Here is a 71,819-nt window from a genome sequence, read left to right as displayed (position 1 = left end):
TGCAAGATCGTCAAAAGTTTTATGATGTTCGATGTCCCAAAGTTTCAGAATTTTTTTGATTTTTTTGAATTTGTTTTGAATTTACTGTTCATAGAGGGTGTAGGGGCACCCAGGTGCTGAAAATCATGTCTCTATTGGATACTGTTTCTCGTAAACAAATGGGACATTTCTTCTGGCTTAGGCTAACATCAAGTTAACGATGATGGTTTATTAGGTATTTATATGACATCTCTGGTCCACCATACTATGTTACACGGACCAAGTGGTCATGGTTTCATAAGTGTAGAAGATCCTTTATATTGATGGTTAGTATTTTCTGATTAACATTGGGTTCTACATTATATTTTTTGGCTTTTGATTAACCTATCAATTAATTTTAACACTAGATGACCATTGCATCCTTGACGCAAAGAGCAGTTGGAGCCAAGAAGCCAAGCAACGTATGAATAACACGTTTTTACAAAAATCCGTAAAGGGGCAAAAAATAGATGCAACTGAGAAGTAAGGTGAACTATTTAAAGGATTTGTTTCTTGAATTATCTGGAAATGATAATGTTCGTATTGCGTCTGTATTTGTCTAGTATTTAGAATGAAAGATAATTATTAGCATGCTTGAGCAGTTGAATAGATTCTAAGATTTTTTTATGCCCCGGCTTTCTTCATTTTGGAACTGTGAAAATAACTGTGAGTTTTTTTTTGCGGGGAAAATAACTGTGAGTTTAATCCGGATTGTTACTGCATACTACACCTTTATATATATGATGGTGATCCTTTACACCCTTGATGTAATAAAAAAACCGATATTATTACAATTCCTGGTGAAGATCGCTTGGTATGGCACCATTGAACAAACAAATAGCGGGCAAAAGAATCAGGCAGTGCATCAGCCAGGTTGATAGAAAATCCGACGATACACCAAGGAGCAAATGGCCTCAACCATTAGAACCGGTCCTGCAACACACATGCACACATCTGTCTGGGTGCCACAACCAACCAGTTAGGCCCGACAGCGTACAACATTCAGGTGGACTGCCTTGGCCTTACCGTGGTCCCTTTCAGGTCTTCACCAGAACATCCGACTCCCAGCAACCCTCTCACCACTCTACCCCCACGCGGCAATGCAATGGTGCAGGGCATGCAAGTATGCCACATAGAAAAAGTCGCATACATCGGGCGCTCATTCATACAGGCCGTACCCGGACTACACGTAGTTAGAAGGCGGTGTGCATAGCAAGCATCCAGTGTTTATTCGTTGGCTTTACACAAGGCAACAAAAAAGTGTTAAGCTCGAAGTTAGGCTGAACGGCTCAGCTCGAAACACACTCCGAATAAACACACTCCAATCACCCGCCAAAACAAAGTACGAGAACCGGCCTGCCCAATGACCTCCTAACTGGCAACTGAGAACACAACAAAGGTACGTAGCAAACCGCGTGCCAGGAACTGGGCGAAAGATCTGCCGACTCTTTGTGAGATGGAACTTGGCAAAACTAGACATGCCACGCATCGGCCTCACACACGTAGTACGTCTGCCCAGATGGAACTTGGCAAACGTGCATGCCATGTGGCATTGCCGTCAATGGCGCGTCTCGTCTACCACCCTATGTTTGACGAGTTCTCCGTTTTACGTAGTCAGCAGTAGTTCCTTTTTGTTTCGCCGAGTTCCTGACAACAAAAACTCAACAAACTTGACGCGTTTGTTTCAGTGCTTTGGCCGCGGTTTCCGATCCCCACGCTTTCTGAAATGGAAGATTACGTTTGGTTCACGTACTACGTATTGGCTGCAGGCAGGTTTTCTGAAACGGGCCTGCACAGAGTCGAAAACAACCGAGCGGATGGTGATTAGAATACCGGACAGAAGCGCACAAAGCAAACAAAGCCAGTATTCCATGAAAGAAGCGCTTCTTCATACCGGAACCCATTACGTTACCTGAGACGGAACCAAACGCGTCATTAACGATTGCGACCCGGTCCTGCCGTGTCTATTTGCTGATGGCAGAACACGGCAAACCCACTGCCAGAGTTGTTTTTTGTTTCTTGCTTTTAAAATTCAAAACCTTGCCACGACTGCTAAATTAAGCTGATTTTGTTCGTGCACCGCGCTCCTTAAGACGGCTATTATGGTAAAGTTGCTCTAAGTTGCAGGCGCTCCCATAAGAAAACAAGCTCTCAGTCGTCGTCGGTGTATTTAACTCCGGTAGAAAAAAATTGAATGCGTTAGCAAATCATGTTCTATAAAGTGGCAGCACTCTGAGTGAGTTCTATCACCAGAGTTGAGAAATACATTCTTACGTTACGTGCACCTTCCAAACCCTTGCTAGCAAGCCCTTGCTACTTAGCTAGTACTCCTTGGTGCTGATCAATGGCGGCGGTGAAATTGGAGGAAGTGAGAAGGGCACAGCGGGCTGAGGGTCTGGCGACCGTGCTGGCAATTGGCACGGCCGTCCCGGCCAACTGCGTGTACCAGGCCACCTACCCGGACTACTATTTCAGAGTCACCAAGAGCGAGCACCTCCCGGACCTCAAGGAGAAGTTCGAGAGGATGTGCGAGAAGTCCACGATCAGGAAGAGGCACATGCACCTCACCGAGGAGATCCTGAAAAAGAACCCTAGCATCTGCTCCCACATGGAGCCGTCGCTGGACACGCGCCACGACATTGTCGTCGTGGAGGTCCCCAAACTTGGGAAAGAGGCGGCAGAGAGGGCCATCAAGGAGTGGGGCCAGCCGCTGTCGAAGATCACCCACGTCATCTTCTGCACTACCTCCGGCGTGGACATGCCAGGCGCCGACTACCAGTTGGCGAGGTTGCTCGGCCTCTCGCCGACGGTCAAACGCCTCATGATGTACCAGCAAGGCTGCTTTGGCGGTGCCACGGTGCTCCGCATGGCGAAAGACATCGCCGAGAACAACCGCGGCGCACGCGTGCTGGTGGTCTGCTCAGAGATCACCGCCATGGCCTTCCGTGGCCCCAGCAAGTCCCATCTGGACTCGCTGGTTGGTCATGCACTCTTTGGCGATGGTGCATCCGCTGCCATCATTGGCGCTGACCCCGACGAGCCCTTTGAGAAGCCACTCTTCCAGCTTGTATCAGCCAGCCAGACCATCCTGCCCGGCTCCGAGGGTGCCATCAATGGCCACCTAACGGAGGCGGGGCTCACCATCCACCTTCTCAAAGATGTGCCCGGGCTCATCTCCGAGAACATCGAGCAGGCACTCGAGGATGCCTTCAAGCCTCTAGGCATCCATGACTGGAACTCCATCTTCTGGATTGCACACCCTGGCGGGCCGGCGATCCTAGACATGGTCGAGGAGAAAGTTGGCCTTGACAAGGAGCGCATGCGCGCCAGCCGAGAGGTCTTGTCCGAATATGGCAACATGTCCAGTGCATGTGTCCTCTTCGTCCTCGACGTGATGCGTAAGACCTCTTCCCAGGATGGCCACGCCACCACTGGAGAAGGTAAGGAGTGGGGTGTCCTCTTCGGCTTCGGCCCTGGCCTCACCGTCGAGACACTCGTCCTCTACAGCGTCCCAATCGCAGCCACTGCATGATCGATCAGTAAATCACACTTTATTTATTCACCAACAGCATAAAATCACCGACACTATAAGTGATTACGAGAGCAACGGTGTGATGGCTGTCCTGAGTTTTCTTTATCCCTGGTTTTTCACTTTTTGTTGTGTTTCTGCTGTAAGAATTGATATGCGTTTTTCTCCAAAAATCTTGTTGTATGTGCTCGTGATGTACCTGATGTATTTTCGTAACGTTCAACATTATGCTTCTTATTTGTAATTTTATAATGTATGCGCTGCATTGTCTCTACATCCTCAATCAGGTCCGGCTCAGCTGCCTGTCTCTTTTCCCTCTCTTCGTGATCATTGACCTTCTTAACCATCTGTTCACTTTCGCAGTGATTACTGCATAATCCATATGTTTGGGATGCTTTTCTCGACAAAATTGAGCATCAAGAGAATATAAACACAATGGGCTCACCTAACCTCTAGATAGTTAGGATGCACACAACCAACACTAACATACACATGCAAACATGCCAACAAATAGCAAAGTCGTATAAGACCAAAGTTATGCGTAGGCAAGAAAAAAACAAAAACGATCAAATGGCACTGTCGACAAACTACATTAATGACCATATCTGCACCAACCATCTCATGACACCATTTAAATGACGAGATTAGTCAACAACAACACCTTCAAAAAAGAAGCGACACTCAATCGCCGCCTTCAGCGGATCCAACCACGCAGGTGAGAATCAAGATTTTCACCTTGAAGGACCAATCCGAGTGTATCCGAGCAATGCCTTCAACAAGGTAATGAGTAAAAACATCATCATTGCTAGGGATAACCAACTCAAGTCACCTAGACTTTCACTCATGTGTTGTGGCCACCACTTTTTCGTGCTCCCAGTAGCTACATGTGGTGTGTGACAGCCGCCGTTGCACCACCATCCCTTTGTGTCAAGCCGTCGTCCATAGTTTGCATCTCACCGTCGAAGTTAACCACCGGGTCTGGAGGAAGAAACCCTCACAAAGACCTTTCGGTGACCACCGCAATCGACAACCAGGCCGCCGCCAGGAAGAGATGATCAGTTGTCGGTGGGGCCAGCAGACAGCAGCGCGCTGGATCTAGGTGTAGCAGCCACACCGGCGACAACCGCCGGATCTCAGCATGAGATGGAGCCCGTGCCACCCAATCTGCAGCCGGACAAGCACGGAGTCTGACTGGATATCCAGAGGCGTACGAGCGGCGTCGCCAAAGGATGAAGGCCGTGGGCGGCTACTACCGGATCTGGCCTGGGATGACCCCATCGCAGCACCGCCCAAAGCCGTGGCTGCCGTCGACGAGAACATGCACGTGCAAATTAAGGTGGCCTCAACCAAGCACATAGGTAGCTTGATTGAGTAGCTGCCCAGCAATATGCATGTCTAGCCGAGCAGCTACGTACGAGCAAACCTGCTAGCAACGATAGAATCAATTGGATCTCTTTGTATTCTGTGACCAGGGAGCCATAAGCGGGAACCCGCCACCACCGTCAGACGCCAAAAGGCATCCTCCAGCGAGGGCAGGAGGGAAAGATGGGAGGAGAGGGAAAGTTGGGCGGGAAACGGCGCCGCCGCCTGTGTCGCCCCCGAAGAGCGAAGCTGGGGCGGAGCTTTACTTTTGGATCTGATAAAAGCGTGCTCCACATGTTTGGGATGCTAAAGCCATGTACCATAGAATGTGCTCAAGAACAAGTATAATGTGCTCCCAGTAGCGAAGCCTATTTACATGGCATTTTTGCCTACGTGAAGGAGAGAGACGTGAAAAAAGTGAAGGAATGGGCTTTTATGCACAAGCCTGTCTCTACACATGCTTCTAGGAAAAAACATTTAATTAAAGTAAAGAGATTAAGGGAAGTGAGAAAAATTTATATTCTTCTAGCCAAACTTATAGTCAACATTACTGTATGAGCAATTAATAATGCTAACGCTTGATGACATGTCATGCTCGTATATCCAGCAGCTGGCTATATTATTAACCATGCTCTAATTAGACATATTATTCATTAAACCCGTGAAGCTGCATGAGCTTGTATTTTCTGTATTTAAATATAGGGACATCCGGGACACTATTTTGATCAGCATAATAGTATTTAATTTCTAATTTTGTATAGATAAAAAGGAACGAGTCAAACAGCTCCATCCATTTGTGATACTAGTACTGTTTGCATCTATACTCTTTTCCAACCATCAATTGAGGCACAACTATGCTTGTGATATTCTTGTTGTGTAACACCTCAGAACTTTGTATTTATAATAAATGTAACAATGTTCCGTATTTATATAGGTTGCATGTGTATTGGTGGCTATAGTTTTGCAAATGCAAAACTGGGTGGATGTATCATTTGTTATCCATTTTCCCACAAATTATGATGGAGTTTGGTGTTAATGTTTGCCATCGATAACATCTTTTCCCTTGGTATTAAGTACTGAAACCATGCACTTTATATTGATTCTAAGTGGAAAGAGGCGATATTGAACCCATTTATATTACATAAACATGTATTTTCATTTTTTTAGAGTTCTTATAGGTGACCTGATTTTCACTTTTTATTAATGACTAAATTATTTTTCCAATGAAAACACACATGTGCATATGGGTTCATGACATGGATAATTGTGTGTGTGTGTGTGCATGAGATCTTTCTGACAGATGATACATGGAGAGCATAATTCTATAATCTTGTAGCCGTATATTAGGATGGAAATTTGATCACATGATGATTTTAGTACTATCTGATTATTCATTAATAAAAAGTAAAAATCAGGTCGACTATCTGATGGAATAAGCCACAACGTGTGGTGTGTCGGGTTCATCGGGCGCGTCGGGTGCGCGCGGGATGTGCGGGACACACTGGTGCGGTCGGCCTCATCGGGCGCGTCGGATACACGTGGGACGTGCAGGACGCAGCATCGTAGGTGTGTGTGCATGTGTGTGCTCGTGGTATGTGTGGCGTGGTGGTCAGCGCGTGAGCTAGCTGGACGGGCGCGCATGCATGTATTAGTTGCGGTGTTTAGCAGGTTGTTAGCAGCGGCCGATGGAGATGGCCGCGTCATGCGAGTAGCGTGCATGGCCGGGCTGATCACTTGCATGCAGCGGATAGTTAGATAGGAAAAACGTGGGCGTTGCATTTGCTGCTGTAGGACTACAAAGCTGCCGTCATGGGTGTATCTTTGTGCTGGAGTTTGAGCTGAAAGGAAAAAAAGGCGTTTGAGCGCTGGGGCGTTGGTCGCCAGGAAAAAGGTGCTTCGTCTACCTCCAGTCCGGCGTAAAAGAGAGCGGCAACAACATTTGGTATTCAGAGCTACGGTTCGAGGTGATCATCGATGGCCATGGCGATCGTCCCACACGGCGGTGGTGGTGGGGCGATGGCGTTTGCTTCAAATTTCATGTACTTTTAATTGGAGGAACTTTTTTTTCGAAATCGATGAACCTTTTTAAAATTTCGTGAACTTTTTTCAAAGTTTGTGAACATTGCTTCAAATTTTATGGACATTTTTATGTTTATGATATCTTTTATTTATTTGGATTTTTTTCAACTGTTGACCGGTCAACTGACCAACTGTCGACCGGTCAAACAAGATCGAATGAATGATGCGATCCAGTGAACTAGGCGATAGAGACATGCCAACAGGCCACCTCGGTCGGCTCAGTTTGCGGGCGCATGGGCGCCTGAACTGCTAACGGGCTCTAAAGGCGCCCGTTAGGACCTCCCCAAAAGTGTATCGTGTCATTGGGCATGATAGAGAAGAGTTGGTTCCCATATCTCACCCTGTTTCTCTCCATACTGCACGGCCGCTGGCCAAAGCCTTCAAGAGTTCATTGACGCCGAAGACCCACACACTGCGGTCATAATACTTAATTGTTTGTGCCACTGATTTGTTCACATATGCAGTCCAATGCCATAGTGGCTGCGCCGCCGCCTTGAACGCGACGACTCGCGTCCTTCTGGCGGATCAGGTCTCCAGTAAGCACTACTCCCTCGGCAAATCACTGACCTTGGCCGAGATGTTCTAGCATGCGACTAGTGTGTTCACATGCATGAAAGGCGTCCTCGGGGTGGTGCTTATGAACCAGTACGTGGTCATGCACTACAGCCTCCATGGCATGGACGCCGGCGCTGGGTATTGTTGGAAAACGAAGCATGCAATTTCAAAAAAATTCCTACGATAACGGAAAATCTATCTAAAATATGCATAGCAACGAGAGGGGGAGAGTGTGTCCACGTACCTTCGTAAGTCAAAAACGGAAGCGTTAGTTTAACACGGTTGATGTAGTCGAACGTCTTCTCGATTCAACCGACCATGTACCGAACGTACGACACCTCCTAGTTCAGCACAAGTTCAGCTCGATGACGTCCCTCGATCTCTTGATCCAGCAAAATGTTGAGGGAGAGTTTCGTCAGCATGACAACGTGGTGACGGTGATGGTGAAGTGATCGATGAAGGGCTTCGCCTAAGCACTATGACAATATGACCGGAGGAGAAAACGGTGGAGGGGGGCACCGCACACGGCTAAGAATAATTGATGTGCCTTAGAGGTGCCCCTCCCCCCGCCCCTGTATGTAAAGGAGGGAGAGAGGAGGAGGCCGGCCTAGGGCGCGCCAAGTGGGAGGAGTCCCACATGGACCCCTAGTCCAATTCGGACCCCCTTTCCTTTTACCAGAAGGGGAAGGATTGATGGAGAGGGAGGAGAAGAAGGAAAGGGGGGCGCCGCCCCCTTCCCTTGTCCAATTCGGACTCCTTCCATTGGGGGGGGCACCTCTTGTGGGCTGCTTGCCTTTCCCCTATGGCCCATGTGGCCCATTACTTCCCCCTGGGGGTTCCGGTAACCCTCCCCTTCCGGTACTCCGATACGTACCCGAAACACTCCGGAACCATTCCGGTGTCCAAATTGTCAGGACCCCGATTCTAAGTCACACCGACCTAGCCTGTAACACTCCATATCACATTGCGGCCTCACGCACGGTATCCCCACGGGTGTCGCCTTACTATGGCCCGGGACCGTTTTCGCCTTTTGGCTCACGTATATAATAGTGTCGCTAGCATCCATATGACAGAGAACCTAGGCCGACATGACTAGTCGTGAACCCAAAATGGCACTAACTTACGGGGACAGGCATACATGAATCAACATCGAGCATGTCGGTCAGCAGCGTGTGAATCCGGGCTGTAGCAACTGGGCTAACAGGACTCCGGGAACCCGGGTTGTAGCAGGCTAGCAGGACTCCGAATGTCACCGCGTGACATTTCCCCGAAGGGACAGACACATGAACGAAGTGAATCGCGTGTCGGCCAGTCTAAGTGTTCCAGAGCAGTAGTGCTGGGCTAGCAGGACTCCGATGAACCGGGCTGTAGCGGACTACTATGTCTCATGGAAGCACAAGGCTACATTTCCCCATAAGAGAGGCTACCAAGGATGAACAACTAGGTTGTCGGATCCCACACGTACCAAGCATTTCAATCATACACACAATATGCTTGATATGTGTAAATACAACATGGCATCACAACATAACTCTACGACTCAAGTATTTATCCATTAGGCTCCGAGGAGCGAGATATTACAAACATGGGTCTCATGACCCAACATTCAGAGCATACAAATTAAAGCACATGCGGAAGCTTAACATGTCTGAGTACAGACTTCTACAAATGAAAAAGGCTGAGAAGCCTGACTATCTACCAGATCCTACCGAGGGCACAAGATCGTAGCTGAGATATCAAGCTAAACATCGAAATCCACGTGGAACTACTAGCGAGACTGAAGTCTCTTTGCAAAACATAAATTAAGCAAGCGTGAGTACAGATGTACCCAGCAAGACTTACATCAGAACTAACATATATGCATTGGTAGCAACAAAGAGGGTGGTGGAGTTTAACTGCAGTAAGCCAGCTTTGACTCAGTGGCTAACCTGAACTACTACTGCAAATAACTCTTTGAGGTGGCGCACACAAGTCCACATATTCACCATATCAATACACCACTATGGATCCGCTCCCGTCTCCCTACGAGAACGCCATCCATAGCACTCATGATTATCTTGCGCATTTTAGAGTATCCACTTTCACTTGTCTATGAACGATGCAAGGGGTCCAAGTTTCCATATTCGAGGAATCCGGCTATTGGAATAGATAATGATAACCCTGCAGGGGTGTATTTCTTCACACACGCTCTCGCCACTTACCACCATGTACACGTCGTGTACCTCGGCAACCTTCAAGCGGAAGCCTGGCGAGGGAGTCGGCCACGACCTAACTAACCACACAAGTCTCTCGTCCAGGTTTATCGCCAATTCGGGTTCCATCCGCAAGGAGATCCGGCCGGGGTGTCGCTCACGGCCCCAAACGATGTGTGCAGGGTTCCCAAGCCCACCATCCGGGTGCCACTTGGTACACCGTGCCACTGTGCCTAGTCTGTCCCAAGCCCACCTGTACCGGGTGCCACTTGGTAGACTACTAACACTACCTACAAACACCAGAAACTAGTTGCAACTCCTAGACACAGATCGAGTTGATTAATAAGCCGAGAGGGGCCGAGTTACCGAAACCCAATGTGTGGTAGTAACTGTTCATGGATCACAAACACAGAACTCAGTTCCTGAGAACGGCTGCAATGAGACAACCCTGTTGGGGAACGTAGTAATTTCAAAAAAATTCCTACGCACACGCAAGATCATGGTGATGCATAGCAACGAGAGGGGAGAGTATGATCTACGTACCTTGTAGATCGACAACGGAAGCGTTTGGTTGATGTAGTCGTACGTCTTCACGGCCCGACCGATCAAGCACTGAAACTATGGCACCTCCGAGTTTTAGCACATGTTCAGCTCGATGACGATCCCCGGACTCCGATCCAGCAAAGTGTCGGGGAAGAGTTCCGTCAGCACAACGGCGTGGTGACGATCTTGATGCACTACTGCAGCAGGGCTTCGCCTAAACTCCGCTACAATATTATCGAGGACTATGATGGAAGGGGGCACCGCACACGGCTAAGAATATGATCACGTGGATCAACTTGTGTGTTTCTGGGGTGCCCCTGCCTCCGTATATAAAGGACTAAGGGAGGGGGTGCGGCCGGCCATGTAGAGGCGCGCCAGGAGAGTCCTACTCCCTCTGGGAGTAGGATTCCCCCCCCCCCACAATCCTAGTTGGAATAGGATTCGCGGAGGGGGGAAAGGAGAGAGAGGGGCCGGCCCCCTCTCCTTGTCCTATTCGGACCAAGGGAGGGGAGGGGCGCACGGCCCATGTTGGGCTGCCTCTTCTCTTTTCCACTAAGGCTCACTATGGCCCATATATCTCCCGGGGGGTTCCGGTAACCTCCCGGTACTCCGGTAAAATCCCGATTTCACTCGGAACACTTCCGATATCCAAACATAGGCTTCCAATATATCAATCTTTATGTCTCGACCATTTCGAGACTCCTCGTCATGTCCGTGATCACATCCGGGACTTCGAACAACCTTCGGTACATCAAAATGCATAAACTCATAATATAATTGTCATCGTAACCTTAAGCGTGCGGACCCTACGGGTTCGAGAATAATGTAGACATGACCGAGACATGTCTCCGGTCAATAACCAATAGCGGCACCTGGATGCCCATATTGGCTCCTACATATTCTATGAAGATCTTTATCGGTCAGACCGCATAACAACATACGTTGTTCCCTTCGTCATCGGTATGTTACTTGCCCGAGATTCGATCGTCGGTATTCCAAATACCTAGTTCAATCTCGTTACCGGCAAGTCTCTCTACTCGTTCTGTAATACATCATCCCGCAACTAACTCATTAGTTGCAATGCTTGCAAGGCTTAAGTGATGTGCATTACCGAGAGGGCCCAGAGATACCTCTCCGACAATCGGAGTGACAAATCCTAATCTCGAAATACACCAACCCAACATGTACCTTTGGAGACACCTGTAGAGCACCTTTATAATCACCCAGTTACGTTGTGACATTTGGTAGCACACAAAGTGTTCCTCTGGCAAACGGGAGTTGCATAATCTCATAGTCATAGGAACATGTATAAGTCATGAAGAAAGCAATAGCAACATACTAAACGATCGGGTGCTAAGCTAATGGAATGGGTCATGTCAATCAGATCATTCACTTAATGATGTGATCCCGTTAATCAAATAACAACTCTTTGTCCATGGTTAGGAAACATAACCATCTTTGATTAACGAGCTAGTCAAGTAGAGGCATACTAGTGACACTCTGTTTGTCCATGTATTCACACATGTATTATATTTCCAGTTAATACAATTCTAGCATGAATAATAAACATTTATCATGAAATAAGGAAATAAATAATAACTTTATTATTGCCTCTAGGGCATATTTCTTCAGTCTCCCACTTGCACTAGAGTCAATAATCTAGATCACATCACCATGTGATTAACATCGATAGTTCACATCATCATGTGATTAACACCCATAGTTCACATCGCCATGTGACCAACACCCAAAGGGTTTACTAGATTCAGTAATCTAGTTCACATCGCTATGTGATTAACACCCAAGGAGTACTAAGGTGTGATCATGTTTTGCTTGTGAGAGAATCTTAGTCAACGGGTCTGTCACATTCAGATCCGCATGTATTTTGCAAATTTCTATGTCAACAATGCTCTGCATGGAGCTACTGTTGGAAATATGCCCTAGAGGCAATAATAAAAGCATTATTATTATATTTCCTTGTTCATGATAATTGTCTTTATTCATGCTATAATTGTGTTATCCGGAAATCATAATACATGTGTGAATAATAGACACCAACATGTCCCTAGTAAGCCTCTAGTTGACTAGCTCGTTGATCAACAGATAGTCATGGTTTCCTGACTATGGACATTGGATGTCATTGATAACGAGATCACATCATTAGGAGAATGATGTGATGGACAAGACCCAATCCTAAACATAGCACAAGATCGTATAGTTCGTTTGCTAGAGTTTTCCAATGTCAAGTATCCTTTCCTTAGACCATGAGATCGTGTAACTCCCGGATACCGTAGGAGTGCTTTGGGTGTACCAAACGTCACAACATAACTGGGTGACTATAAAGGTATACTACGGGCATCTCCGAAAGTGTCTGTTGGGTTGACACGGATCAAGACTGGGATTTGTCACTCCGTATGATGGAGAGGTATCACTGGGCCCACTCGGTAATGCATCATCATAATGATCTCAAAGTGACCAAGTGTCTGGTCACGGGATCATGCATTGCGGTACGAGTAAAGTGACTTGCCGATAACGTGATTGAACGAGGTATAGGGATACCAACGATCAGATCTTGGGCAAGTAACATACCGATTGACAAAGGGAATTGTATACGGGATTGATTGAATCCTCTACATTGTGGTTCATCCGATGAGATCATCGAGGAGCATGTGGGAGCCAACATGGGTATCCAGATCCCGCTGTTGGTTATTGACCGGAGAGCGATCTCGGTCATGTCTACATGTCTCCCGAACCCGTAGGGTCTACACACTTAAGGTTCGGTGACGCTAGGGTTGTAGGGATATGTATATGCAGTAACCCGAATGTTGTTCGGAGTCCCGGATGAGATCCCGGACGTCACGAGGAGTTCCGGAATGGTCCGGAGGTGAAGAATTATATATAGGAAGTGCTATTTCGAGCATCAGACAAGTTTCGGGGTCACCGGTATTGTACCGGGACCACCGGAAGGGTCCCGGGGGTCCACCGGGTGGGGTCACCTCCCCCGGGGGGGCACATGGGCTGTAGGGGGTGCGCCTTGTCCTACATGGTCCAAGGGCACCAGCCCCAAGAGGCCCATGCGCCCAGGGTTCAAGAGGGGAAGGCACCCCCTAGGTGCCTTGGGGGGGAGGGATTCCTCCCTTGGCCGCCGCCCCCCCTAGGAGATTGGATCTCCTAGGGCCGGCGCCCCCCCCCCTTGGACTCCCTATATATAGTGGGGGAAGGAGGGCTTTTCAGAACACATCTTTGGTGCCTCCCTCTCCCTCTCCAACACCTCGTCCTCCTCCATAGAGCTTGGCGAAGCCCTGCCGGAGTACTGCAGCTCCATCAACACCACGCCGTCGTGCTGCTGCTGGAGCCATCTTCCTCAACCTCTCCTTCCCCCTTGCTGGATCAAGAAGGAGGAGACGTTATGCTGACCGTACGTGTGTTGAACACGGAGGTGCCGTCCATTCGGTGCTAGGATCTCCGGTGATTTGGATCACGTCGAGTACGCCTTCCTCATCCCCGTTCTTTGAACGCTTCCGCGCGTGATCTACAAAGGTATGTAGATGCAATCCGATTACTCGTTGCTAGATGAACTCCTAGATGGATCTTGGTGAAACCGTAGGAAAATTTTTGTTTTCTGCAACGTTCCCCAACAGTGGCATCATGAGTGAGGTCTATGCATAGTTCTGTTGCACGAGTAGAACACAATTTGTTGTGGGCGTTGATGTTGTCAACTTTCTTGCCGCTACTAGTCTTATATTGCTTCAATGGTATTGTGGGATGAAGCGGCCCGGACCAACCTTACACGTACGCTTACGTGAGACCGGTTCCACCGACTAACATGCACTAGTTGCATAAGGTGGTTGGCGGGTGTCTGTCTCTCCCACTTTAGTTGGAGCAGATTCGATGAAAAGGGTCCTTATGAAGGGTAAATAGAAGTTGACAAATCACGTTGTGGCTTTCACGTAGGTAAGAAAACGTTCTTGCTAGAATCCTATTTCAGCCACGTAAAACTTGCAACAACAATTAGAGGACGTCTAACTTGTTTTTGCAGCAAGTGCTTTGTGATATGATATGGCCAAAGTTGTGATGAATGATGAATGATATATATGTGATGTATGAGATGTTCATGCTATTTGTAATAGGAATCACGACTTGCATGTCGATGAGTATGACAACCGGCAGGAGCCATAGGAGTTGTCTTTATTTTTTTGTATGACCTGCGTGTCATTGAGAAACGCCATGTAAATTACTTTACTTTATTGCTAAACGCGTTAGCCATAGTAGTAGAAGTAATAGTTGGCGAGCAACTTCATGGAGACACGATGATGGAGATCATGGTGTCATGCCGGTGACAAGATGATCATGGAGCCCCAAGATGGAGATCAAAGGAGCTATGTGATATTGGCCATATCATGTCACTATTATTATTTGATTGCATGTGATGTTTATCATGTTTCTGCATCTTGTTTGCTTAGAACGACGGTAGTAAATAAGATGATCCCTCATAATAATTTCTAGAAAGTGTTCCCCCTAACTGTGCACCGTTGCGACAGTTCGTTGTTTTGAAGCACCACGTGATGATCGGGTGTTAGATTCTAACGTTCACATACAACGGGTGTAAGACAGATTTACACATGCAAACACTTAGGTTGACTTGACGAGCCTAGCATGTACAGACATGGCCTCCGAACATAGAAGACCGAAAGGTCGAGCATGAGTCGTATAGAAGATACGATCAACATGAAGATGTTCACCGATGTTGACTAGTCCGTCTCACGTGATGATCAGACACGGCCTAGTTAACTCGGATCATGTTATACTTAGATTACAGGAGGGATGTTTATCTAAGTGGGAGTTCATTGAATAATTTGATTAGATGAACTTAATTATCATGAACTTAGTCTAAAATCTTTACAATATGTCTTGTAGATCAAATGGCCAACGTAGTCCTCAACTTCAACGCGTTCCTAGAGAAAACCAAGCTGAAAGACGATGGCAACAACTACACGGACTGGGTCCGGAACCTGAGGATCATCCTCATAGCTGCCAAGAAAGATTATGTCCTACAAGCACCGCTAGGTGACGCACCTATTCTCCCTGCAGAACAAGACGTTATGAACGCTTGGCAGGCACGTACCGATGAATACTCCCTCATTTAGTGCGGCATGCTTTAAAGCTTAGAGCCGGGGCTCCAAAAGCGTTTTGAGAGACACGGAGCATATGAGATGTTCGAAGAGCTGAAAATGTGTAGGATCTAAAGTATGTCTAGAGGGGGGGTGATTAGACTACTTGACCAAATAAAACCTTAACCTTTTCCCAATTTTAGTTCTTGGCAGATTTTAGCTGTTCTAGGACAAGTCAAGCAATCATCACATAATTCAAGCAAGCATGCAAAGAGTATATTGGCAGCGGAAAGTAAAGCATGCAACTTGCAAGAATATAAAGGGAAGGGTTTGGAGAATTCAAACGCTATTGGAGACACGGATGTTTTTCCCGTGGTTCGGATAGGTGGTGCTATCCTACATCCACGTTGATGGAGACTTCAACCCACGAAGGGTAACGGTTGCGCGAGTCCACACAGGGCTCCACCCAAGGGCAACGGTTGCGCGAGTCCACGAAGGGCTCCACCCACGAAGGGTCCACGAAGAAGCAACCACCCACAAAGGGTCCACGAAGAAGCAACCTTGTCTATCCCACCATGGCCAACGCCCACGAAGGACTTGCCTCACTAGCGGTAGATCTTCACGAAGTAGGCGATCTCCTTGCCCTTAAAAACTCCTTGGTTCAACTCCACAATCTTGTCGGAGGCTCCCAAGTGACACCTAGCCAATCTAGGAGACACCACTCTCCAAGAAGTAACAAATGGTGTGTAGGTAATGAACTCCTTGCTCTTGTGCTTCAAATGATAGTCTCCCCAACACTCAACTCTCTCTCATAGGATTTGGATTTGGTGGAAAGAAGATTTGAGTGGAAAGCAACTTGGGAAGGCTAGAGATCAAGATTCATATGGTAGGAATGGAATGTCTTGGTCTCAACACATGAGTAGGTGGTTTTCTCTCAGAACATATGAGTAGGAATGATGTGTGTGTTCTGATGGCTCTCTCATCGAATGAGAAGGAGGTGGAGGGGTATATATAGCCTTCACACAAAATCCAACCGTTACACAGATATCCAATCTCGGTGGGACCGAATAAATAAACTTGGTCTGACCGAAGTAGTAAACCTAGTGACCGTTAGGAATTTCGGTGGGACTGACATGCAACTCGGTAGGACCGATTCGGTTAGGGTTTGGGCATAACGTAATCTCGGTGAGACCGATTACACAAACTCGGTGGGACCGAGTTTGGTAATTAGCTAACCAGAGAGTTGGTCAGGCAAACTCGGTGGGACCGATTTGCTCTTTCGGTGGGACCGAGTGAAACTCGGTGAGACCGAAAAGTTACAAAGGGGAAACACTGAGTTTACATTGCAATCTCGGTGGGACCGATTCGCTCTTTCGGTGAGACCGAAAAGTTACTAAAGGGAAACAGAGAGTTTGCAACCCCATCTCGGTGGGACCGAGATCCTTATCGGTAAGACCGAATTGCTAGGGTTTGGCAGTGGCTATTGACAATTGAAACTCGGTGGCGCCGGATAGGAAAAATCGGTAGGACCGAGTTTGGCTTAGAGTTTAGGTCATATGTGGATATGGGAAAGTAGTTGAGGGTTTTGGAGCATATCATTAAGCACATGGAGCAAGAGACTCATTAAGCAACACCTCATCCCTCCTTGATAGTATTGGCTTTTCCTATGGACTCAATGTGATCTTGGATCACTAAAATATAAAAAGAAGAGTCTTGAGCTTTTGAGCTTGAGACAATCCATTGTCCTTAGCATTTTGAGGGTTCCACTTTCATATCCATGCCATGCCAATCATTGAGCTTTCCTGAAATAATTATCTTGGAATAGCATTAGCTCAATGAGCTATATGTTGTTATGAATTACCAAAACCACCTAGGGATAGTTGGACTTTCAATCTCCCCCTTTTTGGTAATTGATGACAACATATAGATCAAAGCTTCGACAAATGATAATAAGTATGAAGTATATCGTCGCTTTGAGAAGTATGTGACAAGTAAGAGCTCCCCCTAAATTTGTGCATATATAAAATTTGCTTTGGACTGCAAATGCACAAGGAGTTAGAGTCATGGGTTACTCTTCCATGTCACATACATCTTGGTGGAGCGCTCAAAATGATAAGAATGAAATACATGCACTCATCACCAAGAATAGTGAATGATCACAAACGATAGATAGCATGATAATATTTAAGCAAGCATTAAGAAAACACTAAGTGTAGCTTATGATCAAACACATGATCATCGATGTCTCACACATAATGACATAGTATCAAGCACTCAAAAGCAGAAAAAGTTTCGAAAAGACCACCAAATAAAGCAAGAGAGAAAAGCAACACTCTCTCTCTCGAAGCCTATGATCTATACATCTTCTCCCCCTTTGGCAACAAGTTACCAAAAAGTTCCTAGAAAATGCATAGTGCTAAGTCGTCGCTCAGGCTTGGTCTTCAGGTGGTGGTGGAGTCCGGATCACTCCAAGGACGAAGGCTTCTGTAGATGCTGAAGTAGTCGCTGGAGTTGGAGCTGAGGTAGACGCTGGAGCCGAGGCTGTGGCTGCTGCAGACGTTGTAGCTCTGGTGTCAGCAACTGGCAGTGCAGACGACCTCGGGCCTCGTGGCACTCTAGAAAAAGCATGAGTTGTGGTCCCGCCTCTCCTTTCATTCATGTCCTCCTGGAGCTGCTCCACTACAGACTGGACTTCTGTTACCTTGACATCCAAGTCATAGAACTTCTGTTCCATGATCCTCTCTAGGCTCTGCTGATTTTTAGTGAGGTTGGCTAGACTTTGCTCAATTCTCAGCGAGGATGCAATCAAGTAACTGAGCTGCTCTTGCTTCGTCTTCAAGAAGTACTCAGATGCCTCCTCTTGAGTAGGCATCCTGGCAGCTTTCTCCTTCTTCGCCTTCTCCTTCTTTGCAAATGCTTGTGCAGATGATGGCTCATTCTCTGTCATTACAACTTCATTGTTCTCAAAATCTGGATGGAGGGGCAGGTGTTCCTTATCCAAAAGATATATGCCCGTGCCCATCTTGGAGTTGATGAGTTCCTGAATCAGAGGGGCATATCCACAGCTCCTCTTCTGATCTGCAGCTGTCCTCTTAATGGTTTCCACAATGAGACTCATGACCTTGAATTTCTGAGGCACGCCAAAGACATGAAGCAGGTTGATCGCGTGACCTCTGATCATCTTGTGATCTCCAGACTTAGGCAACAGAGTGTGCCTTAGAATCCAATTGATAGTAGGCAATCCTGAGAGCAGATAGTGCACTGAGCCAAACTTGAATGAGTCAAGAGCTTCATTGGGAATTTCCTTGTACATGTTGGACATGGAGTTATGGTCCATTTTCTTCTTGGCATAGATGTCCAAGTCCTCATCTTGCTCTTCTGGGGCATTGATGATCTGTGCCCACTCAGCCACTGTAGATTGGTACCTTGTACCCTCTGACATCCATGTAATCCTTCCATCCGGATAAAAATGAGCTGTGGAGTAGAACTGCATGATGAGTTCCTCGTTCCACTTTGTGAGCTTCTGCCCAACAAAGTCCTCTACTCCACACGCTCTGAAGCTGTCCTGAACTCCTGGATAGTGCTCTTCATTCTCCTTGATATAGGTCCAGTCGACCCATCTCATGTCACAAACGATTGGCTTCTTGTCAAGCAAAACAGTCTCATAAAAATCTTGTTGCTCCTTTGTGTGAAATCTGTAGTCCACGGCAGTCCTTCTCCTAGAAGCATATGGATCTGCTTCCCTCCATTTCCTGAGCCCTGAGTCTCTCCTGAGCTTCATGTCCTCAGCCACAGGATGAGCATCGTTGTGGTCTGGGATCTTGGGCTTGAGCTTCCAAAGGACACTCTCTTCCTCTTCTTCAATAGCTTCAGGCACTGGGGCCTTGTTCTTTTCTGCAGCAGGTATACTCCTTGTGTTTCTCTTTGGAGTTGTCTTAGGCTTAGGTGCAGCCTTAGGAGCTTCCTTGGGCTTGGATGCAGCTCTCCCTGACCTTATGGCATCACCCATAAGTTTGGCTGCCTTGGGTGCTGGTGCAGCAACCTCTTCTTCCTCCTCCTCTTCTACCATGATGGAGGCTCTCCCAAGCACTTTGGCTACAGTCTTCTTTACCCTCTCTTTCCTCTTCTTACCCTCAGCATCAATGGGCTCAATGGGAGCAGGTGCAGGCTTCTCAGTTGATGCTCTAGCCTTTGACATTGGCTGCCTGCCTGCTGGCCTCTTGATCTTCAGGCCTGGCTTTGAGCCTTGAGCTGGCTCAACCCTCTTGGAAGTGGCCTCTTCCTCTGCCACATAGTCTTCATCCTCAGAATCAGACGTTCTCTTCTTCCTTTGACGTGTGGCAACCTTAGGCAGATTGCTGGGTGTGCTCCTGCTGCCATCATCAGAAGAACTTGAGGGGCTAGTGCCCTCACTCATCACAACTTGCTGCTCTGAGAGGTTTTGGCTGTCACTTTGATCAGACATGCTGCAAGCTGACTGCTGACCCTGTGAATAGATTATAGAAGAGATAGAGTGGATGAGCATCACAAAAAGCAGAGATTTTTGCAAAAGATTAATTGAAAAACTTAGTTTTAGTTTTCCATAGAAAGCATCTCGGATCTACCGATTTTCAAACTCGGTGATACCGAAGTAGTTTTGGCACCAGAACTGGTGAACTCGGTTAGACCGAGTCACAGTTCGGTGGCACCGAGACTGCTAGGGTTTCACAGAATTCCAAAATCGGTCGCACCGATAAGTTATTCTCGGTCGGACCGAGTTTAACTTGTGCAATGGCAAAAGCCAGATCGGTGGGACCGAGTTTTTCAACTCGGTGGGTCCGAGATGGTTTCGGCGGAAACCTAACCCTAAATTTTTCGAATTAAACCTAATCTACGAGCGTTTTGACTGGATAGAAGTTCATCAATCGTGGCAAGATACATGATAATCACAATGTGCTAGGAATCAGATTGAGGAATAGCACAATGATCAAATCCATACCCTAGTTCGGCGTGGACTTTCTACGGCGGCAACGGCGGGGCAGAAATCCGTTGACGGCGGCGAAGACCAGCGACAGGAGGCTGCTGGCGGCGAGGAGACGATCCGGAGACCTCGAGGGCAGAGCAGGCTATCGCGCGGGTGAGGAGGTTTCGGAGAAATTTCAAAATTCTGTCCGTCACTATATATAGCCCGACCCTGTCGGTGTGACCGAGTGGAACAACTCGGTGGCACCGAGATGCAAAACTGTGTGCAGTTATTGCAACTCGGTGTGACCGAAAAGTTCAAATTGGTTGCACCGAGATCAAAAACCTAGATCAACTTAATGAACTCGGTAGGACCAAAAATGGAGCATCGGTCAGACCGAGATTCATAAAGAGGTTTTGGAAGTTTAAGTCTATGACGAATCGGGGACTCCGAGCGCTCCACACACAGAGTGGTTCGAATCTGACTTGATCAAATTTTGTGATGCAGCATGAATAGAGTTTGAGACGAGAAAAGCATAGATAGCTAGAGGAGGTTCTTAGGCATTCTTGTCCATCCACTTGGAAAAAGAAGAAAGCCAAACAATCAAAACAACAAGTGGATGTCCTTGAATGAGTAAAATATGCAACCAACATGCTCACACAATAAGATAGCAAATGAAATATGTGGCAAAGCATGCACAACCAATTCTAGCATCTATCAAGCAATTTGCGATGATTAGGTCATCTATATATGAGTATATTGACTTAGGAGTCAAGTGAGAACACTTGATCGTAGGTCATACTCATCGTTTAAGCTCAAGTGGGGTTACCACTTTTACATAAAGCATTGTTTTGTTCACATCTTTAGAGTTGCTTTAGCTCAAGTCTTAGAGTAAAGCTCCCCCTAGATGTGATATCCCCCCTAAGAGGGATGAACTAACCTTGGGTTTTGTCGATGATGACTTCATGTAGATATTGAAGATGTGGATGCTCAATGTTGATGTAGATCTCTTGGAGCTGTCCTTTTGAGTGAATTGCACTTTCAATACCTACATGGGTTAGTCCCACAAGGAACAAACAAGGATATCCATAGACATAGAGTGATGCACACAAAAGATGATGTCCATGAAAACTTTAGGTTACCTTGTCCCTTGTCTTACCAACAAGAGGGTTTGTGACTCCTTGAACTAGTGCAAGATGTGGAAGTTGATTGCACTTGTTCTTGCCAAAATGATAAGAGTGAAGTATGTTGGCGGAGTCACCCTCAGGAACTCTCTAGTTCTTCTTCTTTTGGATCCACATCATCTTGATGGGAATCCTTGGAGTTGTAGTCGTACTTGATGAAGTGGAACTTGAAGTAGTCTTGGGAATCCACTTGACTAAGGTCTTAGGAGCTTCTTCAAATGCATCAATTTCCTCTTGAAGCTTGTCCTTGCCTTTTTGCTCGTAGTCTTGTGGTGGAAGATCATCTTGAGCTTGTGTCCCCTTGAAAGAAGTATACTTCTCTTGTTGAGGGACAAACTTCGTCTTGGGGTATTGATCTTCTTCCCATTCAACTCCATTGGCATTGAACTTTCGTTCAAAACCAACACCTTGATTCTTCCGGTGCATTCCTTGCTTGCGTACAATTTCCTCGAATTGCTTACTCCCGGCAAGGCTCTTGTACACTCCTTTCTCTATAATTCACTTCAATAAGCTATTTTCTTGCTCAAGTGTAACTTGGCTAAGAGAATCATTAGTGGAATCAAGAGAACTACTAGAAGCAACAATATTGGATTTGGCATGATCATTGTTACTACTAGAGGATGAATCTTTCTTGTTAGATTTGACTTGAGGCATGTAAGTGGATAAGAGTAAACGCTTGGCAATGTAAGAAGAACTTTTCTTGCGGAGATCATCATTGATTGCCTTTAAGAACTCATGTTCTTGCTCAAGATTGAGCTTTTCAAAGCATAGCTTTTCATGAGCCCTTAAAAGTTCTCGATGATCTTCGAAGATAGTGTCATGAGCTAACTTAAGAGTTTTTAGTTCTTTAGTTAGAGCCTCAATCTTCTCCTTATCATTGTCATTCATTTTATCTTGATTAGCATGATTAATTGGTCTTTCATCATAGTATTCATCACTAGAGTTGTCACCAATCAAATCATCACCTAACAAGTCATCTTCATCACTATTGAAATCAACATACTTGGGGTGTGTTACCTTAGGACCTTTGGCCATGAAGCATCTTCCAATTCCTTCATTTGGTGAGTCAAATATGTCGTAGGAGTTGGATGACACAAGTGCTAGACCGGCAACACCTTCATCTTGAGTATCTTCGGAGTCGGAGTGATAACTTCTCTCGGAGTGGCTGTCGGAGTCGGAGCCGGATACCCATTCACCAACATGAGCTTGATGTCTTCGTCTTGTGTAGCTCCTTGATGATTTTTCTTTCCTTTCCGAGTCCTTGCTTCTCCGTGAGTATCTTTGTTCATAACGATCATCTCTACTCCTTCTCTCTCTTGGTGGTGATCCTTTGCTTCTTCTTCTTGGAGAATCTTCTCTTCTCTTGTAGGGAGCCGTACACTCATTGGAATAGTGTCCGGGTCTTCCACAATTGTAGCAGTTTCGCTCTCGACTAGAAGATCTTTTGTCATTGTAGGACCTTGATTTGGAGCTTCTATCTTTGCTTCTACTCTTGTAGAACTTGTTGAAGTTCTTCACCATTAAGCTCAATTCTTCATTGAAGTCTTGTTTCTCACTTGATGATGTAGGGGCTTCACATGAGGCTTTATAGGCACCACTTGATTTGTTGTGAAGTTCCTCTTTATCCTTAAGTGACATCTCATGAGCAACAATCCTTCCAATCACCTCCGTTGGCTTGAGATCTTTGTAATTTGGCATCATTTGGATCAATGTGCACACAGTATCATATTTTCCATCCAAGGCTCTTAGGATTTTCTTGATGATGAATTTATCGGTCATCTCTTCACTTCCTAAGCCGGCAATCTCATTTGTGATGAGAGCAAGCCTAGAGTACATTTCGGCGACACCTTCACCATCCTTCATCTTGAACTTGTCAAGTTGGCTTTGAAGCACATCCAACTTGGATTCCTTGACGGAGTCGGTACCTTCGTGCATACCAATCAAAGTGTCCCAAATTTCCTTTGCATTCTCAAGGCGGCTGATTTTGTTGAATTCTTCGGGGCACAATCCGTTGAAGAGAATATCACAAGCTTGAGCATTGTATTGCAACATCTTCAACTCATCCGCGGTAGCTTCACGGTTTGGTTCTTTCCCATCAAAGAAGTCACCTTGCAAACCAACACACACAATAGCCCAAACGGCGGGGTTATGTCCAAGAATATGCATTTTCATTTTATGCTTCCAACTAGCAAAATTAGTACCATCAAAGTAAGGACCTCTACGGTGATAATTTCCCTCGCTAGACGCCATACTCTCCTACGTTGTGAAACCAAGGCTATGACCACCAAAAGCTATGGAGATCAAGCAAATGGAGACCAAGGCTCTGATACCACTTGTAGGATTGAAAGTATGTCTAGAGGGGGGTGATTAGACTACTTGACCAAATAAAAACTTAACCTTTTCCCAATTTTAGTTCTTGGCAGATCTTAGCTGTTCTAGGACAAGTCAAGCAATCATCACATAATTCAAGCAAGCATGCAAAGAGTATATTGGCAGCGGAAAGTAAAGCATGCAACTTGCAAGAATATAAAGGGAAGGGTTTGGAGAATTCAAACGCTATTGGAGACATGGATGTTTTTCCCGTGGTTCGGATAGGTGGTGATATCCTACATCCACGTTGATGGAGACTTCAACCCACGAAGGGTAACGGTTGCGCGATTCCACACAGGGCTCCACCCAAGGGCAACGGTTGCGCGAGTCCGCGAAGGGCTCCACCCACGAAGGGTCCACGAAGAAGCAACCACCCACAAAGGGTCCACGAAGAAGCAACCTTGTCTATCCCACCATGGCCAACGCCCACGAAGGACTTGCCTCACTAGCGGTAGATCTTCACGAAGTAGGCGATCTCCTTGCCCTTAAAAACTCCTTGGTTCAACTCCACAATCTTGTCGGAGGCTCCCAAGTGACACCTAGCCAATCTAGGAGACACCACTCTCCAAGAAGTAACAAATGGTGTGTAGGTAATGAACTCCTTGCTCTTGTGCTTCAAATGATAGTCTCCCCAACACTCAACTCTCTCTCATAGGATTTGGATTTGGTGGAAAGAAGATTTGAGTGGAAAGCAACTTGGGAAGGCTAGAGATCAAGATTCATATGGTAGGAATGGAATGTCTTGGTCTCAACACATGAGTAGGTGGTTTTCTCTCAGAACATATGAGTAGGAATGATGTGTGTGTTCTGATGGCTCTCTCATCGAATGAGAAGGAGGTGGAGGGGTATATATAGCCTCCACACAAAATCCAACCATTACACAGATTTCCAATCTCGGTGGGACCGAATAAATAAACTCGGTCTGACCGAAGTAGTAAACCTAGTGACCGTTAGGAATTTCGGTGGGACTGACATGCAACTCGGTAGGACCGATTCGGTTAGGGTTTGGGCATAACGTAATCTCGGTGAGACCGATTACACAAACTCGGTGGGACCGAGTTTGGTAATTAGCTAACTAGAGAGTTGGTCAGGCAAACTCGGTGGGACCGATTTGCTATTTTGGTGGGACCGAGTGAAACTCGGTGAGACCAAAAAGTTACAAAGGGGAAACACTGAGTTTACAGTGCAATCTCAGTGGGACCGATTCGCTCTTTCGGTGGGACCGAAAAGTTACGAAAGGGAAACAGAGAGTTTGCAACCCCATCTCGGTGGGACCGAGATCCTTATCGGTAAGACCGAATTGCTAGGGTTTGGCAGTGGCTAATGACAATTGAAACTCTGTGGCGCCGGATAGGAAAAATCGGTAGGACCGAGTTTGGCTTAGAGTTTAGGTCATATGTGGATATGGGAAAGTAGTTGAGGGTTTTGGAGCATATCATTAAGCACATGGAGCAAGAGACTCATTAAGCAACACCTCATCCCTCCTTGATAGTATTGGCTTTTCCTATGGACTCAATGTGATCTTGGATCACTAAAATATAAAAAGAAGAGTCTTGAGTTTTTGAGCTTGAGCCAATCCATTGTCCTTAGCATTTTGAGGGTTCCACTTTCATATCCATGCCATGCCAATCATTGAGCTTTCCTGAAATAATTATCTTGGAATAGCATTAGCTCAATGAGCTATATGTTGTTATGAATTACCAAAACCACCTAGGGATAGTTGCACTTTCAAAATGGTTTTCCAAGCTCATGCCCGGGTCGAGAGATATCAAGTCTCCGACAAGTTCTTCAGCTGTAAGATGGAGGAAAACAATTCTGTCAGTGAGCACATACTCACTATGTCTGGGTTGCATAACCGCTTGACTCAGCTGGGAGTTAATCTCCCGGATGACGCGGTCATTGACAGAATCCTTCAATCACTTCCACCGAGCTACAAGAGCTTTGTGATGAACTTCAATATGCAGGGGATGGAAAAGACCATTCCTGAAGTATTTGCAATGCTGAAATCAGCAGAGATAGAAGTCAAAAAGGAACATCAAGTGTTGATGGTGAATAAAACCACTATGTTCAAGAAGGGCAAGGGTTAGAAAGCTTTCAAGAAGTACGGCAAGGGAGTTGCGGCGCCCGGCAAGCAAGCTGCCGGGAAGAAGCCAAAGAATGGAGCCAAGCCCGAGACTGAGTGCTTTTATTGCAAGGAAAGTGGTCACTGGAAGCGAAACTGCCCCAAATACTTAGCGGACAAGAAGGCCGGCAAAACGAAAGGTATATGTGATATACATGTAATTGATGTGTACCTTACCAGTATTCGTAGTAGCTCCTGGGTATTTGATACCGGTGCGGTTGCTCACATTTGTAACTCAAAGCAGGAGCTGCGGAATAAGCGGAGACTGGCAAAGGACGAGGTGACAATGCGCGTCGGGAATGGTTCCAAGGTCAATGTGATCGCCGTCGGCACGCTACCTCTACATTTGCCTTCGGGATTAGTCTTAAACCTTAATAATTGTTATTTAGTGCCAGCTTTGAGCATGAACATTGTATTAGGATCTCGTTTAATTCGAGATGGCTACTCATTTAAATCCGAGAATAATGGTTGTTCTATTTATATGAGAGATATGTTTTATGGTCATGCTCCGATGGTGAATGGTTTATTCTTAATGAATCTCGAGCGTGATGCTACACATGTTCATAGTGTGAGTACCAAAAGATGTAAGATTGATGATGATAGTCCCACATACTTGTGGCACTGCCGCCTTGGTCACATAGGTGTCAAACGCATGAAGAAGCTCCATGCTGATGGACTTTTAGAGTCTCTTGATCACGAATCATTTGACACGTGCGAACCATGCCTCATGGGTAAAATGACCAAGACTCCATTCTCAGGAACAATGGAGCGAGCAACCAACTTATTAGAAATCATACATACTGATGTGTGCGGTCCAATGAGTGTTGAGGCTCGCGGTGGCTATCGTTATGTTCTCACCCTCACTGATGACTTGAGTAGATATGGGTATGTCTACTTAATGAAACACAAGTCTGAAACCTTTGAAAAGTTCAAGGAATTTCAGAGTGAGGTTGAGAATCAACGTGATAGGAAAATCAAGTTCCTGCGATCAGATCGTGGAGGAGAATACTTGAGTCACGAGTTTGGCACACACTTAAGAAAATGTGGAATAGTTTCACAACTCACGCCGCCTGGAACACCTCAGCGTAATGGTGTGTCCGAACGTCATAATCGCACTCTATTAGATATGGTGCGATCTATGATTTCTCTTGCCGATTTACCGCTATGTTTTTCGGGCTATGCTTTAGAGACTGCCGCATTCACTTTAAATAGGGCTCCGTCGAAATCCGTTGAGACGACACCATTTGAATTATGGTTTGGGAAGAAACCTAAGCTCTCGTTTCTAAAAGTTCGGGGATGCGATGCTTATGTCAAGAAACTTCAACCTGAAAAGCTCGAACCCAAGTCGGAAAAATGCGTCTTCATAGGATACCCTAAAGAAACTATTGGGTATGCCTTCTACCTCAGATCCGAAGGCAAGATCTTTGTTGCCAAGAATGGGTCCTTTCTAGAGAAATAATTTCTCTCGAAAGAAGTAAGTGGGAGGAAAGTAGAACTTGATGAAGTATTACCTCTTGAACCGGAAAATGGCGCAACTCAAGAAAATGTTCATGAGGTGCCCGCACCGACTAGAGAGGAAGTTAATGATGATGATCAAGATACTTCTGATCAAGCTCCTACTGAAATTCGAAGGTACACAAGGACACGTTCCGCACCAGAATGGTACGGCAACCCTGTCTTGGAAATCATGTTGTTAGACAACGGTGAACCTTCGAACTATGAAGAAGCGATGGCAGGCCCGGATTCCGACAAATGGCTAGAAGCCATGAAATCCGAGATAGGATCCATGTATGAAAACGAAGTATGGACTTTGACTGACTTGCCCGTAGAGTGGCGAGCCATAGAAAATAAATGGATCTTTAAGAAGAAGACAGACGCGGATGGTAATGTTGAAGGAAATATGCCCTAGAGGCAATAATAAAGTTATTATTTATTTCCTTATAATCATGATAAATGTTTATTATTCATGCTAGAATTGTATTAACCGGAAACATAATACATGTGTGAATACATAGACAAACAAAGTGTCACTAGTATGCCTCTACTTGACTAGCTCGTTAATCAAAGATGGTTATGTTTCCTAACCATGAACAATGAGTTGTTATTTGATTAACGAGGTCACATCATTAGTTGAATGATCTGATTGACATGACCCATTCCATTAGCTTAGCACCCGATCGTTTAGTATGTTGCTATTGCTTTCTTCATGACTTATACATGTTCCTATAACTATGAGATTATGCAACTCCCGTTTACCGGAGGAACACTTTGGGTACTACCAAACGTCACAACGTAACTGGGTGATTATAAAGGAGTACTACAGGTGTCTCCAATGGTACATGTTGGGTTGGCATATTTCGAGATTAGGTTTTGTCACTCCGATTGTCGGAGAGGTATCTCTGGGCCCTCTCGGTAATGCACATCACATAAGCCTTGCAAGCATTACAACTAATATGGTAGTTGTGAGATGATGTATTACGGAACAAGTAAAGAGACTTGCCGGTAACGAGATTGAACTAGGTATTGGATACCGATGATCGAATCTCGGGCAAGTAACATACCGATGACAAAGGGAACAACGTATGTTGTTATGCGGTCTGACCGATAAAGATCTTCGTAGAATATGTAGGAGCCAATATGGGCATCCAGGTCCCGCTATTGGTTATTGACCGGAGACGTGTCTCGGTCATGTCTACATTGTTCTCGAACCGTAGGGTCCGCACGCTTAACATTACGATGACAATTATTATGAGTTTATGCATTTTGATGTACCGAAGGTTGTTTGGAATCCCGGATGTGATCACGGACATGAAGAGGAGTCTCGAAATGGTCGAGACATAAAGATTGATATATTGGAAGCCTATGTTTGGACATCGGAAGTGTTCCGGGTGAAATCAGTATTTTACCGGATTACCGGGAGGTTACCGGAACCCCCCGGGAGTCATATGGGCCTTATTGGGCTTTAGTGGAAAGGTGAAAGGGGCTGTCCATAGTGGGCTGCGCGCCTCCCCTCCTCCCCTAGTCCTATTAGGACTAGGAGAGGAGGCCGGCCACCTCTCTCTCTCTTTCCCCCTTGGGAGTCCTATTTGGAATAGGATTGGGGGGGGGGAGTCCTACTCCCGGTAGGAGTAGGACTCCTCCTGCGCCTCCATAGGGCTGGCCGCACCCCTCCCCCTTGGCTCCTTTATATACGGAGGCAGGGGGCACCTCTAGATACACAAGTTGATCATTGAGATCGTTCCTTAGCCGTGTGCGGTGCCCCCAGCCACCATATTCCACCTCGATCATATCGTTGTAGTGCTTAGGCGAAGCCCTGCGTCGGTAGAACATCAAGATCGTCACCACGCCGTCGTGCTGACGGAACTCTTCCCCGACGATTTGCTGGATCGGAGCCCGGGGATCGTCATCGAGCTGTACGTGTGCTAAGAACTCGGAGGTGCCGGAGTAACGGTGCTTGGATCGGTCGGATCGGGAAGAAGACGTACGACTACTTCCTCTACGTTGTGTCAACGCTTCCGTTGCGATCTACAAGGGTACGTAGATCATACTCTCCCCTCGTTGCTATGCATCACCATGATCTTGCGTGTGCGTAGGAAATTTTTGAAATTACTACGTTTCCCAACAGTGGCATCCGAGCCTAGGTTTTATGGTTTAATGTTATTTGCACGAGTAGAACACAAGTGAGTTGTGGACGATACAAGTCATACTGCCTACCAGCATGTCATACTTTGGTTCGGCGGTATTGTTGGACGAGACGACCCGGACCAACCTTACGTGTACGCTTATGCGAGACCGGTTCCCTCGACGTGCTTTGCACATAGATGGCTTGCGGGCGACTGTCTCTCCAACTTTAGTTGAACCGAGTGTGGCTACGCCCGGTCCTTGCGAAGGTTAAAACGGAGTCTATTTGACAAACTATCGTTGTGGTTTTGATGCGTAGGTGAGATTGGTTCTTGCTTAAAGCCCGTAGCAGCCACGTAAAACTTGCAACAACAAAGTAGAGGACGTCTAACTTGTTTTTGCAGGGCATGTTGTGATGTGATATGGTCAAGGCATGATGCTAAATTTTATTGTATGAGATGATCATGTTTTGTAACCGAGTTATCGGCAACTGGCAGGAGCCATATGGTTGTCGCTTTATTGTATGCAATGCAATCGCGATGTAATGCTTTACTTTATCACTAAACGGTAGCGATAGACGTGGAAGCATAAGATTGGCGAGATGACAACGATGCTACGATGGAGATCAAGGTGTCACGCCGGTGACGATGGTGATCATGACGGTGCTTCGGAGATGGAGATCACAGGCACAAGATGATGATGGCCATATCATATCACTTATATTGATTGCATGTGATGTCTATCTTTTTATGCATCTTATCTTGCTTTGATTGACGGTAGCATTATAAGATGATCTCTCACTAAATTATCAAGAGGTGTTCTCCCTGAGTATGCACCGTTGCGAAAGTTCTTCGTGCTGAGACACCACGTGATGATCGGGTGTGATAGGCTCTACATTCAAATACAACGGGTGCAAAACAGTTGCACACGCGGAATACTCAGGTTATACTTGACGAGCCAAGCATATACAGATATGGCCTCGGAACACGGAGACCGAAAGGTCGAGCGTGAATCATATAGTAGATATGATCAACATAATGATGTTCACCGATGAAACTACTCCATCTCACGTGATGATCGGACATGGTTTAGTTGATTTGGATCACGTGATCACTTAGAGGATTAGAGGGATGTCTATCTAAGTGGGAGTTCTTAAGTAATATGATTAATTGAACTTAAATTTATCATGAACTTAGTACCTGATAGTATCTTGCTTATTTATGTTGATTGTAGATAGATGGCTCGTGCTGTTGTTCCGTTGAATTTTAATGCGTTCCTTGAGAAAGCGAAGTTGAAAGATGATGGTAGCAATTACACGGACTGGGTCCGTAACTTGAGGATTATCCTCATTGTTGCACAGAAGAATTACGTCCTGGAAGCACCACTGGGTGCCAGGCCTGCTGCTGGAGCAACACCAGATATTATGAACATCTGGCAGAGCAAAGCTGATGACTACTCGATAGTTCAGTGTGCCATGCTTTACGGCTTAGAATCGGGACTTCAACGACGTTTTGAACGTCATGGAGCATATGAGATGTTTCAGGAGTTGAAGTTAATATTTCAGGCAAATGCCCGGATTGAGAGATATGAAGTCTCCAATAAGTTCTATAGCTGCAAGATGGAAGAGAACAGTTCTGTCAGTGAGCGTATACTCAAAATGTCTGGGTATAATAATCACTTGATTCAATTGGGAGTTAATCTTCCAGATGATTGCGTCATTGACAGAATTCTCCAATCACTGCCACCAAGCTACAAGAGCTTCGTGATGAACTATAATATGCAAGGGATGAACAAGACTATTCCCGAGCTCTTCGCAATACTGAAAACTGCGAAGGTAGAAATCAAAAAGGAGCATCAAGTGTTGATGGTTAACAAAACCACTAGTTTCAAGAAAAAGGGCAAAGGGAAGAAGAAGGGGAACTTCAAGAAGAACGGCAAGCAAGTTGCTGCTCAAGGGAAGAAACCCAAGTCTGGACCTAAGCCTGAAACTGAGTGCTTCTACTGCAAGCAGACTGGTCACTGGAAGCGGAACTGCCCAAAGTATTTGGCGGATAAGAAGGATGGCAAGGTGAACAAAGGTATATATGATATACATGTTATTGATGTGTACCTTACTAATGCTCGCAGTAGCACCTGGGTATTTGATACTGGTTCTGTTGCTAATATTTGCAACTCGAAACAGGGGCTACGGATTAAGCGAAGATTGGCTAAGGACGAGGTGACGATGCGCGTGGGAAATGGTTCCAAAGTTGATGTGATAGCGGTCGGCACGCTACCTCTACATCTACCTTCGGGATTAGTATTAGACCTAAATAATTGTTATTTGGTGCCAGCGTTAAGCATGAACATTATATCTGGATCTTGTTTGATGCGAGACGGTTATTCATTTAAATCAGAGAATAATGGTTGTTCTATTTATATGAGTAATATCTTTTATGGTCACGCACCTTTGAAGAGTGGTCTATTCTTATTGAATCTCGAGAGTAGTGATACACATATTCATAATGTTGAAGCCAAAAGATGCAGTGTTGATAATGATGGTGCAACTTATTTGTGGCACTGCCGTTTAGGTCATATCAGTGTAAAGCGCATGAAGAAACTCCATACTGATGGACTTTTGGAACCACTTGATTATGAATCGCTTGGTACTTGCGAAACGTGCCCCATGGGCAAGATGACTAAAACACCGTTCTCTGGTACTATGGAGAGAGCAACAGATTTGTTGGAAATCATACATACAGATGTATGTGGTCCGATGAATATTGAGGCTCGTGGCGGATATCGTTATTTTCTCACCTTCACAGATGATTTAAGCAGATATGGTTATATCTACTTAATGAAACATAAGTCTGAAACATTTGAAAAGTTCAAAGAATTTCAGAGTGAAGTGGAAAATCATCGTAACAAGAAAATAAAGTTTCTACGATCTGATCGTGGAGGAGAATATTTGAGTTACGAGTTTGGTGTACATTTGAAAAATTATGGAATAGTTTCGCAACTCACGCCACCCGGAACACCACAGCATAATGGTGTGTCCGAACGTCGTAATCGTACTTTACTAGATATGATGCGATCTATGATGTCTCTTACTGATTTACCGCTATCATTTTGGGGATACGCTCTAGAGACGGCCGCATTCACGTTAAATAGGGCACCATCAAAATCCGTTGAGACGACGCCTTATGAACTATGGTTTGGCAAGAAACCAAAGTTGTCGTTTCTGAAAGTTTGGGGCTGCGATGCTTATGTGAAAAAGCTTCAACCTGATAAGCTCGAACCCAAATCAGAGAAATGTGTCTTCATAGGATATCCAAAGGAAACTATTAGATACACCTTCTATCACAGATCCGAAGGAAAGACTTTTGTTGCTAAATTCGGAAACTTTCTAGAGAAGGAGTTTCTCTCGAAAGAAGTGAGTGGGAGGAAAGTAGAACTTGACGAGGTAACTATACCTGCTCCCTTGTTGGAAAGTAGTACATCACAGAAAACTGTTTCTGCGACACCTACACCAATAAGCGAGGAAGTTAATGATAATGATCATGAAACTTCAGAACAAGATACTACTGAACCTCGTAGATCAACCAGAGTAAGATCCGCACCAGAGTGGTACGGTAATCCAGTTCTGGAAGTCATGCTACTAGATCATGATGAACTTACGAACTATGAAGAAGCAATGGTGAGCCCAGATTCTGCAAAATGGCTTGAAGCCATGAAATCTGAGATGGGATCCATGTATGAGAACAAAGTATGGACTTTGGTTGACTTGCCCGATGATCGGCAAGCAATTGAGAATAAATGGATTTTCAAGAAGAAGACTGACGCTGATGGTAATGTTACTGTCTATAAAGCTCGACTTGTCGCAAAAGGTTTTCGACAAGTTCAAGGGGTTGACTACGATGAGACCTTCTCACCCGTAGCGATGCTTAAGTCAGTCCGAATCATGTTAGCAATTGCCGCATTTTATAATTATGAAATTTGGCAGATGGATGTCAAAACTGCATTCCTGAATGGATTTCTGGAAGAAGAGTTGTATATGATGCAACCAGAAGGTTTTGTTGATCCAAAGGGAGCTAATAAAGTGTGCAAGCTCCAGCGATCCATTTATGGACTGGTGCAAGCCTCTCGGAGTTGGAATAAACGCTTTGATAGTGTGATCAAAGCATTTGGGTTTATACAGACTTTCGGAGAAGCCTGTATTTACAAGAAAGTGAGTGGGAGCTCTGTAGCATTTCTGATATTATATGTGGATGACATATTATTGATTGGAAATGATATAGAATTTCTGGATAGCATAAAGGGATACTTGAATAAGAGTTTTTCAATGAAAGACCTCGGTGAAGCTGCTTACATATTAGGCATAAAGATCTATAGAGATAGATCAAAACGCTTAATTGGACTTTCACAAAGCACATACCTTGACAAGATTTTGAAGAAGTTCAAAATGGATCAAGCAAAGAAAGGGTTCTTGCCTGTGTTACAAGGTGTGAAGTTGAGTCAGACTCAATGCCCGACCACTGCAGAAGATAGAGAGAAAATGAAAGATGTTCCCTATGCTTCAGCCATAGGCTCTATCATGTATGCAATGCTATGTACCAGACCTGATGTGTGCCTTGCTATAAGTTTAGTAGGGAGGTACCAAAGTAATCCAGGAGTGGATCACTGGACAGCGGTCAAGAACATCCTGAAATACCTGAAAAGGACTAAGGATATGTTTCTCGTATATGGAGGTGACAAAGAGCTCGTCGTAAATGGTTACGTTGATGCAAGCTTTGACACTGATCCGGACGATTCTAAATCGCAAACCGGATACGTGTTTACATTGAACGGTGGAGCTGTCAGTTGGTGCAGTTCTAAACAAAGCGTTGTACCGGAATCTACATGTGAAGCGGAGTACATAGCTGCTTCGGAAGCAGCAAACGAAGGAGTCTGGATGAAAGAGTTCATATCCGATCTAGGTGTCATACCTAGTGCATCGGTTCCAATGAAAATCTTTTGTGACAATACTGGTGCAATTGCCTTGGCAAAGGAATCCAGATTTCACAAAAGGACCAAGAACATCAAGAGACGCTTCAACTCCATCCGGGATCTAGTCCAGGTGGGAGACATAGAGATTTGCAAGATACATACGGATCTGAATGTTGCAGACCCGTTGACTAAGCCTCTTCCACGAGCAAAACATGATCAGCACCAAGGCTCCATGGGTGTTAGAATCATTACAGTGTAATCTAGATTATTGACTCTAGTGCAAGTGGGAGACTGAAGGAAATATGCCCTAGAGGCAATAATAAAGTTATTATTTATTTCCTTATAATCATGATAAATGTTTATTATTCATGCTAGAATTGTATTAACCGGAAACATAATACATGTGTGAATACATAGACAAACAAAGTGTCACTAGTATGCCTCTACTTGACTAGCTCGTTAATCAAAGATGGTTATGTTTCCTAACCATGAACAATGAGTTGTTATTTGATTAATGAGGTCACATCATTAGTTGAATGATCTGATTGACATGACCCATTCCATTAGCTTAGCACCCGATCGTTTAGTATGTTGCTATTGCTTTCTTCATGACTTATACATGTTCCTATAACTATGAGATTATGCAACTCCCGTTTACCGGAGGAACACTTTGGGTACTACCAAACGTCACAACGTAACTGGGTGATTATAAAGGAGTACTACAGGTGTCTCCAATGGTACATGTTGGGTTGGCGTATTTCGAGATTAGGTTTTGTCACTCCGATTGTCGGAGAGGTATCTCTGGGCCCTCTCGGTAATGCACATCACATAAGCCTTGCAAGCATTACAACTAATATGGTAGTTGTGAGATGATGTATTACGGAACGAGTAAAGAGACTTGCCGGTAACGAGATTGAACTAGGTATTGGATACCGACGATCGAATCTCGGGCAAGTAACATACCGATGACAAAGGGAACAATGTATGTTGTTATGCGGTCTGACCGATAAAGATCTTCGTAGAATATGTAGGAGCCAATATGGGCATCCAGGTCCCGCTATTGGTTATTGACCGGAGACGTGTCTCGGTCATGTCTACATTGTTCTCAAACCGTAGGGTCCGCACGCTTAACGTTACGATGACAGTTATTATGAGTTTATGCATTTTGATGTACCGAAGGTTGTTCGGAATCCCGGATGTGATCACGGACATGAAGAGGAGTCTCGAAATGGTCGAGACATAAAGATTGATATATTGGAAGCCTATGTTTGGACATCGGAAGTGTTCCGGGTGAAATCAGTATTTTACCGGATTACCGGGAGGTTACCGGAACCCCCCGGGAGTCATATGGGCCTTATTGGGCTTTAGTGGAAAGGTGAAAGGGGCTGTCCATAATGGGCTGCGCGCCTCCCCCCCTCCCCTAGTCCTATTAGGACTAGGAGAGGAGGCCGGCCACCTCTCTCTCTCTTTCCCCCTTGGGGGTCCTATTTGGAATAGGATTGGGGGGGGGGCGAGTCCTACTCCCGGTAGGAGTAGGACTCCTCCTGCGCCTCCATAGGGCTGGCCACACCCCTCCCCCTTGGCTCCTTTATATACGGAGGCAGGGGGCACCTCTAGATACACAAGTTGATCATTGAGGTCGTTCCTTAGCCGTGTGCGGTGCCCCCTGCCACCATATTCCACTTCGATCATATCGTTGTAGTGCTTAGGCGAAGCCCTGCGTCGGTAGAACATCGAGATCGTCACCACGCCGTCGTGCTGACGGAACTCTTCCCCGACGCTTTGCTGGATCGGAGCCCGGGGATCGTCATCGAGCTGTACGTGTGCTAAGAACTCGGAGGTGCCGGAGTAACGGTGCTTGGATCGGTCGGATCGGGAAGAAGACGTATGACTACTTCCTCTACGTTGTGTCAACGCTTCCGTTGCGATCTACAAGGGTACGTAGATCATACTCTCCCCTCGTTGCTATGCATCACCATGATCTTACGTGTGCGTAGGAAATTTTTGAAATTACTACGTTCCCCAACAAATGTGACCATCTATAAAGCTCGGCTTGTCGCTAAGGGTTATCGACAAGTTCAAGGGGTTGACTACGATGAGACTTTCTCACCGGTAGCGAAGCTAAAGTCCGTCCGAATCATGTTAGCAATTGCCGCATTCTATGATTATGAGATATGGCAAATGGACGTCAAAACGGCATTCCTTAATGGTTTCCTTAAGGAAGAATTGTATATGATGCAGCCGGAAGGTTTTGTCGATCCTAAGAATGCTAACAAGGTGTGCAAGCTCCAACGCTCGATTTATGGGCTGGTGCAAGCATCTCGGGGTTGGAACATTCGCTTTGATGAGATGATCAAAGCGTTTAGGTTTACGCAGACTTATGGAGAAGCCTGTGTTTACAAGAAAGTGAGTGGGAGCTCTGTAGCATTTCTCATATTATATGTAGATGACATACTTTTGACGGGAAATGATATAGAACTCTTGGACAGCATAAAGGCCTACTTGAATAAGAGTTTTTCAATGAAGGACCTTGGAGAAGCTGCTTATATATTAGGCATCAAGATCTACAGAGATAGATCAAGACGCCTCATAGGTCTTTCACAAAGCACATACCTTGATAAGATATTGAAGAAGTTCAATATGAATCAGTCTAAGAAGGGGTTCTTGCCTGTGTTGCAAGGTGTGAAATTGAGCTCAGCTCAATGTCCGACCACGGCCGAAGATATAGAAGAGATGAGTGTCATCCCCTATGCCTCAGCCATAGGTTCTATTATGTATGCCATGCTATGTACCAGACGTGATGTAAACCTTGCCGTAAGTTTGGTAGGAAGGTACCAAAGTAATCCCGGCAAGGAACACTGGACAGCGGTCAAGAATATCCTGAAGTACCTGAAAAGGACTAAGGAAATATTTCTCGTTTATGGAGGTGACGAAGAGCTCGTCGTAAAGGGTTACGTCGACGCTAGCTTCGACACAGATCTGGATGACATTAAGTCACAAACCGGATACGTGTAAATTTTGAATGGTGGGGCAGTAAGCTGGTGCAGTTGCAAGCAGAGCGTCGTGGCGGGATCTTCATGTGAAGCGGCGTACATGGCAGCCTCGGAGGCAGCACATGAAGCAATTTGGGTGAAGGAGTTCATCACCGACCTAGGAGTCATACCCAACGCGTCGGGGCCGATCAAGCTTTTCTGTGACAACACTAGAGCTATTGCACTTGCCAAGGAGCCCAGGTTTCACAAGAAGACAAGGCACATCAAGCGTCGCTTCAACTCCATTCGTGAAAATGTTCAAGATGGAGACATAGATATTTGTAAAGTACATACGGACCTGAATGTAGCAGATCCGTTGACTAAACCTCTCCCTAGAGCAAAACATGATCAACACCAGAATTCCATGGGTGTTCGATTCATCACAATGTAACTAGATTATTGACTCTAGTGCAAGTGGGAGACTGTTGGAAATATGCCCTAGAGGCAATAATAAAAGCATTATTATTATATTTCCTTGTTCATGATAATTGTCTTTATTCATGCTATAATTGTGTTATCCGGAAATCATAATACATGTGTGAATAATAGACACCAACATGTCCCTAGTAAGCCTCTAGTTGACTAGCTCGTTGATCAACAGATAGTCATGGTTTCCTGACTATGGACATTGGATGTCATTGATAACGAGATCACATCATTAGGAGAATGATGTGATGGACAAGACCCAATCCTAAACATAGCACAAGATCGTATAGTTCGTTTGCTAGAGTTTTCCAATGTCAAGTATCCTTTCCTTAGACCATGAGATCGTGTAACTCCCAGATACCGTAGGAGTGCTTTGGGTGTACCAAACGTCACAACGTAACTGGGTGACTATAAAGGTATACTACGGGTATCTCTGAAAGTGTCTGTTGGGTTGACACGGATCAAGACTGGGATTTTTCACTCCGTATGACGGAGAGGTATCACTGGGCCCACTCGGTAATGCATCATCATAATGAGCTCAAAGTGACCAAGTGTTTGGTCACGGGATCATGCATTGCGGTACGAGTAAAGTGACTTGTCGGTAACGTGATTGAACGAGGTATAGGGATACCAACGATCAGATCTCGGGCAAGTAACATACCGATTGACAAAGGGAATTGTATACGGGATTGATTGAATCCTCGACATCGTGGTTCATCCGATGAGATCATCGAGGAGCATGTGGGAGCCAACATGGGTATCTAGATCCCGCTGATGGTTATTGACCGGAGAGCGATCTCGGTCATGTCTACATGTCTCCCGAACCCGTAGGGTCTACACACTTAAGGTTCGGTGACGCTAGGGTTGTAGGGATATGTATATGCAGTAACCCGAATGTTGTTCGGAGTCCCGGATGAGATCCCGGACGTCATGAGGAGTTTCGGAATGGTCCGGAGGTAAAGAATTATATATAGGAAGTGCTATTTCGAGCATCGGACAAGTTTCGGGGTCACCGGTATTGTACCGGGACCACCGGAAGGGTCCCGGGGGTCCACCGGGTTGGGCCACCTCCCCCGGGGGGGCACATGGGCTGTAGGGGGTGCGCCTTGGCCTACATGGGCCAAGGGCACCAGCCCCAAGAGGCCCATGTGCCTAGGGTTTAAGTGGGGAAGGCACCCCCTAGGTGCCTTGGGCGGGAGGGATTCCTCCCTTGGCCGCCGCCCCCCCTAGGAGATTGGATCTCCTAGGGCCGGAGCTCCCCCCCTGGACTCCCTATATATAGTGGGGGCAGGAGGGCTTTTCAGAACACATCTTTGGTGCCTCCCTCTCCCTCTCCAACACCTCGTCCTCCTCCATAGAGCTTGGCGAAGCCCTGCCGGAGTACTGCAGCTCCATCAACACCACGTCGTCGTGCTGCTGCTAGAGCCATCTTCCTCAACCACTCCTTCCCCCTTGCTGGATCAAGAAGGAGGAGACGTTACGCTGACCGTACGTGTGTTGAACACGGAGGTGCCGTCCGTTCGGTGCTAGGATCTCCGGTAATTTGGATCACGTCGAGTACGCCTTCCTCATCCCCGTTCTTTGAACGCTTCCGCGCGTGATCTACAAAGGTATGTAGATGCAATCCGATTACTCGATGCTAGATGAACTCCTAGATGGATCTTGGTGAAACCGTAGGAAAATTTTTGTTTTCTGCAACGTTCCCCAACAGCTACTCTAGCTAATTGCTCCCACTTTCAATATGTATCCAGATTGAGACTTAGAGTCATCTGGATCAGTGTCAAAACTTGCATCAACATAACTTTTTACGACGAACCTTTTTGTCACCTCCATAATTGAGAAATATTTCCTTATTCCACTAAGGATAATTTTGACTGCTGTCCAGTGATCTACTCTTAGATCACTATTGTACTCCCTTGCTTAACACAGTGTAGGGTATACAATAGATCTGGTACACAGCATGGCATACTTTATAGAACCTATGGCTGAGGCATAGGGAATGACTTTCATTCTATTTCTATCTTCTGCCATGGTCATGCTTTGAGTCTTACTCAACTTCACACCTTGCAACACAGGCAAGAACTCTTTCTTTGACTGTACCATTTTGAACTACTTCAAAATCTTGTCAAGGTATGTACTCATTGAAAAAACTTATCAAGCGTCTTGATCTATCTCTATAGATCTTGATGCTCAATATGTAAGCAGCTTTACCGAGGTCTTTCTTTGAAAAACTCCTTTTAAACACTCCTTTATGCTTTGCAGAATAATTCTACATTATTTCCGATCAACAATATGTCATACACATATACTTATCAGAAATGATGTAGTGCTCCCACTCACTTTCTTGTAAATACAGGCTTCACCGCAAGTCTGTATAAAACTATATGCTTTGATCAACTTATAAAGCATATATTCCAACTCCGAGATTCTTGCACCAGTCCATAGATGGATCGCTGGAGCTTGCATATTTAGTTAACACCTTTAGGATCGACAAAACCTTCTAGTTGCATCGTATACAACTCTTGTTTAGTAAATCCATTAAGGAATGCAGTTTTGTTTATCCATTTGCCAGATTTCATAAAATGCGGCAATTGCTAACATGATTCGGACAGACTTGAGCATAGATACGAGTGAGAAAATCTCATCGTAGTCAACACCTTGAACTTTGTCGAAAACCTTTTTGCGACAATTCTAGCTTTGTAGATAGTAACACTACTATCAGCGACCGTCTTCCTCTTGAAGATCCATTTATTTTCTATGGCTTGCCGATCATCGGGAAAATCCATCAAAGTCCATACTTTGTTCTCATACATGGTTCATATCTCAGATTTCATGGCCTCAAACCATTTCGCGGAATCTGGGCTCATCATCGCTTCCTCATAGTTCGCAAGTTCGTCATGGTCTAGTAACATGACTTCCAGAATAGGATTACCGTACCAGTCTGGTGTGGGTCTCACTCTGGTTTACCTACGAGATTTGGTAGTAACTTGATCTGAAGTTACATGATCATCATCATTAGCTTCCTCACTAATTGGTGTAGTAGTCACAGGAACAGATTTCTGTGATGAACTACTTTCCAATAAGGGAGCAGGTATAGTTACCTCATCAAGTTCTACTTTCCTCCCACTCACTTCTTTCGAGAGAAACTCCTTCTCTGGAAAGGATCCATTCTAAGCAACGAATATCTTGCCTTCGGATCTATGATAGAAGGTGTACCCAACATTTTCTTTTGGGTATGCTATGAAGACGCACTTCTCCGATTTGAGTTTGAGCTTATCAGGATGAAACTTTTTCATATAAGCATCGCAACCCCAAACTTTAAGAAATGACAACTTTGGTTTCTTGCCAAACCATAGTTCATACGGTGTCGTCTCAACAGATTTAGATGGTGCCCTTTTAACGTGAATGCAGCTGTCTCTAATGCATAACCCCAAAACGATAGTGGTAGATCGGTAAGAGACATCATAGATCGCACCATATCTAATAAAGTACGGTTATGACGTTCGGACACACCATTACATTGTGGTGTTCCAGGTGGCGTGAGTAGTGAAACTATTTCACATTGTTTTAAACTGAAGGCCAAACTCGTAACTCAAATACTCTTCTCTACGATCAGATCGTAGAAACTTTATTTTCTTGTTACGATGATTTTTCACTTCACTCTGAAATTCTTTGAACTTTTCAAATGTTTCAGACTTATGTTTCATCAAGTAGATATACTCATATCTGCTCAAATCATCTGTGAAGATCAGAAAATAATGATACTTGTCGCGAGCCTCAATATTTATCGGACCACATACATCAGTATGTATGATTTCCAACAAATCTGTTGCTCGCTCCATTTTTCCGAAGAACAGAGTCTTAGTCATCTTGCCCATGAGGCATGGTTTGCAAGCATCAACTGATTCATAATCAAGTTATTCCAAAAGCCCATCAGCATGGAGTTTCTTCATGCGCTTTAGACCAATATGACCTAAACGGTAGTGCCACAAATAAGTTGCACTATCATTATTAAGTTTGCATCTTTTGGTTTCAATATTATGATTATGTGTATCACTACGATCGAGATCCAACGAACTATTTCCATTGGGTGTGTAACCATATAAGGTTTTATTCATGTAACAGAACAACAATTATTCTCTGACTTTAATGAATAACCGTATTGCAATAAACATGATCAAATCATATTCATGCTCAACGCAAAAACCAAATAACACTTATTTAGGTTCAACACTAATCCCGAAAGTATAGGGGAGTGTGCGATGATGATCATATCAATCTTGGAACTACTTCCAACACACATCGTCACTTCACCCTTAACTAGTCTCTGATTATTCTGCAACTCCTGTTTCGAGTTACTACTCTTAGCAACTGATCCAGTATCAAATACTGAGGGGTTGCTATAAACACTAGTAAAGTACACATCAATAACATGTATATCAAATATACTTTTGTTCACTTTGCCATCCTTCTTATCCGCCAAATACTTGGGGCAGTTCCGCTTCCAGTGACCAGTCCCTTTGCAGTAGAAGCACTTAGTCTCAGGCTTAGGACCAGATTTGGGCTTCTTCACTTGAGCAGCAACTTGCTTGCCGTTCTTCTTGAAGTTCCCCTTCTTCCCTTTGCCCTTTTCTTGAAACTAGTGATCTTGTCAACCATCAACACTTGATGCTCTTTCTTGATTTCTACCTTCATCGATTTCATCATCATGAAAAGCTCGGGATTCGTTTTTGTCATCCCTTGCATACTATAGTTCATCACGAAGTTCTACTAACTTGGTGATGGTGACTAGAGAATTCTGTCAATCACTATCTTATCTGGAAGATTAACTCCCACTTGATTCAAGCGATTGTAGTACCCAGACAATCTGAGCACATGCTCACTAGTTGAGCGATTCTCCTCCATCTTTTAGCTATAGAACTTGTTGGAGACTTCATATCTCTCAACTCGGGTATTTGCTTGAAATATTAACTTCAACTCCTGGAACATCTCATATGGTCCATGACGTTCAAAATGTCTTTGAAGTCCCGATTCTAAGCCGTTAAGCATGGTGCACTAAACTATCAAGTGGTCATCATATTTAGCTAGCCAAACGTTCATAACGTCAGCATCTGCTCCTGCAATAGGTCTATCTCCTAGCGGTGCATCAAGGACATAATTCCTCTGTGCAGCAATGAGGATAAACCTCAGATCACGGATCCAATCTGCATCATTGCTACTAACATCTTTCAACACAATTTTTCTCTAGGAACATATCAAAATAAACATATGAAAGCAATAATGCGAGCTATTGATCTACAACATAATTTGCAAAATACTACCAGGACTAAGTTCATGATAAATTTAAGTTCAATTAATCATATTACTTAAGAACTCCCACTTAGATAGACATCTCTCTAATCCTCTAAGTGATCACGTGATCCAAATCAACTAAACCATGTCCGATCATCACGTGAGATGGAGCAGTTTCATTGGTGAACATCACTATGTTGATCATATCTACTATATGATTCACGCTTGACCTTTCGGTCTCCGTGTTCCGAGGCCATATCTGTATATGCTTGGCTCGTCAAGTATAACCTGAGTATTCCGCGTGTGCAACTGTTTTGCACCCGTTGTATTTGAACGTAGAGCCTATCACACCCGATCATCACATGGTGTCTCAGCACGAAGAACTTTCGCAACGGTGCATACTCAGGGAGAACACTTCTTGATAATTAGTGAGAGATCATCTTAAAATGCTAATGTCAAACTAAGAAAAAAAACATGTATAAAAGATAAACATCATATGCAATCAAAATATGTGACATGATATGGCCATCATCATCTTGCTTCTTTGATCTCCATCTCCAAAGTACTGTCATGATCTATATCGTCACCGGCATGACACCATGATCTCCATCATCTTGATCTATATCAATGTGTCTTCACGTGGTCATCTTGCCAACAATTGCTCTTGCAACTATTGCTATCGCATAGCGATAAAGTAAAGCAATTATTGGACGCTTGCATCTTATGCAATAGAGAGACAACCATAAGGATTTTGCCAGTTGCTGATAACTTCAACAAAACATGATCATCTCATACAGCAACTTATATCTCATCACGTCTTGACCATATCACATCACAACATGCCCTGCAAAAACAAGTTAGACGTCCTCTACTTTGTTGTTGCAAGTTTTACGTGGCTGCTACGGGCTGAGCAAGAACCGTTCTTACCTACGCATCAAAAAACCACAACGATAGTTTGTCAAGTTGGTGCTGTTTTAACCTTCGCAAGGACCGGGCGTAGCCACACTCGGTTCAACTAAAGTTGGAGAAACTGTCACCCGCTAGCCACTTTTGTGCAAAGCACGTCGGGAGAACCGGTCTCGCGTAAGCGTACGCGTAATGTCGGTCCGGGCCGCTTCATCCAACAATACCGCCGAACCAAAGTATGACATGCTGGTAAGCAGTATGACTTATATCGCCCACAACTCACTTGTGTTCTACTCGTGCATATAACATCAACACATAAAACCTAGGCTCGGATGCCACTGTTGGGGAACGTAGTAATTTCAAAAAATTTCCTACGCACACGCAAGATCATGGTGATGCATAGCAACGAGAGGGGAGAGTATGATCTACGTACCTTGTAGATCGACAACAGAAGCGTTTGGTTGATGTAGTCGTACGTCTTCACGGCCCGACCGATCAAGCACCGAAACTACGGCACCTCCGAGTTTTAGCACACGTTCAGCTCGATGACGATCCCCGGACTCTGATCCAGCAAAGTGTCGGGGAAGAGTTCCATCAGCACGACGGCGTGGTGACGATCTTGATGCACTACTGCAGCAGGGCTTTGCCTAAACTCCGCTACAATATTATCGAGGACTATGGTGGAAGGGGGCACCGCACACGGCTAAGAATATGATCACGTGGATCAACTTGTGTGTTTCTGGGGTGCCCTTGCCTCCGTATATAAAGGACTAAGGGAGGGGGGTGCGGCCGGCCATGGAGAGGCGCGCCAGGAGAGTCCTACTCCCTCTGGGAGTAGGATTCCCCCCCCCCCAATCCTAGTTGGAATAGGATTCGCGGAGGGGGGAAAGGAGAGAGAGGGGCCGGCCCCCTCTCCTTGTCCTATTCGGACCAAGGGAGGGGAGGGGCGCGCGGCCCATGTTGGGCTGCCTCTTCTCTTTTCCACTAAGGCCCACTATGGCCCATATATCTCCCGGGGGGTTCCGGTAACCTCCCGGTACTCCGGTAAAATCCCGATTTCACTCGGAACACTTCCGATATCCAAACATAGGCTTCCAATATATCAATATTTATGTCTCGACCATTTCGAGACTCCTCGTCATGTCCGTGAACACATCCGGGACTTCGAACAACCTTCGGTACATCAAAATGCATAAACTCATAATATAACTGTCATCGTAACCTTAAGCGTGCGGACCCTACGGGTTCGAGAACAATGTAGACATGACCGAGACATGTCTCCGGTCAATAACCAATAGCGGGACCTGGATGCCCATATTGGCTCCTACATATTCTACGAAGATCTTTATCGGTCAGACCGCATAACGACATACGTTGTTCCCTTCGTCATCGGTATGTTACTTGCCCGAGATTCAATCGTCGGTATTCCAAATACCTAGTTCAATCTCGTTACCGGCAAGTCTCTTTACTCGTTCTGTAATACATCATCCCGCAACTAACTCATTAGTTGCAATGCTTGCAAGGCTTAAGTGATGTGCATTACCGAGAGGGCCCAGAGATACCTCTCCGACAATCGGAGTGACAAATCCTAATCTCGAAATACGCCAACCCAACATGTACCTTTGGAGACACCTGTAGAGCACCTTTATAATCACCCAGTTACGTTGTGACGTTGGGTAGCACACAAAGTGTTCCTCTGGCAAACGGGAGTTGCATAATCTCATAGTCATAGGAACATGTATAAGTCATGAAGAAAGCAATAGCAACATACTAAACAATCGGGTGCTAAGCTAATGGAATGGGTCATGTCAATCAGATCATTCACTTAAGGATGTGATCCCGTTAATCAAATAACAACTCTTTGTCCATGGTTAGGAAACATAACCATCTTTGATTAACGAGCTAGTCAAGTAGAGGCATACTAGTGACACTCTGTTTGTCCATGTATTCACACATGTATTATGATTCCGGTTAATACAATTCTAGCATGAACAATAAACATTTATCATGAAATAAGGAAATAAATAATAACTTTATTATTGACTCTAGGGCATATTTCCTTCAAACCCACCATGTACTCCTACATGACCTCTCACCGCTACCTTTACCAAATCGTGTTCACACACTTAGCTCTCAACGGTAGGACATGTTCATCGCATTCTACTTCATTCTCGATGAACCATACCTAACTCAACTCTAAGCAGTAGCAGGCATGACAACAAGCATGAATGAGTAGGCACATCAGGGCTCAAACAATTCCTACTCATGCTAATGGGTTTCATCTATTTACTGTGGCAATGACAGGTCATGCAGAGGAAAGGGGTTCAACTACTGCAGCATGTAACAGTTGAATCGTTGTTGTCCTAATACAGTAAAAGAGAGCAGGAGCGAGAGAGTGGGATTGTATCAGAATGAACAAGGGGGTTTTGCTTTCCTGGCACTTCTGAAGATAGTATAGCTCTTCATCGGTGTCATCGAACTCATCGTCGGAAACATCATCTACTAAGAGGGAACAACCACCGGCAAACACAAAAGGAACCACATCAATTCAATGCACATTCATATGAATGATATGTCATATTAAAGTACTGAATTGACCTAGTTGAATTCAAACCTATAGCAAATTCCAACTCGAAAACTAATTACCATTTATTCCATAATCATGAATTGTCCTAATCAGTGAGCTTAACTTGTTCAAACATGCATGAAAATGCCATATTCATATCCTTTGGATCTTTCTGATCATTTTTCATATATAATTTATTTCATTTGGAGTTACGGTTTAATTTCTATGATTTTCAGAAGATTAAACAAATTTCTAAAAATAAATAAATCATTCAGATTTATTTAAATTCCAGAAAATGGTTACTGCGTCAGCATGACGTCGGTGTCACGTCAGCAAGTCAACTGGGGTGGTCCAGGTCAAACCTGACCAGTGGGGCCCACTGGTAAGTGACCCAGGGCTGTTTGTGTAGCGGACAGGTGGGCCTGGTCAACGGCCACGTCAGCAGGGTCAAATCTGATGCCTGGGTCCACCGGGATTAAGTTAAGTCTAACTAATTTTGTTAGTGGTTTAACTAAGCCAGTGGGGCCCGGTTGTCGGTGGCATAGGGGCTTAGTTAGTGGGGTGATTAACCCCCTAACAGTTGCTATCTCCGGCGGCTAATTGCCGGCGTAACCAGGACGCGGCGGCGTTGCCCATCCGGCCAACTCCGGCGATAGGAGCTCGTACGGCTGGGTGCGTTGGAACCGGAGCAAGGAGGCGCGTCGGTTGGTGGCCACAGGCGATGCTAGGGTGGCCGGGAACGTCGACGGTGTCGAGTTCCGCGGCGGCGCAACTATGGCTTGCACGGGTGCGAGGGCCACGGTGCACAAGCGGACGACCCGAGGCGCGCTACGGGTTCCTGGAGAAGCCCAGAGCCTGACTCCATTCTTGGGTTGGTCAGGCGGGGCGGCTAGCGACGGTGAGCTTCGCGGCGGCGGCAGCGATTGCTTGGCCATGGCGGGGCTGCGGTTAGAAGACGGGAAGAGAGGGGGCGAGCACGGGGGGAGGTGTAGGAGCTCACAAGGATGCGGCAGAGAAGGTCAGCGGGCTCAGGGACGCGTCGGAGACGGCGGATCGACGGTGTGACGCCCCGAGACCGATGCGCCAGGTGTCTTCGAGTTATTCGTCGTTGTTGCCATGCCATTCGTTTGCGTGTTGCATCTTGCCATGTCATCACCCGCATTGCATCATCATGTTTTCAAAACTTGCATCCGTCCCGGCCTCCCCGTTCTTTCCGTTGTCCGTTCTGAGCCCGTCCACACTTGCACGCGCCCGCGGCACATCCGAAATATTATTTTATTAGTGGCCGGAAAATGTTCTCGGAATGGGATGAAAGTTGGCATGCGGTGTTGTTTTGTTGTCAGTAGGTCGCCTGCCAAATTTCATCGCATTTGGAGATAGCTTGATGCCCCAACGGATAACTATAGCGGCAATAGTAGTCGGTCTATCGTCGGACGTTTTCGGTGTCCGGAAACGGTTGCCGGGCTGCCTTCTTTCCTCTCCTCTCAGCCCAAGCCCCTCTACACAGCCCACCTAGTCCATCCACCTACCCCCCCCCCCTCTTCGCGTCCGGAGCCGTCCGATGCGATCGCATGGTCCGAAAACCCCTCTTTGCACAGTGCACCGACCCCTCACGTGCACGTCCGAAACTTCCCCGGACCTGACCCGGGCAGTCGTCACCGTTGGATCCGGATCATCCCCAAATGTCTACAAAACATCTCCGTTTTGTTTATTGGGCTACCTAACCTATTCATCTTGGACCGTCCGATTTTTATCGGAGGGACCAAATAGTCTAACATCTAATCCCCTCCCTATATAACCAGACTAAACCCTAAAATTTAGGAGGCTTGTCCCATCAGTCCAATTCAGCCGCCGCCACATTCCAAATCCTCCTCAAAACCTCCCCTACCCGATCCAACCAACCAGTGCTCCTCCTTGGATCCCGCAGCGCACCCACCAACCAGAGCGTCGCCCGATCCTCTCTGTCCCATCCACCACATCGATCCACTTGGCCCTCTCCCGCAAGCCTCAATCCCGCCGCCTCTCCCTCGACCGGACGTCGCCGCCGGCGACCAGCACCCCCAGGCCGGCCTCGTCTCCCTTCTCCTCGGTCGTCTCCTTCCGTTTCTCCTTCCCCATGCTCACCTCACTCTCCTGTCGTCGTCTGCCTCCAGGGAACAAGGAGCACGTCGCCCGACGCCATGGACGGCCTCGAGCTCGTCCCCAATGCCGGCCTCCTCTGCTGGAATCTCCAGCCTCATCCCGCGCCCTGGGTTCGGCCGATCTGGGCCTCCCCATGCCCTCGCCGGAGCCACCCGATGGAGTCGAGGCCGCAGCTTCCCCTTCCATTGGATCCCGCCGTCGCGCTGTCGTTTCCGGCTTCGTCGCCGCCCAAGTCCATCGGGGCTTCAGCCGTGCTTGTGCCCTCCTCCACGAGCTGCGCCGTCGCCTGCCGCAGTCTCTCGCCTCGCCGCCCGTTTGCCCCGCTTCCCAGAGTGCGTTGCCAGGAACGCCATGGCCTCCTCACTTTGCTTCCTGGAACGCGCGCAACCCCCGTCCAGCTCGCTGCTCAACCCCGTTGACCGCATCACCCACCGGAGTCGCCCCGATTGCCGCCTCGCCAAGCTCCGTCGCCGCCGGTGACCTTCGCGTCGAGGAGCCGGAGTTCACGCCCCCCTGCCCCGCAGCTCGCCTCTGCCGTCCTCTGCTTCGCTGGTGGTCGAGCGAGATGACCGCTCGCGTTGACCGCGACCCCTGCCTCATTCGATCCAACCAGCGCCAAGGCCGGCCCAACACCAAGACGCCAAGGCCCAGCTCCCTGGACCGATGTGAGCAGACCCCTCCAGCCTTATGTGCGCTGTTGGGCTTGTCCCAGATTCGGCCTGCTTCTTTTTTTTCTTTCAGCGAATTTCCTAATTAACCAGTGCATTGCATATATACAGCGAGGTCCCTCATGTTCATGCATATAATAACTCCATAACCGTGCATCGGTTTAAAGTGATCTATATATGTAAAATGCTTAGATTTTTGTGTAGATTATTAATTTGCAACTTTCATCCATGTTTGAAATTCTTAAATGATCTTTGCTTTAATTTTCTTAAATAACATGCTAAAATGATTTATTTCATAACTAAATAACCGTAGCACCAAATTTAATAAACTTTATTTGTAAATGGGGTAGAATAATGCCTAGTTTAACATGGTTCACTTTCTTTGCATGTTTAACAACCCTAAAATTGTGTTTAGGGCAGAACAGTACCAAACCTAAAAATATGCACATGAGGAGTTTCCGGACTTGTTGTTTGTTGCTCTGGCCTCATTTAAACTTGCCTACTTAGGTAGTTTTATTATGCTTCACCTCTTGCCATGTTAATCAAAATTTAATATTGTTGCGTACATAAACGAGATCGAACTAAATAACTTGAATGTGGTGTTTCGTCAATATGCAACCCGTTGCATATTGAGCTCCACTTAACTTGTAGTTTTGCTTGTGCACTTTGCCATGCCATGTATCATTAAACCGGACATGCATCATACTTGGTTGTGCATCATGCCATGTTTATGTGATGGTTGATTACCATGTTGTTTGCTTCTTTCCGGTATGCTTCTTCGGGTTGGTTCCGTTAACGTCGCGTTTGTGAGGACCCGTTCGACTACGTCCGTTTCTCTTCTTCATGGACTCGTTCTTCTCCCTTGCGGGATTTCAGGCAAGATGACCATACCCTCAAAATCACTTCTATCTTTGCTTGCTAGTTGCTTGCTCTATTGCTATGCCGCGATACCTACCACTTGCTATATCATGCCTCCCATTTTGCCATGTCAAACCTCTAACCCACCTTTCCTAACAAACCGTTGTTTGGCTATGTTACCGCTTTTGCTCAGCCCCTCTTATAGCGTTGTTAGTTGCAGGTGAAGAGAAAGTTTGTTCCATGTTTGGAACATGGATATTGTTGGGATATCACTATATATATATTTTTTAATTAATGCATATATATACTTGGTAAATGGTGGAAGGCTCGGCCTTATGCCTGGTGTTTTGTTCCACTCTTGCCGCCCTAGTTTCCGTCATACCGGTGTTATGTTCCTTGATTTTGCGTTCCTGACACCGTTGGGTGTTATGGGGACCCCTTGACAGTTCGCTTTGAATAAAACTCCTCCAGCAAGGCCCAGCCTTGGTTTTAACATTTGTCTCACCACCACCTACTTTTCCCTTGGGAGTCGCGCTCCCGAGCGTCATCTTTATTTTAAGCCCCCCGGGCCAGTGCTTGTCTAATTGTTGGTCTGAACTAGAGTCCTTTGCAGCGCCACCTCGGGGAAACTTGAGGGCTGGTTTTAGTTGTACGGAGCGCTCATCCGGTGTTGCCCTGAGAACGAGATATGTGCAGCTCCTATCAGGATGTCGGCGCATCAGGCAGTCTTGCTGGTCTTGTTTTACCATTGTGAAATGTCTTGTAACCGGGATTCCGAGACTGATCGGGTCTTCCTGGGAGAAGGAATATCCTTCATTGACCATGAGAGCTTGTACTGGGCTAAGTTGGGGCACCCCTGCAGGGTTTTGAACTTTTCAAAGCCGTGCCCGCGGTTATGGGCAGATGAGAATTTGTTAATATCCGGTTGTAGAGAACTTGACACTTAACTTATTTAAAATGAATCAACCGCGTGTGTAGCCGTGATGGTCTCTTTTCGGCGGAGTCCGGGAAGTGAACACCGTTCTTGGGTTATGTTTGTGCGTAAGTAGTTTCAGGATCACTTCTTGATCACTTCTAGTTCACGACCGTGCTTTGCTTCTCTTCTCGCTCTCATTTGCATATGTTAGCCTCCATATATACTAGTGCTTGCTGCAGCTCCACCTCACTACCTTTTCCTACCCATAAGCTTAAATAGTCTTGATCTCGTGGGTGTGAGATTGCTGAGTCCTTGTGGCTCATAGATACTTCCAAACAGTTGCAGGTGCCGAGGATACCAGTGCAGATGACGCAACTGAGCTCGAGTGAGAGCTCGACGAAGATCATGTTCGTGTATCGTTTCGTTTCTAGTTGATCAGTAGTGGAGCCCAGTCGGGGCGATCGGGGATCTAGCATTAGGGGCGGTCTTCTTTTATTTTGGTTCTGTAGTCGGACCATGATTGTATTCTGGATGATGTAATGCTATATTTATGTATTGTGTGAAGTGGCGATTGTAAGCCAGCTCTTTATCCCTTTCTTATTCAGTACATGGGATGTGTAAAGATTACCCCTCTTGCGACATGCCTACTATGCGGTTATGCCTCTAAGTCGTGCTTCCATGCCTACTATGCGGTTATGCCTCTATTTTGTTGTAGTAAAGATTGTTCAAAGAGTCGAGTGGTGCCGGATATTTTACGAGAGAAACATCCTGCTTCCCTGCCAAGTATGGGCAAACAGAGGCTAGATTTTATTTATTTAGTTTGACAGGATTTTTACGGGTAAATAGAGGCTACAGCTAATTATAATTGATCGCCATATGCATAATAAATTCATTTAACTGAAACTTTCATCATCCAATGAGGCTAGAGGAGCCAGGTCGAGAGAATCCCCGATAGCACTTGTAATGATCATCCATGCCAATGCCGTCATCGAAAAAAATGCCAAGTCCAAGGAACGACTACTCCCTTGTCTTCCTGGTGTGTTTAAGTTGTAGCAACATGATTTCACCGAAATGGGATCCCCACCATCGGAGTCAAATTCATAGGAGACTCCAGTCTACAGTCTTAACCCGATTTATGGCCTTTAATTTATATAAGTAAACACAAAGTACTATTAAAGCTAAGAAGCACAACACAAAGTATCCATGTCAAACAGTAAGCATGGCATATCTACATCAACTGGAATCTGATGTTGCAAAGAGCTCAAGCTTCACAAACTGCAACCTTTTTGAGTGATGATATCCCCACTTATTTGCCAAGTGATGCTGAATCAATTGCTGATTAGAGTGTTATCATTACAAAAGAGGGGGGGGGGGGGGTCTCAATCTCAATTATCAGGTGTACGTATTGAAGGAGTAAGCTAGAACAATGTCAATCTGTAGATTAGTCAAATACTTTAGTTATTTTAATTTCTCACACAGTTGTTAGGAGCATACGTTGGTGCTCTAGTCAAGATCCAAATTACACATACCTTCATTTATTATCAAACCAGAAATGATCTCAAGTGCATTAGCAAACTGTAGTACATAGCCGGCAGCTATAGAAAATTAATTACAGTTTGCAGCATAGGAAATCACAAGCTAAGACATGCTAAATAAAAGATCTAAATTCAGATTGAATAAAAGATTCGGTTAAAAGACAATGTTCCACACAGAGATACAATACATATATCTCCAAAAAAAGGTATACATAACCAGATCATTACAAGTCAAAACTATATCATCAGCCAGGTCTTGGAACTTTGTACTACAGACACATGTGTAGATCAATACTGAATTTATCGCAGGTAGGGACAGAAACTCCATAGCATGCAAAGCGAGCAGCATGACCAACTTCATCGAGCAGCAAGAGAAGGGAAGAAGACGACAGTTAGGAGGGCTGAGGCAACAGCGGCAATAGAGCATCGTCCAGCGGAAGCAACACACATACCGTGAGCGGCAGCGTAGTTCACACCTTCAGGTTGTGGGGAACATCTTCAGAGGCTCAAGCCAGAGTTGTGCATCCCACGCAGGTCTCCCAAAATCAATCTGTACAATTGTGCAAGCACAATTAGCATCATGTGGCCTCTAACCAGTACGCACGTGTCTCCAGAAACCATTTCCCTAACAAGCACAATTGGCGTAATGTGACCTATGATTACCATGCACTTCGACAATCAAGCATAATGGCAATGTTGCAGATCAAACGAAAAAACTTATAATAGGGGGTTCAATTAATCTCACATGTACTAACCTAACAAGTGCCAAGAAAATCAAATATTTTATGAACTTCCATTGCCATACAAAAATTGATCACATGGATTAAAATGAAAATTTTAGCTAACAAAGTCAAAGTCCTTGAAGTACCTGAAATTAATTACCACGTAGAAAGTATCTCAGGGAAGAATTAACAAGCATACCTCGATGTGAACCCTTATTGGAGCAAGAGATTAATGAAAAGGTCGTCTACCATCAGCCAAGTCGCCAAGTCAAACCTCTGAGTATATCCTGCAAGTTATTGAATGCCTGCGAGGCGTATGATCCAGAATGTATGCTCAAAAACCTGAACATACGGTGAGTAAGAAAAGATGTTAAAATAGTGAAGAACATCATACGTGGTTCTGAATAAGCGACCTTCCATGTCCTCTGCAACTCCTAACTCATTGAATCATTTGGTCGAGCAGCTAGAGAACGAAAAAGAATTCCAGAGTGTAACTATAATCCAGTAAGCACGGGAGTCTAGATGGATACCTTGACGCGTTGAATAGGTCGGCCTTAGAGGGAGGAGAGGCGGCATGGGCGTGTCGCATCACTGGAGTGCAGGAAGGCGGGTTCCAGGGATTGATCGATGTCAGTGTCACCTGCGATGAGGCTGCCGCCGCCGCAGCATCCACACCGACCTCCCTCGCCCTCGCCGTCCTGATCGACTGCCTCGCTATCCTTGCCGGCGACGTGAAAGTCAAAGTCAACCAATAGAAAAGGAAACTCACAAGGTGAATGAGTGGAGCGGCGGCGGCGGCGTATTTTCCTCCAATCGTGCACCGCGCTCCCACCCTGTCCCCATCCTGGCGGGCGAGCTCCCAGCCCATACCCCATCCCGGCGGCCGAGCTCCCAGCACGTACGGCATCCCGGCGGCCGTGCTCCCACGACCAGGACTGCGGCCAACGAGCACGAGGCGAATGAGGAGTAGAGCGGCGGCGGTGAAATTTCTCAGGTTTGGCGAGAGAGACGTGATTGGGAGCGACGTGGGGGAGAATGGGGCGTGGGGGACGTGTGTTTGTGACTTCGTGGGTCATGGGATCTTTCTTTCCGAACGTGGCTGGGCCTGGAGGGTCGGTGGGCTGGGTTGGTGCGAGGGTTGCACGAGGAAAAAAAAAGTTGTCCTTGGCTCGTTGGATGCGTGGGGTCGTAAGAGGGGTGAAGAGGAGATCGAACGAGGGGAGGTGTTGGTCGAACCATCACGACGACGGCAGGTTCCCATTTAATAGTAGAGATGATGCAGCCCCTTTTTGTAGCTGGCGAGGATGCAACCACCGCCGACGCCGCGCATGCCTCCTGGCGATCCGGTCTTCTTGAAGGGAGCGACCAGCTCCTCTGCAAGACCTGGCTCCACGTGCGCCCGCTGCATGCATCCTCTAAAGCCACGCGTTCTTAAGTCTGGCTACAAACCATCTCGACTCGGACTGAACATGACCGCGGCCACACATCGGCGGACTCGACCTAGACACATGCGCGCACACACGCTGGTCACCACGGACAGACCAGACACGCCGTCGAGGTTTATTCCCAACACCTTACATCCTCATGGTTGGTGAGCTGAAACATAGCTGCTATGAAAGAAGTTTAGCATCTGATTTGTGCATTCCATGAATGATATTGTTATGCTTAGGTAGTTGGTAGTTTCTACTCGCTAAAATGAAAAGTATATTAGGTTCTAGCTGGTCAGTAGAAAATATTAAGACATACATTTTGAGGTCCTAATGTTTGTGATCTTGAACCTAAATATTTTTCTATAATGATATTATTATCATTTAGAGATTGCTCTTAAGATTTTCCATGCGTATTATAGTCGCTTTCTACAAATCCTGCCACAACAAGAGGGTTATCCTATAATTTTTTTAGTGGTAGGTCGCCGCAGAGGTCTGACGTCTAGTAGGTGAATACATGTGGGCTAGTTGTTGTTACGAAAAGAACATGTGCGTCATGGCTCATCGCCACTTGTCGAGCGTATGCAGCTACTATCATCGGTAGCAAATGAGTATTTTCGTTAATTATTAGGTCGCTCCCTCCCCCTTCCCAGCCCACCATTTGCCCCTCTTATGATCGTGTGGTGCTATCAGTCCTATAAAGCAGCCGTAGCTCTAACTGCAGATGTCCATTCCTAATACCAACAGCAAAAATTAAGGGAAATGGATCAGACCACAGCCATGCCCATGGTAGGCACCTCAAAAGCTGAGCTTCTGCAAGCCGATGCGGAGCTCTTTTCCCACACCTTTGCGTACCTCAAGTCCATGGCACTGAACAGTGCCGTGAAGCTTGGAATCGCTGATGTCCTCCACCGCTGCGGTGGCGCCGCCTCCTTGTCCAAGCTGCTCTCCGCCGTCCCCCTCCATCCAAGCAAACGCCCCTACCTGTGTCGCCTCATGAACATGCTGGCTGCAGCAGGGATCTTCACGGCCGAGGATGTTGTCCCTGCCGCATCAGCACCAGCCGACGGCGATGGGGCACCAACCACGATTTACCACCTCAACACGGTTTCTCGTCTCCTGGTGGACGGCAGCTCATGCATGTCGCTGTGTGTGCTCCTGGACACCACCGACTTGTTCGTGTCGGCCTCCTTACAGCTGCACCAGTGGCTCCTGAGCGAGGACGAGGGACCCACGACGGGTTCGCCGTTCATGATGGTGCATGGCGGGAGCTTTTACGGCGTCGGTAGCCGTGACCCCGAATTCAACGCGTTGTTCAACGGGGCGATGGGTGCCACCAGCAAGTTCATCGCCGCCCTTGCTGTCCGTGAATGCAGCGAGGTGTTCACTGGGATAACGTCGTTGGTCGACGTTGCTGGCGGGAACGGCACCATGGCGAGGACCATCGCCGAGGCTTTCCCACGGGTCAAGTGCTCGGTGTTGGAACTCCCACAGGTGATAGAAGGAATCTCGCGTGATGGCACAGTTGAGCTCGTTGCTGGTGACATGATGGAGTTTGTGCCTCCCGCTGATGCTGTTCTGCTTAAGGTATATCATAGTACTAAGTAACTTCAATTTTTCCTAATTAATGACATCATCTGATTCCTACTCTCCGGTTCATAATAAGTGTCGCAGTTTTAAACTAAGATTACTTATGGTTAATCCGATTGGCAGCATGTGCTGCATAACTGGAGCGATGAGGACTGCGTGAAGATCCTCACGCGATGTAGACAGGCCATTTCCCACGGAGCCAGAGCTGGCAAGGTGATAATCATTGATACCGTCGTTGGATCACCCTCACACCAAATGCTTGAAGCCCAGGTCACCATGGATTTGGCCATGATGATGTTATTTAATGGTAAAGCAAGGGAGGAGCACAACTGGCACAAGATGTTCATGGAAGCCGGATTTAGTCACTACAAAATTCACAACGTCTTGGGAATGCGATCCCTCATCGAAGTCCACCCATAGCTTGCTTATCCAACAATATCTATTATTCAGCGCATGTGATGTTGCTTCAAGTGTGTATACGTGGTTGATGCTTAAAGTTTGTATGGTCTTATATTTTCTGTCAATAATTCAATAGTATATGAATGGTTGGCATGCTGATTCAATAGTATAATTGGACTGGGCGACTGGGCCGGCGACCATGCGCCCGACCGCGGCCGGGTCGTCCAGCGCCGGCGATCAACGGCGGGTCGGCGGACGTTTCTGGGCGCTCGCCGAGACCGACGACGAAGAAGCGGATGAGGATGGGGCGGCAGCGCTGGTGGAGTCGCCGCCGTCTCCATCTCCTTCAGATCTCATCTGTGAATTTTTCCATTCAGGGTATAGCGAAGATGAGGTGGCTACTACGATCGATCGGGTTCTACCACCGGACGATCCAGCACGTATAGGTCTTCACGTGGGCGAGAAGATCGAGATGATCCGGCGCGTTGTTCATCAGAAGACGGCAGCGTCGGCGATCCGGCCCTGGAAAGGACCCATTCCTAAGGTGAGTCTTCCAAATCTTACATTATTTGATATGATTAGACCGGAATCTTGGATTACGGTGAAGAAGCGGAAGAATGCGAGCCGGCACGCCGGTCGGCAGGCGTCGGCAACGCCCGTCATGGCTGCGGCGGCGACCGAGATCTCGACCGCGTGGTCGATTCGTTTGAATCAGCTGCTGGGTGCGGCTGGGCCGGTTCGGACCGATTTGGGCCTGCGTGAAGTTGGGCCGGAGTCAGATGGGTATGAGGCCCATGCTGCTCCAGGCTCTTCTGCCTGTATCGTTATCGATGCCCCATGCACGTACGAGGGCGAGCGTGATTTCTGTCGTGCGCCGTCGCCCCTTCCTTCTAGGGTTCGCAAGCTTGGGTCGCGAGGTTTCCCGGCTTGCGGGGCTAGTCGGGCAAGGAGGATCCCTCCACTCCGTACGATGGCCGGCCGTGGGGCAGCTCTGCCGCCTGCTGGGAAGACCACCGGTGCGGTGGGAAGGGGCGGGGCAGCTCCGCCGCCGGCGGCGGGGCCTGGGTGAGGTGCCCTGGCGCCGCCCGAGCAGAGACCGCCGGCGGGCGGTGGAGGGGCGCTAGGTGTTCCGGGCCGGGGCGCTACTCTCCAGGGCGCCCGGCCACCGGGGCAGCAGCTCCCTGCTGCAGGGCGGGGCGGGCCAAGGCCGCCTGCGCCGGGTGCGGCGCCCGGAGCTATACCGGCAGCGGGACGTGCTGGCATGCGGCCGACGGCGCCGGGCGTGGCCGGAGTGGCTCCGGCTGGTCGTGGTGCTACTGCCCTTGGGGTGGTGCAGACTCCCTCTGGTGGTCCGCCTCGCGCCGCACCTCCGCCCCACTACGTCGCAAGGCCGACTCAAAACCGCGCGGGTCCAACACAGACGAGGCCGAATTCTAGCAACAGAGACCCCAAGGATCCGCCCTGAGGCCAGTGGGGGGATGATGGGTATGATGCGTATGGTGACGGACAGCACCGAGGATCCTCTTCCACGGGAGGAGGTCGTGGATTTGCCTGGCAAAGCGACGGGTCTGCTGAGAGACCGTTTCTCGGCCCGGCAGGTGGTTTTGTCGAGGGGGCCTCCGGCCCGGATCACCGTCAGAGAGGAGGCTTTCGTGGCCATCGTGGTGGTCGGGGTGGGGGCCGTGGGAGATTTCGCCGACCGCCCCCGCCCAGGGCAGTTGATCCTGCGGCGTCTACAGTGGAGTCCGGCCATACTTCCACTGAGCTTCCTTCCCAGGCGATGGAGGTGGAAAATGCCTTGGCCAGTGTTGAGGTTCCTGAGGCTGGGACGGTGGATGAGGTTACCGACAGGTCTGATGCCGAGAGGGCGTCCAAATATGCACGTAAGAAGGAGAGGATGATTTGTTACCGTTGTGGTGAGAAGGGCCACTTCATTGCTGAGTGTGTGGCTCAACTGTGTGAGTCGTGTGGCAAGCCTGCACATGACTCGGGGGAGTGCCCGTTGTTGCGTGACCTGCCTCCGATGCTTAATATTTATGGAGTCTATTGTGCTGAGCTCATGTTTTTTGAGTCCCCGGCGGCGAGAGAGGTCCCGGAGGATACCCTGAGCTTGACTACCGGGATTGTGAAAGCGACCCAGGGCGAGGTGACTGAGGCACAGATTGTGAGGAGGCTTCAGGAGCTGGCTCCCAGGGATTTTAGAAGGGAATTGGTGCTCATCGAGGACAGGGTTTTTAAGGTTGATTTCCCAACTGTGGATGATTTGCAGAGGTTGTTGAGCTTTGGCTTGTGCAGAGTCCCCGGTACTAAGTGTATCCTGGAGTTCCACGAGTGGAAGCAGGTTGAGCCTAAGGGAAAGCCGCTTACGCAGGTCTGGTTGCGGTTTATAGGGGCTCCATCTAAGCCTCTGCAGGATGCTCGAGTGGAGGCTAGTATGGGCATCATGGTTGGGAAGACAGAAAAAGTGGATATGGCTTTCACATGTGCCCATGGGGTGGCCCGGCTTTTAGTGAGTGTTCTGGATATTGAGTTCGTGCCTGATAAGGTCAACTGGACCTATAGGGGAGAGGTGTTCCCGCTAGAGATCGAGTTTGAGGACACTGATTTATTTGCTAATGCGGCTAATGGTAACGATGTTGACATGCACGACAGTGATGGAAATGCGGGGGCCAAGGGGGCACTGTCAGATGAGCCCATGCGAGAGGGGTCTCACGGTTCTCACCCAGCTACTCAGTTGCCTGGGTATGGGACCGGGGTTGAGCCCGCGGCATCATCAGCGGTGCCCATGACTACTCTGCGTTTTGGGTCCTTTGAGCCAACCTCGGCACCTCCCAGACTATGGAGTGACCAGATAGATTCTGATGATTATCTTGAGCACACGCTCCCTCCGTTGGAGTTCGAGGGGGATGCTAGATTGTGTGCTGGACGGTCGGCAAGGACTTTGGTTGGAGCTATGGAGAGGAGGCCGGAGGGTGCTTCTCTTGTCCTGGCGCCTCACATGGACGCGACTCCGGTGTCGGCGACTGCGGGCGAGATGGGTCGTGGGGGAGGGGGTTCGGGGCAGGTGGCCTTGCCTTCTCCCGTCCCCATCCCGATCTCGGTGGCATCGGTGACGCCGACCCCGAGGGGATCGGCCGGTGCTGGGAGAGGGAGCCCGAGGCAGGCGGCCTCGGCTCCTGCTACTCCGGTGGTGGCGGTAACCACCGCGGCAGCAGCTGCGTTGGGGGGTGCTGGGGCAGGAGGCCCTGGCTCCTCCTTCTTCCCCGACGGTCAGGAGGACCGGTTCTCCTTCGCCGATGGCTCATCCGTCTGAGCCGGCGGGTGGGGTGGGAGGAGGGCGCGGGCAGGCGGTCCCCGTCATCCCCTCTTCGCTCATACCCATGGACGGGGTCCCTGGTGTGGGGCACCTGTCTGAGGGGCTCGGGAGCCCGCATACGCCTTCTCTGGTAACCTCGGTAGACCCTTTGAGGGACTCTGTGCCATGTTTTACTAGGGAGGAGGTTGTCGCGTTTGGCGGGATCCCGGACCCTATCTCCGAGGGGAGACGGATGAGTGCTTGCATCCTTGACATCCCGGAGGTGGATGATATGCAGCAGTGGTGCGCTATGAGGGCGGCAAAGCTTCAGGAGGCTGCATTATCTTCTGGTATGTCCGTCAACTTATCTAATTCCTTATTGCATTTTTCTAATGAGGAGATTATAAATAATGCGAACCAATTAGGAGTTTCACTAGGTGCTACGGATAGTGAGATTACCAATTCGGTGAATGATCTATTAGATTTGGAGGCGGAACGTGCCTTAGAGACTATTCGTAATCTTGCAGCAGTTAAACCAATGAATGATGATGAGATTGATGCGTTAGGGGTTAGAGTGCTCGATAATTTGTGTGCGGATCTAGCACCCCCCAATCATGACTTTGAGGAAGATGATGTACCCCTAGAGAATGATGCTAGTAATATATGTGAACCCGGTTATGAGGACCGGGCGATAGAGCCTAGTAAACCTAAGCGTAAGTGGAAAAGGAAGATCTATCCTGATTCCGCGGTTCGTAGGAGTGCTAGGATTCGAACCACTAAAAAATTCCATGATGAAATATGAGAGGAATCTTTTGGAATAGCAGAGGTCTGAAGGACTTGGCTAAAAGAAGATTCCTAGCTGAGGCAGCTTTAGAGCAGAGGTTAGATTTTGTTGCTCTATCGGAGACGGGTAGAGATAACTTTGTGCCCCAGTTTCTTTCTTCTCTTGTGGATGGTATTGATTTCGATTGGCATTGCCTCCCTCCGCGAGGAAGATCGGGTGTTATCTTACTAGGTATGAGATGCGATTCGCTTGAAGTCCGGAGTGTAGTGATGGGCGACTTCGTGGTGAAGTTTCGAGTCAGGTCTAGGATAGATGGTTTTAACTGGGCTTTGGTGGCGGTTTATGGTGCCGCACAGCCCGAGCTTAAAGCGGAGTTTCTGGCAGACCTTGTTCGAATCTGTGGGTCAGAACAGCTTCCAATTTTAGTTGGAGGTGATTTCAATATCATCAGGAGGAGAGAGGAGAAGAACAATGATAACTTTGACGGCAGATGGTCGTTTATGTTCAATACCATTATTGAAAGCTTGGATCTGAGAGAGATAGAGCTTTCTGGTAGAAAGTTTACCTGGGCTAATGCTCTGCCAAACCCTACCTATGAAAAACTTGATCGAGTTCTTGCGAGCGTGGAGTGGGAACAAAAGTTCCCTCTGGTTACGGTGCAAGCTCTTTCAAGGGGAATATCTGATCACACCCCATTGTTCGTGGACTTAGGGGAGCCGAACCACGTGGGTAACAAGAACACCTTCTCTTTCGAGATGTCATGGTTTGAACGTGAGGGGTTCTTGGACTTGATTGCCAGGGAATGGGATAGAGGTGTAGGAGGCAAGACTGCGATAGAGCGTTGGCAGAATAAGATTAGGCATTTGAGAAGTTTCTTACGGGGTTGGGCTAAGCACCTCAGTGGTGTGCATAAGATTGAAAAGGATAGACTCCTTACTCTTATACAGGCCCTGGACATACATGCCGAATCCACTATTTTATCGCCAGCTGAGCTTCAGGTTAAAAATGAGGCAGAGAAGAGGTTGAAAGAACTGCTCCATGAAGAAGAATTGAAGTGGGCTTTGCGTGCTAAAGTCCGCAAAGTGGTCCAAGGGGACGCGAATACTCAATTCTTCCATTTGATAGCTAATGGCAAGCACAGAAAGAAGCGTATCTTTCAGCTTGAGCAAGACGAGGGCACTATTTTAGGTCAGGATAACCTAAAAACATATATTACCGACTATTATAAGCAGTTATTTAGACCTCCGAAGGATAATTGTGTGTCCCTCGATGAGTCCAGGACTGAGGATGTGCCCTAGCTATCGGCTGTCGATAATGATATTCTGGTTGCCCCGTTCTCGGAGAAGGAGGTCTTTGATGCTATTGCATAGATGAAAAACAATAAGGCTCCCGGACCGGATGGATTCCCGGCAGAGTTCTATAAAAAGTGCTGGCACATTATTAAGGGGGATTTACTACCTATGTTCCATGATCTGTTCTCTGGACAGCTTCAATTATTTCAGTTGAATATTGAGACTATCACACTGCTTCCCAAGAAAACGGATGCTGTGAGAATTGAGCAATTCAGGCCGATCTGTCTCCTCAATGTTAGTTTCAAAATTTTCACCAAGGTCGGGACTAACAGGCTCACACAGATTGCGCATTCTGTGGTGCAACAGTCCCAAACTACTTTCATGCCGGACAGAAATATCCTTGAAGGGGTGGTCGTCCTGCATGAAACACTCCATGAAATCCATTCCAAAAAATTAGATGGAGTAATTTTTAAGGTGGATTTCGAGAAAGCATACGATAAGGTCAAATGGCCATTCCTCCAACAGTCATTGCGTATGAAAGGTTTTGATGAAGCCTGGCGCCGACAGGTTGAATCATTTACGCAAAAAGGTAGTGTGGGAATTAAAGTTAATGATGACATAGGTCATTACTTCCAGACACATAAAGGCCTAAGACAAGGAGATCCGATGTCCCCTATCCTGTTTAACATTGTGGTGGATATGTTAGCAATTTTGATAGGAAGGGCTAAGGAAAATGGTCAAGTAGGTGGATTGGTACCTCATCTTATTGATGGAGGTGTATCCATCCTTCAGTACGCTGATGGTACAATCATCTTTATGGAGCATGACTTGGCCAAGGTGAGAAATATGAAGCTTGTGTTATGCCTATTTGAACAATTGACCGGGTTAAGGATTAACTTTCATAAGAGCGAGCTGTTCTGTTTTGGTAGGGCCAAAGACGAACAGGATGCTTATAGGCAATTGTTTGGGTGTGAGTTGGGAGAGTTACCCTTCTCTTACCTGGGGATTCCAATCCACCATCGTAGGCTGACAAATAAAGAGTGGAAGTGCATCGAAGACCGATTTGAGAAGAAAATGAGTTGCTGGAAGGGTAGGCTCATGTCATACGGAGGCCGATTAATCCTGATTAATTCGGTGCTCACGAGTATGCCAATGTTTCTCCTATCGTTCTTTGAGGTCCCAGTTGGTGTTAGGAAGAGACTGGACTTCTATCGATCGCGTTTCTTTTGGCAGGGTGATGAGCTTAAAAGAAAATATCGGCTTGCCAAATGGGATATCATCTGTAGACCGAAAGACCAAGGGGGTCTAGGTATTGAGAATCTCGAAGTTAAGAATAAATGCCTTCTTAGTAAGTGGCTGTGGAAGCTCTCATCGGAGAATGATGCTATGTGGGCTCAAATCCTTCGCAGCAAGTACCTCTAGACAAAAACTTTGTCCCAGGTTATAGTCAGGCCGACCCATTCACCTTTCTGGAAAGGCCTGATGAAAGTCAAACAGTCCTTGTTTAATAGGACGAAGTTTGTTATTGGAAACGGCACGGGTACACGTTTCTGGGAGGATACTTGGCTCGGCGAGACACCCTTGGCCATCCAATATCCGTCTTTGTACCGCATTGTTCAACTATGTGAGATGTTCGTCGCATCGGTCTTTCAATCTACCCCCCTTAATATTCAGTTCCGATGAACACTAGCGGGCAATCGTTGGGAAGAATGTCTCCGTCTAGTTAGGAGACTGATGGAAATTACGCTGGAAATTGACTAAGTCTGGAGTATCACGGTTAAATCAATGTATATTGATGTTATTAATTCGAACTCCATTCCTACGTCCAAGCATATTTGGGATGTCAAAGTTCCTTTGAAAATAAAATGTTTATGTGGTTTGTCCATAAATAAGTTATTTTAACTAAGGACAACTTGATAAAGCGTAATTGGACAGGACCTACTAGGTGTAGTTTCTGCGATCGGGATGAGACTATCAAACACCTCTTTTTTGATTGCCCGTTGGCCAAGGTACTTTGGCAGACGGTCCACATTGCTTTTAATATCAATCCACCGAATTTTGTTAATGCGTTATTTGGGACATGGCTTAATGGGATTGAGCCTGACTTAGCGAGACATATTCGGGTTGGAGTTTGTGCTTTGCTGTGGACTATCTGGACTTGCAGAAATGATTTGGTTTTTAACAGAATATCATGTATACATTTTTTGCAGGTCATATTCCGAACTACGGCTCTGATCCGTTCGTGGTCGCTACCCACCCAGATGGAGGCCAGGGAGCATTTGGTTACTGGGTCTTTCCGCTGGGAGATGGTAGCTCGGGATATCTTCAACCGGTTTGGATGGCGGTCATGTAATAGGATAGGCAATTAGTTTCCCTATCTAGTTTTAGCCAGCCGGTTGTGGCGTCTTTTCTTGGCTAGTTGGTGTTTCTAGCCCTTATTGGCTCTGTGTGAGCTTTCTGTGCTTTTTTATTACTTTTGGATACCCTTGGAACCATGTTGGCACTACTTTATTTGGTTAATAAGATGGCCGTATGCATCTTTCTGATGCAGAGGCCGGGGAATCCCCCATTTAAAAAAAAATGCTTATCTATACCCTCTACCTCAGCATTGTTCGTTGCAGTTGTGCTTTTTGATTAAATGAATACCTTGTTCATATTACTCTAGGTGTCCCATTTACCTAGTGCATTGATTGACATGATTTGCTACTTCTATTTTTTTTTGCTAGTTGTAAATTACCACTAGCATAAACTGTTAAATTCAAGAAGAATATTATAACATAGGAATTAGTCAGAAATCAGTTATCAAAGTAGAACAACAATATGTACCAATTAATCTGTGCTAAAGCGCTTAGGTAGCAATACATGGATGTATGTGTGGATCACTCATGCTTGTTGTTAACAGCTGCTTCTTCGGTAGCTCTACATCAATCGCCTCCACCGTCGTCCCAGCACATGACTTCCATAAGGATGGAAGTATGGAGTCCCTATCAGTGTTTGGATTAGGCAGAAGCGAGAAAAGGGAGAGGTTCAGATTAGAAAGAAAAGGAAGAGGCACACACACCTTCAACCCATTTGTGAAGAGATATGTAGTATCAATTTGCCCCTGAGCATAATCAACAACTTTGTATTTAAAAAATAATGTATAATTAAGAAGTTGTATGAATGTATATTGTAGGGGTGGTGGGATTGCCAGATCCCGTCTCCCAAGCATGTAATGTTCACTTCAATCATACGCATCCTTAACCATTATTTCATATGACTTATTTATAATTTAAGATTATGATAATGGTTTTCTTGACAAATCTGTTTGATTGTATTCTCACAAATTAATTAATATACCATTTTCAAGTCCAAATTTAAAATGATATCATTGGCAAGACCATATCTACTTGATTTATGGCTATACTAAGATTAAAAGGAGTAATGCTACACTAACAGATTACAAGGTTAGTTTCAGTTGGCAAAATGTGATTGGATAAGGAGGAGCGAGGGACCCCACCCCAGCTGAAAATCCAGGGGGGGGGGGGGGGGGGTGCAGTTTAGAAAGATGGAAGGAGTCTGTAAACGTCCATATAGGGTCCGTGTGTTTACCATTATCGTTAAAAAAAATTATGGGTTGATCAACAATGACTCACAAAGTTAGGCAATTATGAACACGAAGAAATATACAGAACTAAACCTATGTAGATGCACCAATGCTCAAGGGTCTACTTGCATTCTATTTTTTTGCTCCAGATTTGTCAGCCTTGATATCAAAGGCATGCCAGTCGATTACATAAGTGTGTCGGCATCATGTGGAAAAATGTGGCGGTCGGAAGCGTGTACAACTACAGATGTAAAACCACCACCTGCCCAACATGGCAGCGCTGACCATAAGCTCCGACTGGCCTGCATCCTGGCCGTGGTGCCATGCATGTAGAGGAACATCGCCTAGTCTGGCTATGAAATAGTATGCAACCAATTGATCATGTTGCTATCAAGAAAATAACCAGCTGATTAGGATTTGGAAAAACTCAAACTACATGATAATTAATGTGTCAGTCATCAAGTTCTAGGAGGCCCTGGGTTAGCGGTTCCGATGGTGGTAGCATGCACCCGAAGGCCGCGAGACGCCGAGAGGACACCACACGTCAGTCGACCAGAGTTGAAGTGGTCGGAGCAGCCATGATGGTCTCTTTTTTATTTTCGTGTGAAAAATAAACTTTCATATTATTATATGCGGCTGAACTTTTTTTGCATCCACGCAACCACAGCTGGATTGAGATGTCGGATGTCAGGCTGCCAAGAATGCACGCGACGGCAAGCGATCCGACGGTCTTCACCGAGTATGAATGGCTCATTGTGCGGCCCTTGGTAGATGCTGCACCTGTTCGGCCCTCTGGAATAATTTAGCTTGAGTAGTTCGATGTGGTAGTACTACTATTGCATTGAGTAGGCCGCCCGGCCAGTTGGTGCCCGCTAGTTTGGAGGCGTTGTATCTTGCCGGCAGACACTATGAGCTGCACAGGACGAATGTATCGAGAAAACAATTGTTCTGGCTTTTCAAGCAGCCTAGGGGAGAGGATAATGTGCATGTTATGACCTTTTAAATAGGATGCCAATAAGTCCCAAACGTTTGGGATTAGACCATGGCCAATAGAAGTTTTTTGTGGCAATTTTTTTTGCAGGTGGGCGATTTATATTTGTTGACCATGGCAAGTTTAGTTGATAACTTGATATGCATGGTAAATTCACCCTCAGTTTTATTTTTACCAGAAAATTGCCGTGCTCGCAAACTAAGTTGCCATACTCGCGTCAACTACAATTGCCATAAAACACGTTCGATTTGCCATGGTAAAAAGTTCGATGTTCGTATTTTATCGTTTTTGTATATATATTTGATTTTTACATAGCCTACAGACAATATCTTGTAAGACAAATCCATAAAGGAATGCAGGACTCACACGAACGATGTGCATGTGAACAGGGAACTCTCTGGCAAATAAATACAACCTGAATAGGGATCCTAACTGCACGTAGCCTGTTTGTATCACAGATTTGTTTTCATCTACTCAAGCCTACGTATATAAGATGATGAATCTCCACCGTTAAATTTCCATAACTGAAGTTTAACAAATCCCCACTGTTCCTTTTCTTCTATCATACTGTATAATAATATAATAATATAATATATATATATATATAGATAGATAGATAGATAGATAGATAGATAGATAGATTGTTTTGGAAGAAATTAGTAATGCATGTATTGTGCAAATCTTTGAAACATAAAATGAAACTTTAATCACGCTTAAGTCACATCTTACACTGGTTGTCCCATAAGCATAGTTTAGAAACTATTTAGCTGTAGGAGGAAGGTGGCATTAAGTTTTAGCACATCTGTTGGGACGTGGAAAGACACATATCTGGGGGTATGCTGGCTCATCCGATGTACCCTGCTTCCCCAAGTAGCATGGTGATACCATGGGTCGTTATCGCTGCTGCTTTATCGCTAACGCACATCAGCTTCCATGTGTCCTATTATTAACGGAAGACGGCAAAAAAGAATTTAAAAACAGAAATGAAGGACGTGCATCCAAGGAGAACCTCCATCTAGGCTTGGATAGTTTGAGATAATGGGTCAAGTAAGTACCAGCCTCCTCAGGTCAAAGCTTCCATGATTGATGAAGACGCCAACTGGTACAGGACACTCATATATACCAAGGATGAAGGACGTTTCGGCAGGCCGGCCGGCCGGCTACGGGAACCACTACTGTTTATTTCCTCTTTATCGTTCAAATTTTGATCGGCACTTGAAGGATGTTGCAGCCGGCCAGCCAAGTACTTGCGTCATGGAATGCCGGCGGCCACGGCCCAACTTGCTGTGGTAGCTTTTCTGTTATTCCTTTTTCGCTTAGCAGAAGAGATTGGATAGGGTTTCTCGTAAACCAATAGGACATTTCTCCTGGCTTAGGCTAACATCAAGTTAACGATGATGGTCTATTAGGTATTTATATGACATCTCTGGTCCACCATACTATGTTACGTGGATCAAGCGGTCATGGTTTCATAATTGTAAAAGATCCTTTTTATTGATGTTTAGTATTTTCTGATGAACATGGGATTTTAGAGCATATTTTTTGGATTTTAATTAACTCTTTGTCAGATGGAACTAGGCAAACCGCGTGCCAGGAACTTGGCGAAGGATCTGTCAACTCTTTGTCAGATGGAACTAGGCAAAACAAGGCATGCTACGCGTGGGCCTCACACACGTGCTACGTCTGCCTAGACGGAACTCGGCAAAATGTGCATGCCATGTGGCATCGCCGTTGACAGCGTGTCTCGTCTACCACCCTGTGTTTGACGAGCTCTCCTTTTTACGTACTCGGCAGTAGTTGCTCTTTTGTTTTGTCGAGTTCCTTATAATAACAACTCAGTAATTTTAGGCCTTCTTTAGTTTAGAGGAATTTCATAGGAATTCTAGAGGATAGGATTCTTATAGGATTTTTTTCCTTTAGAGCCCTTTGGTTTATAGGAACGGATTCCTATTCCTACATAGGGTTGGTTCCTATCCTCCATATTTCATAGGAAAATAAAAAAGAGCCTAGACTCAATGGAAAGATTCTTTGATGTCAACCAAATGACATCTTGTTTCCTATTCCTACTTATAGAATTTGAGATACATGTCATCCCATTTAATCCTATCCTATAAACCAAAAGAGGCCTTAATGATTGCCGACCCGGTCCAGCCGTGTCCTGTTTGCCGCGGGCGGAACATGGCAAATTCACTGGCCGAGTTCTTTTTTGGTTCTTGCTTTCAAAATTCAAAACATTGCCGCGACTGCTAAATTAAGCTGATTTTTTTTGCGCACCGTACGTGCCCCTTAAGACCGCTATTATGGTAGAGTTTCTCTAAGCTGCAGGCGCTCCCATCAGAATTAAGAAAACAAACCAGCTCAGTCGTCGGTGTATTCAACTCCGATATAAAAAAATTGAATCCGTTAGCAAATCATGTTCTATAAAGTGGGAGCACTCCCAGTGAGTTCTATCACCAGAGTTGAGAAATACAATCTTACGTTAAGTGCACCTTACAAACCCTTGCTAGCAAGCCCTTGCTACTTAGCTAGTACTCCTTGGTGCTGATCAATGGCGGCGGTGAAGTTGGAGGAAGTGAGAAGGGCACAGCGGGCTGAGGGTCTGGCGACTGTGCTGGCAATCGGCACGGCCGTCCCGGCCAACTGCGTGTACCAGGCCACCTACCCAGACTACTACTTCAGGGTCACCAAGAGCGAGCACCTCCCGGACCTCAAGGAGAAGTTCGAGAGGATGTGCGAGAAGTCCACCATCAGGAAGAGGCACATGCACCTCACTGAGGAAATCCTCAAAAAGAACCCCAGCATCTGCTCCCACATGGAGCCGTCACTGAACACGCGCCATGACATTGTCGTCGTCGAGGTCCCCAAGCTCGGGAAAGAGGCGGCAGAGAGGGCGATCAAGGAGTGGGGCCAGCCGCTGTCCAGGATCACCCACGTCATCTTCTGCACCACCTCCGGCGTGGACATGCCGGGCGCCGACTACCAGCTCACCAGGCTGCTCGGCCTCTCCCCGACGGTGAAACGCCTCATGATGTACCAGCAAGGGTGCTTCGGCGGTGCCACCGTGCTCCGCATGGCCAAAGACATTGCCGAAAACAACCGCGGCGCACGCGTGCTAGTGGTCTGCTCAGAGATCACCACCATGGCCTTCCGTGGCCCCAGCAAGTCCCATCTGGACTCGCTGGTCGGCCATGCACTCTTTGGCGATGGCGCAGCCGCTGCCATCATTGGTGCGGACCCCGACGAGCCCTTCGAGAAGCCACTCTTCCAGCTGGTATCAGCGAGGCAGACCATCCTGCCCGGTTCTGAGGGCGCCATCAACGGCCACCTAACGGAGGCGGGGCTCACCATCCACCTTCTCAAAGACGTGCCTGGGCTCATCTCTGAGAACATCGAGCAGGCGCTCGAGGACGCCTTCAAGCCTCTAGGCATCCACGACTGGAACTCCATCTTCTGGATTGCACACCCTGGCGGGCCGGCGATCCTAGACATGGTGGAGGAGAAAGTTGGCCTTGACAAGGAGCGCATGCGCGCCAGCCGAGAGGTCTTGTCCGAATATGGCAACATGTCCAGTGCATGTGTCCTCTTCGTCCTCGACGTGATGCGTAAGACCTCTTCCCAGGATGGCCACGCCACCACCGGAGAAGGTAAGGAGTGGGGTGTCCTCTTCGGCTTCGGCCCTGGCCTCACGGTCGAGACACTCGTCCTCTACAGCGTCCCAATCGCAGCCACTGCATGATCGATCAGCAAAGCACACTTTATTTATTCACCAACAGCATAAAATCACCGACACTATAAGTGATTACGAGAGCAACGGTGTGATGGCTGTCCTGAGTTTCCTTTATCCCTGGTTTTTCACTTTTTGTTGTGTTTCTGCTGTAAGAATTGATATGCGTTTTTCTCCAAAAACCTTGTTGTATGTGCTTGTGATGTACCTAATGTATTTTCGTAACGTTCAACATTATGCTTCTTATTAGTAATTTTATAATGTATGCGCTGCATTGTCTCTACATCCTCAATCAGGTCCGGTTCAGCTGCCTGTCTCTTTTCCCTCTCTTCCTAATCATTGCGCTTCTTAACCATCTATTTACATTGGCAGTGATTACTGCATACTGCATATGTTTGGGATGCTAAAGCGAATAATGCTCTTAATTAGACATACTAGTCATTAAAGCCATGCAGCTGCACGGGCTAGTGTTCTCGGTATTTATACACTAGTCATTAAACCCGTGTACCTGCAGGGGCTAGTGTTTTCGGTTTTTAAATATAGGAACATTGAGGACACTATTTTGATCAGTGTAATAGTATTTAATTTCTAATTTGGTAGATAAAAGGATCAAGTTAAACAGCTCCATCAATTTGTGATAGTACTGTTTGCATGTATACTCTTCTCCAGCCATCAATTGACGCACAACTATATTTCATGAAGGTTGCATGTGTATTGGTAGATCTAGTTTTGAAAATGCAAAATTCGGTGGATTTATCATTTGTTATCCTTTTTCCCCAGAAATTATGGCGGAGTTTTGTGTTATGGTTTAGAGACGTTGAGCATGCTTTGTGTGTCATTTTTAAGATCATATTTACATAACATATTCATGCAAAGTGTTCTATAGGGACTATATGTGGGCATTCATTCTCTCCTGGTAATATGTAGTGAATCCATGCACTTTATTCGTTCTGTCAGGAAAGATGCGATATTGAAACCATTTATATTACATGAAAATATATTGTCATGTTTACAAAAAAAAATGTTAAACTTCATCAGATAGAAGACCTGATTTTTTTGGTTAATGATTAAATTT

At 46.4% G+C, this 71,819-nt stretch overlaps 4 protein-coding genes, 1 long non-coding RNA gene and 1 pseudogene across 6 annotated transcripts; 5 read left to right on the top strand and 1 right to left on the bottom strand.

Moving 5' to 3' along the window:
• Positions 1-2,362: 2,362 nt before the first annotated feature.
• Positions 2,363-3,550, top strand: LOC147988628 (chalcone synthase 2). Its single transcript, XM_087544976.1, has one exon. It carries the CDS (start codon positions 2,363-2,365, stop codon positions 3,548-3,550), a length of 1,188 nt encoding a protein of 395 aa, XP_087401102.1.
• A 49,538-nt stretch (positions 3,551-53,088) lies between these two features.
• On the bottom strand, positions 53,089-53,750 carry LOC147988627 (uncharacterized). Its single transcript, XR_015616738.1, has 2 exons — positions 53,387-53,750; positions 53,089-53,289 (listed from the first exon to the last, which is right to left on the bottom strand). It is a non-coding gene; the product is annotated as an uncharacterized LOC147988627 (long non-coding RNA).
• Positions 53,751-55,758: 2,008 nt separating this feature from the next.
• LOC125542024 (flavonoid O-methyltransferase-like protein Os11g0303600) lies at positions 55,759-57,189 on the top strand. Its single transcript, XM_048705140.2, has 2 exons — positions 55,759-56,670; positions 56,797-57,189. The coding sequence occupies exons 1-2, from the start codon at positions 55,846-55,848 to the stop codon at positions 57,091-57,093; spliced, it is 1,122 nt and encodes a 373-aa protein (XP_048561097.2). The 5' UTR covers positions 55,759-55,845; the 3' UTR covers positions 57,094-57,189.
• An 82-nt stretch (positions 57,190-57,271) lies between these two features.
• Positions 57,272-64,965, top strand: LOC147988625 (uncharacterized). Its single transcript, XM_087535303.1, has 2 exons — positions 57,272-57,616; positions 64,654-64,965. Exons 1-2 carry the CDS (start codon positions 57,272-57,274, stop codon positions 64,810-64,812), a joined length of 504 nt encoding a protein of 167 aa, XP_087391429.1. The 3' UTR covers positions 64,813-64,965.
• LOC147988626 (uncharacterized) lies at positions 57,867-61,169 on the top strand (annotated as a pseudogene).
• A 2,308-nt stretch (positions 64,966-67,273) lies between the features above and the next one.
• Positions 67,274-70,756, top strand: LOC125531106 (chalcone synthase 2). 2 transcript variants are annotated; one of them, XM_087544967.1, is made up of 2 exons: positions 67,274-67,294; positions 69,584-70,756. In XM_087544967.1, exons 1-2 carry the CDS (start codon positions 67,274-67,276, stop codon positions 70,754-70,756), a joined length of 1,194 nt encoding a protein of 397 aa, XP_087401093.1. The 2 variants fall into 2 exon arrangements, with proteins under 2 accessions (XP_087401093.1, XP_087401096.1); XM_087544970.1 differs by lacking the exon at positions 67,274-67,294 and having other exon boundaries at positions 69,428-70,756.
• Positions 70,757-71,819: the final 1,063 nt, after the last annotated feature.

Source organism: Triticum urartu, chromosome 1A (genome assembly GCF_056163025.1).
Source record: "Triticum urartu cultivar PI428250 chromosome 1A, HENAU_Tu73, whole genome shotgun sequence".
NCBI classification, from domain to species: domain Eukaryota; kingdom Viridiplantae; phylum Streptophyta; class Magnoliopsida; order Poales; family Poaceae; genus Triticum; species Triticum urartu.
This window is presented reverse-complemented; position numbering and strand designations above follow the sequence as displayed.

What these genes read in the sequence shown, in the direction of transcription:
- LOC125542024 (XM_048705140.2), top strand. Translation starts at nt 55,846, where the DNA reads ATGGATCAGACCACAGCCATGCCCATGGTAGGCACCTCAAAAGCTGAG. An exon ending in CTGATGCTGTTCTGCTTAAG is followed by an intron (nt 56,671 to 56,796) that starts GTATATCATAGT and finishes TCCGATTGGCAG; the next exon opens with CATGTGCTGCATAACTGGAG.
- LOC125531106 (XM_087544967.1), top strand. Translation starts at nt 67,274, where the DNA reads ATGGTAAAAAGTTCGATGTTC. An exon ending in TGGTAAAAAGTTCGATGTTC is followed by an intron (nt 67,295 to 69,583) that starts GTATTTTATCGT and finishes GCGGCGGTGAAG; the next exon opens with TTGGAGGAAGTGAGAAGGGC.
- LOC147988628 (XM_087544976.1), top strand. Translation starts at nt 2,363, where the DNA reads ATGGCGGCGGTGAAATTGGAGGAAGTGAGAAGGGCACAGCGGGCTGAG.
- LOC147988625 (XM_087535303.1), top strand. Translation starts at nt 57,272, where the DNA reads ATGCGCCCGACCGCGGCCGGGTCGTCCAGCGCCGGCGATCAACGGCGG. An exon ending in GGAAAGGACCCATTCCTAAG is followed by an intron (nt 57,617 to 64,653) that starts GTGAGTCTTCCA and finishes CATTTTTTGCAG; the next exon opens with GTCATATTCCGAACTACGGC.